Raw genomic sequence first — 72089 nt, forward strand, 5'->3', positions numbered from 1 at the left:
GTATACTGCAGTACCAGTAGTGACCACCCCTGTATATAAGCCTGTGCAGTAACTTTGTATAGTAGTTCCCGTTTTGTCTCCATTCAGTAAACACCTGTTATAACCAACTTCTGCAGTCCATGTCTCAATTACACACGGACATTACACCTTTATATTTCATAGTGCTCCTACGAGTTGCTTTCCCAATGGCTGCAGTATTGGTGGTGGAAGGCTGCTGACCTTCAATTGAGGAGACTGCAGATGGCCTTGGAGGACGACCTCGAGCAGCACTGGGCTTAGATTGCCCGGCTTCAGGCTGCAGCAATCTGGGCTGGCTGGCTGACGGGCAACAGCAAGGGCACTGGCAGAGTGGCAGGGATGGGAGAAGGAATGCTCTCATCCTGAGAGAGGACAGCAGGTTCCTGTTCCTTGGAGCCACTAACACTCTCCTGGGGTGGCGCTTCGGCAATCCTGCTGATCTGTTAACATAAGAACATAAGAAATAGGAGCAGGAGTAGACCATTCGGCCCCTCAAGCCTACTGCGACATTCAATAAGATCATGGCTGATCTTCTACCTTAACTCCACTTTCCTGCACTATCCCCATATCCCTTGATTCCCTTAATATCCAAAAATATATCGATCTCTGTCTTGAATATACTTAACGACTGAGCCTTCACAGTCCTCTGGGGTAGAGAATTCCAAAGATTCACCAACCTCTGAGTGAAGAAATTTCTCCTCACCTCAGTTTGAAATGGCCAACTCCTTATTCTGAGATTGTGACACCTGGTTCTAGACTCCTCAGCCAGGGGAAACATCCTCCCTGCATCTACCTTGTCAAGCCCTGTAAGAATTGTTTATGTTTCAATGAGATCACCTCTCATTCTTCTAAACTCTGGAGAGTATAGGCCTAGTCTACACACTCTCTCCTCATAGGACAACCCCCCTCCCCCATCCCAGGAATCAGGCTGGTGCACCTTCGTTGCACTCCCTCTATGGCAAGTATATCCTTCCATAGGTAAGGAGACCAAAACTGTATAAAATACTCCAGGTGTGGTCTCAGCAGGGTCCTATATAATTGCAGTAAGACGTCTTTACTCTTATACTCAAATCCTCTTATAATAAAGGCCAACATGCCACTTGCTGTACCTGCATGTTAACTTTCGGCGATTCATGTACAACGACACCCAGGTCCCTCTGAAAACCAACATTTCCCAATCTCTCACCATTTAAAAAATACTCTGCTTTTCCTACCAAAGTGGATAACTTCACATTTCTCCACATTATATTCCATTTTCCATGTTCTTGCCCACTCACTTAGCCAGTCTATATCCCCTTGAAGCCTCTTTGCATCCTCTTCACAACTTACATTCCCACCTAGCTTTGTATAATCAGCAAACTTGGATATATTACATGTGGTCCCCTCATCCAAATCATTAATATAGATTGTGAACAGCTGAGGCCCAAGCACTGATCCTTGCGGTACTCCACTAGTTACAGCCTGACAACCTGAAAATGACCCGTTTATTCCTACTCTCTGTTTTCTGTCTGTTAATCAATCATCAATCCATGCTAGTATATTACCCCCAATCCCATGAGCCCGTTTTGTTTAATAGCCTCTTGTGTAGCACCTTATCGAATGCTTTCTGAAAATCCAAATACACCAGATCCACTGGTTCCCCCTTATATATCCTACTCGTTACAACCTCAGAAAACTCTAACAGGTTTGTCAAACATGATTTCCCTTTCATAAATCCATGTTGACTCTGCCCAATCCTATTATTATTTTCTAAGTGCCCTGTTACCACGTCCTTAATAACAGATTCTAACATGTTTCCCTACTACTGATATCAGGCTAATTGGTCTTTAGTTCCCCGTTTTCTCTCTCCCTCCTTTCTTAAATAGTGGGGTTACATTTGCTTCCTACCAATCCGCAGGAACCGTTCTAGAATCTATGGAATTTTGGAAGATGACAACCATTGCATCCACTATCTCTATAGCCACCTCTTTCAAAACCCTAGGATGTAGGCCATCAGGTCCAGGGGATTTATCAGCTTTCAGTCCCATTAATTTCTCCAGTACTATTTTTTTACTAATACTAATTTATTTCAGTTCCTCATTCTCGCTAGACCCTTGGTTCTCCACTATTTCCAAAGGTTTTTTGCATCTTCTTCCGTGAAGACAGGCACAAAGTATTTGTTTAATTTCTCTGCCATTTCCTTATTCCCCATTATAATTTCTCCTGTCTCAGCCTGTAAGGGATCCACATTTACTTTTGCGAATCTTTTCATTTTTACATACCTATAGAAGCTTTTACAGTCTGTTTTTATGTCTCTCACTAGTTTGCTCTCATATTCTATTTTCCCTTTCTTCATCAGTTTCTTTGTCCTCCTTTGCTGAATTCTAAAATCCTCCCAATCCTCAGGATTACTATTGTTTTTGGCAACATTATAAGCCTCTTCCGTTAATCTAAAACTATCTTTAATTAATCTTGTTAGCTACGGTTGGACCATTTTTCCCATGCTGTTTTTATTCCAATGGGGAATGTATATTCATTGTGAATTATGAATTATTTCTTTAAATCTTTGCCATTGCTTTTCTACTGTCATATTTTTAAATCTAATTTCCCAACCTACATTAGCCAACTCACCTCTCATACCTACGTAGTTTGCTTTGTTCAGGTTTAGGACCTTAGTTTTGTAGGATTCGCAAAATTTCCACATTCTCCCAAGGTTATTAATAAAAGGGACCCTATGGACAATTAAAAAAGGGTACCCAAAGATGGCGTCTGCACCTCGTGACCAAAAGCCTTTGAGATTTTAAAAGCTTGGACTCTGCAGCACAGAACAAGCAGTTTTGGGAAATCGAAACTTAAAATGCATTTCTGTGAAAAGGACTTTTGTGTTTGAAGGGCCAGACAGCTAAGCAAACATTGAATATGCATTTCGTCAAATTGGAACAGATCAACCCAGTTAGGCCTAAGCATGAAGCCATTAGTTTGTCCGCATAAATAATCGGAAACAGCTTAAGTAACCATCAAGGCTGCACAGGTCGATTAAAATGTATTAATGACAATAAAGCCCGGACATCGGGCCATCAGGTGCGATAAACGGCCATCTAAAGCTAGTTAGTTTAGATTGGTATAATCATTTAAAACAGCCCGCCAAAAGTGAAACAATGGACTGACCCGATTTGGCGCGCAGATAAGGGCCATTGAAAGGAGTATAACTGTAGGCCCTTAGTAGCAACGGCTCTCTCTTGCTCTCTGCTCGCTGCTGGACTCTGACCTCTTGTCGGGCCTTGGGCTGCCGCCGCCCATACTCGTGCCCTGGCCTCGTGGTGGGTTCTCTTCTCGCTCCCCGCATTGGGTTTAACAGCCAAGGACATCCATACCAATCGTGGGTGGGGGACAAGACCCGAGTCCAAAGTCACCCAGGACACCCGGGCCACGACAGAGGGCAGAGGAAATGAGGCGAAATGAACCGCGATGAAGAGTAAGGTAGACCCGACAAAGAGCAGAGAAGGGCAGCAGAAGACACATTAATTAAGACCGAACGCCGAGTTATAAGCTGGCGCTTGGGGGAAGAAAATATATGAGGACAGTGAGACTAAGTTGGCTAGTTGAACACTGTGAATGAACTGGCATTAAACGCAGGTGTCCACGCCATAACGAATATACCGATGTTCAAAGAATGGGTAGGAAAATCTAAGCAGTGAAAACTGCCAACTGTCTCGCTGACGCAACGTTACCGCCGCCGACCGCCCGAGGGAGAAGAAGAGGAGAACCCATCGCGATGAGACGATGACGGTAGCTGAGGAGGAGAAAGGTGTGTTGCAGCAGCAGCTCCAGCACCGCGCCCTGAGACCGCGTGGCGACGGAGTACCCCAAAGGACAGGAGACCAGACCTCAAAACCCGCAATTGCGAAAACAACAGGCTTTGCTTTGGGATTGGTGAGCATGAATTCCTGGCCCCTCATAGCTTAATCTAGTTAGCTATAGGGGTGGGATAAGGATAAGGGGATTGTTAAAGTAGTTGTTTTTCCCTCGATGTGCTGTGTGTTCCCCAGTCCCTGTATAAGTATAGCTATTGTTATATGCCTGTAATTGTTCTCTACCAGTAATTTTCTCATAAGACTGTGTTTTCATTTCTGTTTTAATAAAATCTTGGTTTTCTTACACCAAACCACCTGTCTAATCGAGTCTTTCTGTATCGCCGCCTGTACCTAAGTCCAGTGTCTAGAACCCAGGGGCGTGGGAGCGATTCGAAATGCTCACAGGCAGTCAGGGGCATAACTGACTGGGCGCACGCGCCACCCGCCGCCCCCTACAATTTCAGACTTAACTAAATCACTCTCAAACTCAATGTACAATTCTATCATATTATGATCACTGCTCTCCAGAAGCTCCTTTACTACAAGGTTATTAATTAACCCTGTCTCATTGCACAATACTAGATCTAAAATAACCAATTCCCTCACAGGTTCTTTGACATACTGATCTAGAAAACTATCTTGAATACTTTCCATGAACTCTTCTTCTGCATTATTTCTGCAAATTTGCCCAATCTATATGAAAGTTAATGTCCTCCATGATTACTGTATTACCCGTGTTACATGCATCTCTAATCTCCTGATTTATATTCTGCCCAACACTACAACCATTGTTAGGGGGCCTTTAGACTACTCCCACTAATGTTTTCTGCCCCTTGTTGTTTCTTAGCTTCACCCAAAATGATTCTACATTTTGTTTTTCCGAGCCAAGATCCTTTCTTTCCACTGTCTTTTTTCCCTCCTTTATTATCAGGGCTACGCCTCCTCCTTTTCTATTCTGCCTGTCTCTTCTAAAAGTTAAATATCCTGCAATATTATAGTTCCCAAGCTTGGTCATTCTGCAACGGCATCTCTGTAATGACTATTAAATCAAACCCATTTATTTCTATCTGCGCTATTAATTCATCTATTTTTTTGCGAATAGAAACATAGAAACTTAGAAAAATAGGAGCAGGAGTAGGCCATTCGTCCCTTCAAGCCTGCTCCACCATTCAATATGATCATGGCTGATCCTCTATCTCAATACCATATTCATGCTCTTTCCCTATACCCCTTGATGCCTTTTGTGTCTAGAAATCTATCAATCTCCTTCTTAAATATATTCAGTGACTTGGCCTCTACAGCCTTCTGTGGTAGAGAATTCCACGGGTTCACCACCCCCTGAGTGAAGAAATGTCTCCTCATCTCAGTTCTAGATGTCCTACCCTGTATCCTGAGACTGTGACCCCTTGTTCTAGACCCCCCGGCCAGGGGAAACATCCTCCCTGCATCCAGTCTGTCTAGCCTTGTCAGAATTTTATACATTTCAATGAGATCCCCTCTCTTTCTTCTAAACTCTAGTGAATACAGGCCTAGTCGACCCAATCTCTCCTCATACGGCAGTCCTGCCATCCCAGGAATCAGTCTGGTGAACCGTTGCTGCACTCCCTCTATGGCAAGTATATCCTTTCTTAGGTAAGGAGATCAAAACTGCACACAGTACTCCAGGTGTGATCTTACCAAGGCCCTGTACAACTGTAGTAAGACATCCTTGCTCCTGTACTCAAATCCTCTTACAATGAAGGCCAACATGCAATTTGCCTTCCTAACTGCTTGCTGCACCTGCAAGTTTACTTTCAGTGACTGGTGTGCAAGGACACCCAGGTCCCTTTGTACATCAGCATTTCCCAATCTATCACCATTTAAATAATACTCTACCTTCCTGTTTTTCCTACCGAAGTGGATAACTTCACATTTATCCATGTTATACTGCATCTGCCATGTAATTGCCCAATCACTCAACTTGTCTAAATTGCCTTGAACCCTTTTTGCATTCTCCTCACAACTCACAATCCCACCTAGTTTCGTGTCGTCAGCAAACTTGGAAATATTACATTTGGTTCCCTCATCCAAATCATTGATATATATTGTGAATAGCTGGGGCCCAAGCATTGATCCCTTTGGTACCCCACTAGTCACCGCCTGTTACCCCAAAAAAGACCCATTTATTCCGACTCTCTGTTTCCTGTCTGTTAACCAATTTTCAATCTATGCCAGTATATTACCCCCAATCTCATGTGCTTTAATTTTGCACACTAACCTCTCATGTGGGACTTTATCAAAGGCCTTCTGAAAATCCAAATACACCACATCCACTGGTTCTCCCTTATCTATTCCACCAGTTACATCCTCAAAATATCCAGTAGGTTTGTCAAACACAATTTCCCTTTCATAAAGCCATGTTGAATTTGTCTAATCCCGTTGATATTTTCTAAGTGTCCTGTTATCACGTCCTTTATAATAGACGCTAGCATTTTCCCTATGACTGATGTTAGGCCAACCGGTCTGTAGTTCCCTGTTTTCTCTCTCCTTCCTTTTTTAAATAGTGGGGTTATATTTGCCACCCTCCAATCTGCAGGAACTGTTCCATAATCTATAGAATTTTGGAAGATGGCAACCAATGCATCCACTATTTCCATGGCTACCTCTTTTAGTACTCTGGGATGCAGATTATCAGGCCCTGGGGGGGATTTATCGGCCTAGAAATTCGGTTGTGGGTTCGCCAGGGCTTAAGCGCCGGAAATTTAGCGCCGGCGCTAAGTCCCCCTGCGCGCGCCAAAAATTCAGTAGCGCTGCGCCCAAACGGCTGCCGGCGCTACTAGAGGGTGTCAGCGCCTCAAAATGGGCGCTGAGTGCTGCATTGCGGCGCAATTCCGGCGCTGCGGCACCCGATGCGGTGCGGCAGGCTGGGGAAGTGCAGGCCTCCTCCTTCAGTTAAGGAGGAGCTGCCTGCACCCGCCCGCTGGCCGTTCAAATGTTCAGAAAAATGAGCCCGGCACCTCGGACAAGTGCCGGGCTTGCAGGCCAGACGCATCTGTTCCGCGGGGGGGGGGGGGGTGGAGGAGTCCGGGGAGGGAGGTGCGGACAGGCAGCCGGCGGGAAAGCGGCTGGCCGCCGCGCGACCTTAATGCGCCGGCGCTAACTCCTGCAAGACTCGGTTGCCAAAGTCTTAGTTGCGGCTGCCACGGGCGAGGCGGCCGCAACTCAATTTCGGCGCTGGGGCCCGTCACCACGGCAACCGGGACGCTGCGCACACCGATGACGTCATCGGTGCCGGCGCAGCGCAACCGGTGTAACACCGATGGAAGGGCCCCACTGAATTTGCCAACTGGCCATAACTCCGGCGCTAGGCCCTCCAGCGCCCCAAATGGGGTGCTAAGCCTACTGAATTTCTAGGCCATCAGCTTTCAGTCCCATTAATTTCTCCAGCACAATTTTTTTACTAACACTAATTTCCTTTAATTCCTCCTTCTCCCTAGACCCTTGGTTCCCTAGAATTTCTGGGAAGTTATTTGTGTCCTCTTCCGTGAAGACAGAACCAAAGTATTTGTTTAATTGCTCTGTCATTTCCTTGTTCCTGATGCGCTATCAATTACTCATAAAAGACTGAGAGTTAGAAGAGTAACTAAAGGCTTTTATTAACAACAGAATGGAGGTCTGCCTCGAGTGGTCGACCGGTCCAGGATACAACGGGCTGGGGAGCAGTCACCTTTATACTAGGACCTGTGGGAGGAGTCAGCCGAGGCATGTCCAGGCATGTACACAGTGGAATACAAACAGGACAAACAGGAATACAAACAGTGGTTTACCACAGTTCCCCATTATAAATTCTCCCGTTTCTGACTGTAAGGGACCTACATTTGTCTTCACTAATCTTTTTCTTTTTACATACTTGTAGAATCTTTTACAATCCGCTTTTATGTTCCTTGCAAGTTTACTCTCATGCTCTATTTTTCCCCTCTTAATCAATCTCTTGGTTCTTTTTTGCTGAACTCTAAACTGCTCCCAATCCTCAGGGTTGCTTCTTTTTCTGGCAACTTTATATGACTCCTTTTTGGATCTAATATTATCCTTAATTTCTTTTGTTAGCCATGGTTGGGCCACTTTTCCTTTTGTGTTTTTGTGCCAGAAAGGAATGTATAACTGTTGCAATTCATGCATTCAGATATAATAGCTTTAGCTTTAACTTTTTTCTATTTTCCCCTGATGTCACTTTAGTCACTAATGCCCTATTACCTTTATTAATCTTTTTGTCCCTTCCTGACCCACTCTGCTTATCTTTACCCAGATCACTACCCTGCTCTGCAGCCTTGACATTTCTCTTACTGTTTTTGAATTTACCCTTTTCTGAATCCTCCCATCCCCCTCTTCATTAGTTTAAAGTCCTATCTACCGCCTTAGTTATTCGATTCGCCAGGACACTGGCCCCAGCCCAGTTTAAGTGGAGTCCATCCCCACGGAACAGCTCCCTCTTTCCCCAGTACTGGTGTCAGTGCCCCATGAATTGAAACCCCTGCCTCCCACACCACTCTTTGAGCCACGCATTTAACCTTCTAATCTGTTTGTCCCTATGTCAATTTACACGTGGCTCAGGTAACAAGCCAGAGATTATTACTGACGTAAGAAAACTACTAGGCACTTTGTTGAAGCGTTAAACAAAGCTTTAATCAACAGTTTTACAACATGGAGGTCTAGTTGTGTCCTTCACTAGTTCCTGTTAAGAATGTCCTGCGCAAGCTGGGCCCGTGCCCGAGTATTTATACTCTCCCTGGACAGCGCCACCTGTAGGCCGCTCAGTATTATTTCATAAGTCTTTCTTTCATGAATGACTGATTCATGTCAATTACCTGTGAGGTTCTGCATTTTAATTTTGACCCTTGCTCCTCAAACTCTCTTAGCAGAATCTCCTTCCTGTTCTACCTCTGTTGTTGGTTCTTCTCCAGCCGCGATGAGATGTCTTTAACTCTGGAACTGCACAGGCAACACAACCTTCAGAACTCCCAGTCGCGGCTGCAGAGAACAGTATCTATCCCGCTGACTATACTGTCCCCTACCACTACCACATTCCTTTTCACTCCCTCCACTTGAATGGTTCCTGTACCACGGTGCCGTGGTCAGTTTTCTCATCCACCCTGCAGTCCTTGTTCTCATCTACACAGGTAGCAAGTATCTCATACCTGTTGGTCAAACTCAAGGGCCAAGGCTCCTCCATCTCTACACCCTGGGTCCCCATACCTTCCTGACTCGCAGTCACACCCTCCTGTCCCTGACCATTGACGAATTCTAAAGTACTACTTAACCTAAGAGGTGTGACTGCCTCCTGGAACAAAGTGTCCAGACAACTCCCTCCCTCCCTGATGTTGTGCAATGTCTGCACCTCGTACTCCATCTCAACAACTCTGAGCTGAAGTTCGTCAAGCTGCAGACACTTACCACAGATGTGGTTGCTCGGGACCTCGCTGGTATCCACAAACTCCCACATGCTGCAGTTACGGCACACCACTTGCCCTGCCATCTCTATCTAACTGTCATTATTTATTTGATTAGTTAATTAATTATTTTTTTATCAATTATTTTAGTTTTATTACTTAATTGGTTTATCACATCTTAGTTACTAACTTAATAAAGTTATTGCAATTTACAGTTTCTTAGCTAGTTTAGAGATTAAAAAAAACTTTAGTAATCACCAACCAACCAACCACCTACCTGCTATCCTGTGATGTGTCTCTTTGATTTTTTTTTCTCTCTCTCCTCTGCTCTTTATTCACCTGGCTCCACTCCATCTCCGATCAGGTCTGCTCTCGCTGCTGCTCTCGGTAAACAGATTGATGGACTGCTGTGATGTCCTGGAAGCCCTTTCATCAGTGGTATCCAGAGCCACAATCATAGAATCATAGACGTGTATGGCACAGAAGGAGGCCATTTGGCCCATCGTGTTCACGCCTGTCAAAAAAGGTCTATCCTGCCTAATCCCACTTTCCAGCTCTTGGTCCGTAGCTTTGAAGGTTATGGCACTTCAAGTGCATATCCAAGTACTTTTTAAAGGTGATTAGGGTTTCTGCCTCTACCACCCTTTCAGGCAGTGCGTTCCAGACCCCTACCACCCTCTGGGTGGAAAAGGTTCTCCTCAACTTCCCTCTAATGCTTCTACCAATTACTTTAAATCTATGCCCCTGGTTATTGACCTCTCTGCTAAGCTTCCTATCCATTCTATCTAAGCCCCTCGTGGCGGCAGCAGTGAGAGCGGCCCTGGGTGGAGACTGAGCATGGAAACCGAGGAGTTAAGGAGCGGGGAGAGAGAGCGGCCCAGACTCACAGGCGGCAGCAGCGAGAGCAGCCCTGGGTGGAGACTGAGCATGGAAACCGAGGAGTTAAGGAGCGGGGAGAGAGAGCGGCCCAGACTCACAGGCGGCAGCAGCGAGAGCAGCCCTGGGTGGAGACTGAGCATGGAAACCGAGGAGTTAAGGAGCGGGGAGAGAGAGCGGCCCAGACTCACAGGCGGCAGCAGCGAGAGCAGCCCTGGGTGGAGACTGAGCACAGAGACCGAGGAGTTAAGGAGCAGGGAGAGAGAGCGGCCCAGACTCACCGGCGGCAGCAGCGAGAGCAGCCCTGGGTGGAGACTGAGCACAGAGACCAAGGAGTTAAGGAGCAGGGAGAGAGAGAGTGGCCCAGACTCACCAGCGGCAGCAGAGAGAAGTAAAAAGTAATCGAAGTATGATGTCACCAGAAAGCAGGTAAGTGATTGGTTGCTGAGTATTTCTCTCTTTTTCTCTCTTTTTTCCAAACTTAATTTTTGTGGTGTATAGTTTCTAGGGTCTCTGTTGTGTAGCGGGGAGTGCTAGTAAACAAGGGCCCTTGAGTATATCATTTAATTGTAGCGTAATTAGTGGCATTGATTGGATTTAATTTATTTTAATTAATTAAAGGGTAAGTCATGGCAGCATTGCTCGGCCCTTGTGGCATGCTCCTCCTGCACTATGTGGGAAATCAGGGACACTTCCTGTGTCCCTGATGACCATGTGTGCGGGAAGTGTATCCAGTTGCAGCTACTGACAGACCGCATTGCAGCGCTGGAGCTGTGAATGGATACATACTGGAGCATTCACGATGCTGAGGACATCATGGATAGCACGGTTAGGGAGTTGGTCATACCGCAGGTAAAGGCTGGAAGGGAATGGGTGACCACCAGGCAGAGTAGTAGGCGCAGGCAGCTAGTGCAGGGGTCCCCTGTGGACATCCCCCTTTCGAACAGATATACCACTTTGGATATTGTTGAGGGAGATGGTTTATCAGGGGACGGCAGCAGCAGCCAACTTCCTGGTACCATCGGTGGTCCTGCTGCACAGGAAGAGAGGAAAAAGAGTGGGAGAGCTATAGTGATAGGGGATTCTATTGTAAGGGCAATAGATAGGCATTTCTGTGGCCGCAAACGAGACTCCAGGATGGTATGTTGCCTCCCTGGTGCAAGGGTCAAGGATGTCTCGGGGTGGCTGCAGGGCATTCTGGAGGGGGAGGGTGAACAGCCAGTTGTCGTGGTGCATATAGGTACCAATGATGTAGGTAAAAACCGGGATGAGGTCCTAAAAGCTGAATATAGGGAGTTAGGAGGTAAATTATAAAATAGGACCTCAAAGGTAGTAATCTCAGGATTGCTACCAGTGCTACATGTTAGTCAGAGTAGAAAAAGAAGGACATTTCAGATGAATACGTGGCTAGAGGAATGGTGCAAGGGAGAGAGTTTCAAATTCCTGTGATATTGGAACTGGTTCTGGCGGAGGTGGGAGCTGTACAAACTGGGCAGTTTGCACCTGGGTGGGACTGGAACCGATGTCCTAGGGGGAGTGTTTGCTAGTGCTGTTGGGGAGGGTTTAAATTAAAATGGCAGGGGGTTGGGAACTTGTGCAGCGAGATAGAGGAAAGGGAAGCAAGGATAGAAACAAAAGACAGGAAGGAGAAAAGCAAAAGTGGAAGGCAGAGAAATCAAGGGTGTAAATCAAACAGGGCCACAGTAAATAATAATTCTAAAAGGACTAAGAGTGTTAAAAAATCAAGCCTGAAGGCTTTGTGTCTTAATGCGAGGAGCATTCATAATAAGGTGGATGAATTACCTGCACAAATAGATGTAAACAGATATAATATAATTGGGATTACAGAGAAATGGCTCCAGGGTGACCAAGACTGGGAATTCAACATCCTGGGGTATTCAATATTCAGGAAGGACAGGAACAAAGGAAAAGGAGGTGGGGTAGCATTGCTGGTTAAAGAGGAGATTAACACAATAATAAGGAAGGATATTAGCTCTGATGATGTGGAATCTGAATGGGCAGAGCTGGGAAATACCAAGGGGCAGAAAATGTTAGTGGGAGTTGTATACAGACACCCAAACTGTAATGCTGAGGTTGGGGATGGCATTAAATGGGAAAATGGAGATGGGTGCAATAAGGCACAGCAGTTATCATGGGTGACTTTAATCTACATATAGATTGGGGTAACCAAATTAGTAACAATACTGTGGAGGAGGAATTCCTAGAGTGTATACGGGATGGTTTCCTGGACCAATATGTCGAGGAACCAACTAGAAATCAGGCCATCTTAGACTGGGTATTATGTAATGAGAAAGGATTAATTAGCAATGTTGTTGTGCAAGGCCCCTTGAGGAGGAGCGTTCATAATATGATAGAATTCTTCATTAAAATGGAGAGTGAAGTTGTTGACTCAGAGACTAGGGTCGTGAATTTAAATAAAGGAAACTATGATGGTATGAGGCATGAGTTGGCTAGGATGGATTGGGGAATGTTACTTAAAGGGTTGACGGTGAATAGGCAATGGCAAACATTTAAAGATCACATGGATGAACTACAGAATTTGTTCATCCCTGTTTGGCATAAAAATAAAACAAAAAGGTGACTCAACCGTGGCTAACAAGGGAAATTAGGAATAGCATAAGATCCAAGGAGAGGACATATCATTTGGCCAGAAAAAGCAGGAAACCTGACGATTTGAAGAAGTTTAGGATTCAGCAAAGGAGAACAAAGGGATTAATTAAGAGGGGGAAAATAGATTATGAGAGTAAGCTTGCAGGGAATGGAAAAACTGACTGGAAAAGCTTCTATAGATATGTGAAGAGAAAAAGATTGGTGAAGTCAAGTGTAGGTCCCTTGCAGTCAGAATCAGGGGAATTTATGATGGGGAACAAAGAAATGGCAGACCAATTAAATACATACTTTGGTTCTGTCTTCACAAAGGAGGACACAAATAAACTCCCAGAGATGTCGGGGAATATAGGGTCTAATGAGAGGGAGAAATTGAATGAATTCAGTATTTGTAGGGAAATGGTGTTTGGGAAATTGATTGGATTGAAGGCCAATAAATCCCCAGGGCCTGATAATTTACATCCTAGGATACTTAAGGAAGTGGCCCTAGAAATAATAAATGCATTGCTGGTCATCTTACAAAATTCTATAGACTCTGGAACAGTTCCCATGGATTGGAGGATAGCTAATGTAACCCCGCTATTTAAAAAAGTTGGTAGAGAGAAAATGGGGAATTATAGACCGGTGAGCCTGACATCGGTAATGGGGAAAATGCTAGAGTCCATTATAAAATATGTAATAACAGAGCACTTGGAAAACAGTGACACGATCGGACAAAGTCAACATGGATTTACAAAAGGTAAATCATGCTTGACTAATCTACTGGAATTTTTTGAGAATGTAACTGGTAGAATTGATAAGGGAGAACCAGTGGATGTGGTGTATTTGGGCTTTCAGAAGGCTTTCGATAAGGTCCCGCATAAGAGATTAGCATGTAAAGTTAAGGCATGGGCTAGATTTTCAGTTTAGGCAGTTTTGGGGCGCTAGCTTTAGCGCCCGCCCGAAGTTAGCGCCCGCCCCAAAGTAGCGCCCCGTTGCCGGGAATTCAGTGGCTTCGCCCTAAGAGGTTGGTGGAGCGCTAAAAGAGGCGTTCCACTACTCTCTTTAGGCGCTAAGCCGGCGGTCCAGAGGGATAGCGCCCAGGCGGGGCGCAGCACGGGTGCGGTCATTTTTGCACTGACAGCAGACCCCGTGGTGCCGACCAGCTCTTAAAGGGGGAAGGGACGAATTAGTCTGCTGCCACGCCCTGCACACTGCAGCCTTGCAAAGAGGCCTCAACACTACTGCTCAGCCCCAGGGAGTCATGGCAACGCCAGAGAAGGCCCGTCAGCGTGCCCTGCGCTTCTCAGAGGGTGATCTGGACATCATGCTCACAGCTCTGGAGGTGAGGCGCAAGATCTTGTTTCCAGACAGTGGGAGGAATCCAACCCACCACGACTACACCAAAGCCTGGAAGCAGATCGCCCAGAGGGTGACATTCACCGGCGAGGCCCCCAGGACCCACACACAATGCCGTAAGAAGTACAACGATCTGACCAGGATTGTGAGGGTGAGTAGCCTTTCCAGTCTCCTCCTCATTCTTGCATGTACACCTGACATGATGGGCAAAGGGACCTGAAAGTCCTTTTGGCCAGCCCTCAGCCAGCAGCATTGGGACAGTCATGAGCATCAAATGGCCATTCGGCACTCTACACTTTGGCCAAGCTATTCCACCATGGGAGGCAGTGCACACTACATCAGGGCTTCACTCTGTCCAAGCTATTCCACCATGGGAGGCAGTGCACACTACATCAGGGCTTCACTGCGCCCTTACAGCCCGTCCTTTCTCTTGCAGGCTAAAGTAGCGTTTAATCGCCAGGCCCGTGCCAGGGGTGGCCGCGCCAAGCTGCAGAAGCTCACTCGGCTGGAGGAGCGCGTGTGTGTGCTCATGGGAGCACGTGTGATTGTCCCCACAGCGTGCGGTGTATCCGACCCTCCACTGCCCGGCAATGGTAAGGACCTCGCCTTTTGGCCCTCTCGCGTCGCACTGGCCCATCCGAGCTACCTCCTTTGCCACTGTCCCACCAATGCGCTGAATCCCACCAGTCCTAACTCCCTCGCTGACGCCGTCTCCTCACTCTGAAGCTACTCTTGTGCATTCCTGCTTTCAGCTGGTGACGACCAGGACCCTGAGGCTGCCAGTGACAGCACCTCCAACCAGGAGGAGGAGGAGGAGCAAGCCGGACCTTCGGGGGAACAGTCACGTCCCGCAGGAGAGGAGGAAATGCTCGACACCTCCTCACTGGACGAGTGCCTGGAGGAACTGTCGCAGGGCAATGCAGCTTCTGGGACCAGTGGCGTCCAGCCACCCAGCAGCCGTGCGCGTGGCCCGCGGCCTTCCCCCCAAAGGGGGGAAGGATCAGAGGGGAGTGCTGCTGCTCGGCACACTCGCCGTCACCAACGCGGCAAGGGTCCCCTAGTTCGGCCCCCTCCTCCCCAGCGGGAGAGTCGCGACTCCAGTCCGGACACCTTCACTTCGGAGGAGGTGCGGAAGCTCGATCAGATGGCCGACGACTCGGACCGGCGCCACACGGAGCTCATGAGCGTGGTGGGGCGCATGCCTGAGGCCATCGAGTCGCTGGCGACCAGTGTGCGCGAGTTCGGGGCAGCAACTGCCGCGACTGGCCGCATGCTAACTGATGCCGTCAAGACCCTGGCGGATGTGATGCGCGCGCACACCAGGACCACAGGGCCACTCACTGCTGCCACACGCGCTGTCTCAGGCAGGCATCGCCAGGGCAGGCGCCGCGCTGGACCATCCCAGCAAGCCGGCCGTCGGCTGATTGCTGCGGATCCTGCAGTGCGGGCCCGGCCGAGTGCCACCGCGCCACAGCACCAGCCAGCGCATCCCAGACGCCTGCTGGCCCACATTGCGCCATCCGTCGCCGCCATTCCCCCTCTGGGCCGTCAAGGGCAAGCGGCTGCAGCTGATGGTGGCCAGGCTCAGGTGCGCCACTCAGGAGACGGCCCCTCGAGGCCCAAACGCCGTGTAGGCCGCCCCCCAGCGGCATCTGGCGGAAGGGCATCTGAGCCTCAGGCGCCTTCCCCCAGCCTCGCAGCAGCCACTGGGCAGAGCTTGCGAAGGAGCAGCAGGCAGGGCAGGGGAGGCAAAATGCTGGCCAAGGTCTCGCCCTCGCGGGCCACTCAGTAGAGGGTGTGGCCAGCTTTCCTTTAATATGGCGGTGGCCATCTTTATTTTGCCCATGGTTGTGCTTTTGGAGGGCTTTTTTTTTGCGTTAGGCCGACGTTGAGGCCCGGTTTCAATAAAGGTGGAGTGGCTCCTCCCCAGTTTGTGGGAGTGAGTCGTTTGTTGGGCTTTTTGTGGGGCCCGTTTATTGTTTTTGGGGATTCATGTGGGAAGGGCTTTTCATTTTTGTTTAATAAAAAATTATCTTTATTCATGCAGTCTCCATGGTTGTTCTTCTTAGTGTTTGTTGGCTTCGCCGGCTGAGGGCTTGCGGAGCGGCTGCATTCATCTTCCCTCATGGCCCCTGGCCATTCCCTGACAGGGGGCTTAGAAGTACCGTGTAATAAGGTGGCGTCGTGCGGCCCTTGGCCCTGGTCGCTCCCTCCTGGGAACGTACTCCTGCTCCTCCTCCTCCTCCTCCTCCTCCTCCTCATGCTCCTCCTGCTCCTCCTCCTGAGGTGCTGGTCCAACGTCAGGTGGCAGTGCCTGAGTCCTGCGGATAGCCAGGTTGTGTAGCATGCAGCAAACCACCACAAATTGGGAGACCCGGTCCGGCGAATACTGGAGAGCTCCTCCGGAGCGATCAAGGCAGCGGAACCGCTGCTTGAGGACCCCAATAGTTAGCTCGATGATGTTGCGGGTGGTTTGATGGCTCTCGTTGTAGGCCTCTTCAGCAGCGGTCCTGGGCGCGCGGAGCGGGGTCATGAGCCAGGTGCACAAAGGATAGCCTTTGTCCCCGAGTAGCCATCCTCTTGGGGGAGGCTGTGCCTGGAACATGTCATGCACAGTACTCTGCCGCAGGATAAAGGCATCGTGGCTGCTGCCTGGGAAGCTGGCATTGACTGCCATGATGCGCTGCTTGTGGTCACAGACCAGCTGCACATTCAGAGAATGGTAGCCCTTCCTGTTGCGATACTGCTCGCCATGCTCCAGAGGGGCCCGCAAAGCCACATGCGTACAGTCAATGGCGCCCTGCACCAAGGGGAATTCCCCGAGTCTGGAAAATCCCAATGCGCGCTGATGCTGGCTCTCCAGGGCCATGGGGAAGGAGATGAATTGGCTTCTCCTTCTGAACAGTGCTTCGGTCACCTGGCGGATGCAGCGATGCGCGCCGTACTGGGAGATGTTTGCTATGTCCCCAGCAGCGTATTGGAAGGAGCCGGTGGCATAGAAGTTCAATGCCACTGTCACCTTCACTTCCACCGACAGAGACGTCCTGCACCTGAGCTTTGGCCGCAGATCTCGGCGAAGCAGGTGGCAGATCTCTGCAATCACCCCCTTCCGGAATCGGAGCCTTTTAACACATCGCGCGGCACTCATGTTTAGGTAGGAGCGCTGCTGGCGGTATAGCCTGACTGGGTAAGGCCTACGTGGCCGACGCCTGTAGCCCCCTCTGCCTCTAGCCAGGGCTGCCCCTCTCACAATACGTCTGCGAGCCCTACGGACATGGAGCTGCAGCTCCGCGTTGGCACCCCATGCAACCCCCATCAAATCCTGGCAAACACTCTAATTTCCAAATGGCCACTTGCAGCGCTGTTGCCTGAGTCCAAAAATACCTGGCTCTTGCTGCTTGAAACCAGTTAGCTATCCTCCTTGTTGTGTCTCCAGAAATGCGTTGCACAAGACTGTTTTCTGAAATAATGGATGGCCTTTATACTGGAGAGGACGTTCCCTTTAATTAGCGCCCCCCGGGGCCCGCGCTGGTTGTGTTGCGTTCCTTTTTCCAAACGCTCCGGCCGCCCGCCGCACAATGGGGCGGTCCGACTGAAGTTTGCAATCGGGGCGGCCAAAGGGCGTTGCACGAGGATGTGACGTCATTTTCTGCGCGCGCATCCGGGCGGGCGCTAAACTTTGCGCCGGCGCTAACGGGCAACTTAATTTGGGGCGGGGCGCAAACTGCGCTGCGCCCGGGCGCTACACGCATAGCGCCCGGAAATCACTTCTCTTAAGGCGCTAACTGCTGGCGCAAGCAACTGAAAATCTAGCCCATGGAATTGGGGGCAAGGTACTGTCTTGGATAGAGAACTGGTTGTCAGACAGGAAGCAAAGAGTTGGAATAAACAGGTCTTTTTCTGAGTGGCAGGCAGTGACTAGTGGGGTACCGCAGGGATAGGTGCTAGGACCCCAGCTATTCACAATATATATAAATGATCTAGTCTAGGGAACTAGATGTAATATCTCTAAGTTTGCAGACGACACAAAGTTGTGTTGGCATGTGTGCTGTGAGGAGGATGCAGAGTGTAGTGTATGTACCTTTAAGGGGGGGAACTACTTTTTACAGCTCATGTATACTGTAGTACCGGAAGTGACCACACCTGTATATAACGTTGAGTAGTAATCTGTAGAGATCAGTTGCAGTCTGAGCCACGTTGAGTAAACACCGTTTGTACCGTTCTCCGCAGTCTGTGTCTGAATATACATGGACGTAACAATGGCGACAAGGCAGGTTCGAACCTACCTGCAACTCTGCATCACCTCCTGGGGATTCATTCCTGGAGATCAGTGGATTGGAGGTAAAGGCCAGAGACTCGGGCCTCAACTACGGGCAACCATCTAGTCATCCAGCAGAGACTCGAGAATTGCGGGGGAGGCTGTCGAGAGCCAGGCTTGGCTTTCCAGTCGAGGTGGTCCAGCGAAATGGGCTGGCAACAGGTAGTGTGAAGACAGTGTGGAAAAGTAGGACACATAGCACGAGTCTGCAGGTCCGGGAAAGAAAACCAGCAATAAGAAACCGACCAAAGGAACACCCTACTGCAAACTGGGGTGCCATGGAAGTGGAGTGAAGAATGCAGATGAGCTTTCCAGAAGAGCAAAACACGAATCACATCGAAAGAGGTATTGGCCCATTACAACCCAGCATTACCAATTTGGTTGGCATGTGATGCGTCACCCTACGGCATTGGAGCGGTGCTGTCGCACAAATTCTCGGACGGCTCAGAGAGGCCAATAGCCTTTGCATCACGATCACTAACCTCAGCCGAGCGTAACTACGCCCAGATTGACAGGGAGGCCCTCAGCCTAGTGTGGGGAGTGAAAAAGTTCAATCACTATGGGCACGGGCAGAAATTAACCTTGCTGACTGATCACCAGCCTCTTGTCTCCATTTTTAATCCGAAGAAGGGCGTTCCGGTGATGACTGCGCAACGACTACAAAGATGGTCACTTTTTCTAGGGGCGCACCACTATGAGATTGAATATAAGGGCACAAAACAGCATGGAAATGCTGATGGGCTATCACGCCTGCCACTGCCTACTGCGGAGGAAGCACCAGCAGTGGATCCTGTCGAAATATTCCATTCGACTATAGTTGAATACCTACCGGTAACTAACGCTTGTATCGAAAAGGAAACCCGAAATGACCCGACACTGTCTCGGGTATATGATTTGACGGTGAAGGGGTGGCCAGCACATGGCGACTCACTGTTGCCAGCATTCTCGACAAGGAGAGAATAGCTGTCAGTGTGCCGGGGGACCTTGATGTGTGGATCCCGAGTGGTAATTCCACCCAAGTTAAGGGATAGAGTGCTCAATGAGCTTCATGCGGGTCATCTGGGAGGGGTAAAAATGAAAAGCCTAGCCAGGGCTTATGTGTGGTGGCCGGGAATCGATAAACAAATCGAGGACCTGACCAAGAGCTGCTCAGGATGCCAGAAAGTCCAAAATGCACCACCACAGGCCCCTCTACACCCATGGGAGTGGCCCTCATCTCCATGGCAACGGGTGCATATTGATTTTGCTGGTCCATTCATGGACTCAATGTTTTTAATAGCCATGGATGCGCACTCGAAATGGCCTGAGGTCATCAAAATGTCCTCCACCACCACGGAGAAAGCTATTGCAGTCCTACGGACCATTTTTGCCAGGAATGACTTGCCAGAACAGATTTGCTCCGACAACGGACCACAGTTTGTGTCCGAAGAGTTCCGGAGGTTCTTGAAAAAGAATGGGGTAAGGCATTACACATCCGCCCCGTATCATCCAGCCACAAATGGATTGGCTGAGAGGTTCGTACAAACCTTTAAGAAGGCAATAAAGGCTATGTACAATGACAACATTCCGCTGCAGCACAAGGTGGAAAATTTCCTGTTCGCCTACCGGAATGCGACACATGCAGTCACCAACCAGGCCCCAGCCATGATGTTCTTTAACCGAAGGTTAAGATCTCGCCTGGATTTGCTCAGACCAAACGTACGAAGAGATGTTGAGAGTAAGCAATTCCAACACATCCGTGAGAAGCCAACAAGGAGCTTCAATGTAGGGCAACCAGTCTTGGTCCGCGACTACCGAACAGAAAAATGGCAGCCAGGAACGATATGCACACGGCAGGGCCCACTAATGTACACAGTGGACGTTGGGGAGAGCATCGTGAGACGCCATGCTGACCAGATCCTAGAGTCACAGGAAGAAGTCAACCCCATGCCTCGCCCATACATACCTGGTGATGAACCCGACGTACAGGTCGCATCTACCCCAGAAACAGTAGCATCGGAAGCTGATGAACCAAACGATGACAGGGGGCCAGAATCGCCTCCGCACCAAGAGCAAGACACTCGGGAAAGGCGCTATCCAGAAAGGATCAGGAAGCCTCCCCAAAGACTGAATTTATAAATAGACTATTTTCAGCTAATGTTGCATGTTAAAAGTGTTAATTGTAATTAGTTTGATATTTAATTGTTAAATGAGTGTTATGGTACTGTTAATCTAAAAGGGGAGGAATTGTAATGTATATACCTTTAAGGGGGGAACTATCTTTTACAGCTCATGTATACTGCAGTACCGGCAGTGACCACACCTGTATATAGCACTGAGTAGTAATCTGTACAGATCAGTTCCAGTGTGAGCCACGTTGAGTAAACACCTGTTGTACCGTTCTCCTGCAGTCTGTGTCTTATTATACACGGACACAACACTGCACACTTTTTAAAAAAGAAAACTGCCTCACTTATCAGGGGAGGGGGGCAGGGCACTTGCTTGGCCTGGACTCGGATTGTGGGACCTATAGATAGGTATGTCCAGTAAGTGGAGGCACATGTTTAATCATTCGAGTGATTAAAAAAAATGATGTTTTAGCTATAAAAACTAATGGTGACTCCCCTTGACATCAGGCAGCATTTGACCGAGTGTGGCATCAAGGAGCCCTAGTAAAACTGAAGTCAATGGGAATCGGGGGAGAAAACTCTCCATTGGCTGGAGTCATACCTAACACAAAGGAAGATGGTTGTGGTGGTTGAAGGTCAATCCTCACAGCCCCAGGACATCACTGTAGGAGTTCCTCAGGGCAGTGTCCTAGGCCCAACCATCTTCAGCTGCTTCATCAATGACCTTCACTCCAACATAAGGCGCATGGGAAAGCCATTCGTTCATGGGATGTGGGCATCGCTGGCAAAGGCCAGCATTTATTGCCCATCCCTAGTTGCCCTTGAGAAGAGTCACCTAGTGAAAGCCAGGCAGAGAAAGTACCTGAAAGGTCGCTCCCCAAAATATGTAACTTTCTCCACTCTGCTGTAAGCTCGTCGCCATCTTGGTGGGTGATGGCAGAGCATCTGTCAGTCTGTGGCAGAAGGCATTCATTCACTCTAGAAATATATTTTATTTTAGTTATCTGGTAATTTAGTAGTCTAGCAAGGAACATCTGATCATTGGCAGCCTGGAGGCAGAAACTGCATCTGTTTTCAAAAGTTTTTTCTTAATTTATAAATCTATATTTTTTTATAAACGACCATTACAGAAGGTCATATCGCAGGTATGGTTTGCATATTGAAGGGTTACATGTGATGTCTTTTGTCACTTCTTTAATCAAATGATACATCATGCGATGTATCCATAGGCACGCCTGACTACAGTTATCCCTTTCTTCAAGATTGCTATTATAACAAAAAAAACTAAAACCATTGTTAGCGAAATTGAAGCCCATGGGATAAAAGGGGCAGTAGCAGCATGGATAAAAAAATGACAAAGGGATAGAGAACAGAGAGTTGTGGTGAATGGCTGTTTTTCAGACTTGAGGGAGATATACAGTGGCATTCCCCAGGGTTCAGTACTAGGACCATTGCTGCTTTTGATTTTCATTAATGACTTGGACTTGGGGGTACAGGGCACAATTTTGAAATTTGCAGATGACACGAAACTTGGAAGTATAGTAAACAGTGAGTAAGATAGTGATAGACTTCAAGAGGACATGGAAAGGCTGGCGGAATGGGTGGACAAATGGCAGATGAAATTCAACACAGAGAAGTGTGAGGTGATACATTTTGGTAGGAAGGATGAGGAGAGACCATACACACTAAATAGTACAATTTTAAAGGGGTTGCAAGAAATGAGGATATGGCGAAAGAGCTGGGTAGTGGGACTAACTGGATTGCTCTTCGAAAATTCATCACGTACACACAAGACTGAGATCGATAGATTTTTGGGCACTAAGGGAATCAAGGGATATGGGGATAGGACAGGAAAGTGGAGTTGGTGTAGAAGATCAACCATGATCTTATTGAATGGTGGAGCAGGCTCGAGGGGCCATATGGCCTACTCCTGCTCCTATTTCTTATGTGTTACCATTAAAACCTTATTATCATGTCATTCTTGCTTTTTTTTGTTACCATTTGCCTTTGTCTCATTTATTCCCTCCCCCCTTTCATATGGGATTGTTCATTGGGAATTCCATGCTATCTTTGCTTCTTGGAAGAAGAGGAGGAGCAACAGAGGGAGGCCAGGCTGGAAAGGTTGCACTATGGGCAAATGTGGGAAACCAGAGATCCACCACCTGCCCCATGCTAATGAGGTACCCTCCCAATGACCTCACAAGCTCCTGGAGGACACGGGCAGGCGCAATCACAGTGCAACCATTGGGATCGTGTACTGTGGATTTTCAGCCCCTCTTTCTGAAAGACAGTGACCAAGGTTCATTATTGGTCTCCTCTGGTATTGTCTGTAAAGGTCTATTATTATAACTTGTACGAAATTACTTCTTGAAATTGAGCATTTACTGATACTATCAAGCTATAGGAAACAAATATAAGCGGGATGAACAGAGCTCAAATGGAAATGGACCAGTTAAGCAGATGAGATGAGTTTCAGTGAAGCTAATCAGATACAAGGGGCAGGATTTTCATTGTGCCGTGGAGTTGGGATTGGAGGCGTGCAGGGGGTTAAAATCCCGAAATCAGGGGTCCCGACCTCATCCAGCACCCAAACCCACCTCCATGCCAGTTTCAAAGGAGGCGGGTACCCGCCCCGCACTGGGACCCGCCTACCCGAGGCGGGAAGGGATTAGTGCCAATTAGCTGCCTGTTAACAGGTAGTTAACAGGCAGTTTTCAGCCTAATCCCTATTTTGAAGGTTGAAGTGTGGGATTCCTGATGGCTCCAAACCACGCCAAGTTAGAGGAGGTGGGCCGTCGGGTTGAAGGACTTGGAGGGGTCGAAGTGTCGGTGTTCAGGTGAGTGATGTGTGCATGAGTGCAAAGGTAAGTGTGTTTGGTGTGTCTAAAGTGATTAAAGAAGTTTAAATTACCTTTTCTTACCTTTTCTTTCCTTTAGGTTCTGGGAGTCCCTCATCTCACCGGCACAGAAAGCAGAATGGCTGTGAACTGTCAAAAGTGACAGCCTGCAGCTTTCTGTGCCGGAGAGATTTCTAACTGAGTCTGTGGAGAAGAACTCAGGTTAGAAGTAAGACTGTCAGTGTTTGACAGCTTCAAACAGCTGTGAAACACTGATATTTCAGCTGTCAAAATCTCTTGACAGATGAAATTTGAGTCTGTGACGTCACCTGTTGCCGGGTGGCCCTTAATTGGCCTGCTGAGCCCGCTGGGCGGGCACAACAAGGTCAATCAAGTTAAAATCGCATGGATTGGCCGCATCTCAATGGAGGCGAGACAACAACCCCGAAAGTTGTAGTCCCGCCTCCAACCCGACTCCTGAGTTAAATTCCTTCCCAAGGACATTTCTCAAGGGCATTTAACTATAAATTGAAAGAATTTATTCTAATCTTACAAACCACACTTGCATAAGTTTGGGTGCCAACTTTCAGGGTTTTGCAGCATAAAGGTTCAGATAAGTGCATCAAGGAACATTCTAGAACATAAGGCTCGAAGTTATGATGAAATATTCATAGAACTCAACTTGCTTTCACTGGAAAAAAGATTGAGGAGGAACAGTTCTTTAAATGGTGAGAGGCACAGAGAATACTGCTCTAATCAATCTATTGGCTTCTAATTGCTTTCAATTCCCTCCCTTCCCCTAACCCACCGGACTTTACTTCCTCTCCATTTTCCCTCTGCCCTAACCTTAATTTTGCATATTTCTCTAATTTCTCTCCTAACTCCCCTCTTGCCCTTTCAAAGCTCCTGCTCTCTCGACCCTATTCCTACTAAATTGCTGACAACCCAACTTTCCTTCTTGGCTCCCATGTTAGTGGATATTGTTAATGGTTCTCTCTCCTCCGGTATTGTCCCCCTTTCCTTCAAATTTGCTGTCATTACCCCTCTCCTCAAAGAAAACAACCCTTGATCCCTCCATCCTTGCAAACTATCACCCCATCTCCAACCTCCCTTTCCTCTCCAACGTCCTTGAATGTGTTGTCACCTCCCAAATCCATGCCCTTCTTTCCCAGAACTCCTTGTTTGAATCCCTCCTATCAGACTTCCGCCCCTGCCACAGTACTGAAACTGCCCTTATCAAGGTCACAAATTACATCCTAATTGATTGACTGTGACAAAGGTAATCTATCCCTTCTCCTCTTTCTGGACCTGTCTGCAGCCTTTGACATGGTTGACCACAAAATTCTGCTCCAACACCTCGTCCTGCTGGCTGGGACTGCACTTGCCTGGTTTCATTCCTATCTTTCCAGCTACAAACATAGAATCACCTGCAATGGCTTCTCTTCCTGATCCCACACTGTCACCTCTGGTGTCCCCCAAGGATCTATCCTTGGACCCTGACATGAATCAGTCATTCATGAAAGAAAGACTTATGAAATAATACTGAGCGGCCTGCGGGTGGCGCTGTCCAGGGAGAGTATAAATACTCGGGCATGGGCCCAGCTTGCGCAGGACATTCTTAACAGGAACTAGTGAAGGACACAACTAGACCTCTGTGGTATCTTGAGTGGGCCATAGATGGAGACAGACACAGGTTAACTTCATAACATGGTTTAATCAACTCTTGCACATAAAAGCTTCTGCCATGAGACAGCATAAACAAAGAGTACAACAGTACAGATCAGACTTAACTCAGGAGAGCAATTGCCACAGCACCACCTGGTGGATCAGGTTACTCATAACCTCCCAGGTTACTACACTCCTCCTCCCTTAAGATTGCCGTATGCAATTCTTAAACAATAACCCTTACTCGGTATTACGTTTTAATTAACCAGTATGCTCTAACCATGGTTAACCCCTGACTAATTTAACAGGTTTGTATAAGTCTTTCTGGTTGCTTGCGAATCCTTTGTGAACATCTTAATTCCACTTGTGGTGGATTCTCAGATTCATTCGCACTTGAGATTGGAGTAGTCTCTGATGTTGGTTTTACTCTGTCCCGCTGTGGCCTGGCAGTACCAGTGTCCACTGGCACCTTATAAGCCGTGCTGGGCCCTGGAACAGCCTCCTCTACTGCCCTTTGTTCCATCTGAGGCAGTTCCCCCTGCTGCCGTCTGAAAAGCTGATCCACATGCCGACGAACCCCTCGACCATCCCCTAGTAACACGGAGTATGACACAGGTCCTGTAATGTCCTGGATTAGTCCTGGTATCCATTTAGGTCCATAACCGAAGTTCCGGGTGTACACAGAGTCCCCTATGGCGAAATGGCGAGCTTTAGTATGTTTGTCATGGTACGCTTTTTGGTTTGTTTGTTTTGTCTCAGCCTTGCTTTTGAGATCTGGGTGTATCAGATCTAGCGTGCACCGCAACTTTCTCCCCATCATCAACTCAGCCGGAGAAAGCCCCGTGGTAGCTTGGGGTGTTATACGATAACTAAACAAGGCTCTATTGAGCTTGGTCTCCAGAGTGTCACCTGAGCTCTTCCTCATGAGCTCCTTAAAAGTCTGCATGGCTCGCTCGGCTAACCCATTTGAGGCTGGGTGATATGGAGCCGAGGTGACATGTGTGATTCCATTCCTTACCATGAATTCTTTGCTCCCTTCACTAACGAAACACTGTGCATTGTCGGATACAATCATTTCTGGAATACCATGCGTGCTGAAGCTGTTCCTGAGACAATTCAGTGTGGCATCAGTCGTTGCAGAGCTCACTGGATAAACATCGATCCACTTTGAGTGAGCGTCAACCAGCACCAAAAACATTTTGCCCCTAAAAGGTCCCGCATAGTCTATGTGAATTTTATTCCAGGGTTTGCTGGGCCACTCCCAGGGATGGAGTGGTGCCCCGGCAGGCACTTTCCTCTGTTCCTGACATATAGTGCATGACTTTACCTTTGACTCAATTTCAGCATCCAAGTTAGGCCACCACAGGTAGCTCCTAGCCAGTCCTTTCATTCTAGTCATTCCTGGGTGCGATTGATGCAACTGTTCCATCAAAGTAGAGCGTCCCTGCTCTGGGACTATGATGTGTGCTCCCCATAGCACACATCCACCTTGGACACTGAGCTCGTGCTGTCTCTGTCTGTACGGCGCGAACTCCGGTCCCTCACGGTGATCTGGCCAGCCTTTCAACACATACTCACGGACCCTTGACAGAACGGGGTCCTTGGCTGTCCAGCCCTGGATCTGCGCTGAAGTCATCAGGGGACTGATCTCCTGATCCAGCATCAGGACGTGCTCCTCAGGGGAAGTACTGTGAGGAGATTTTGAGAGGGGCAGGCGGCTGAGAGCATCCGTGTTCCCGTTTTCCTTGCCGGCTCTGTACGTCATCACATATTCATAGGCTCTTAGTATTACTGCCCATCTCATTATTCTCTGTGATGCCATTTGAGGCACCGCTTTCATCTCATTCAGTAAGCTAGTAAGAGGCTTGTGGTCAGTACTGATTACAAACTTCCTCCCATATATGTACTTGTGGAATTTCTTTACTCCAAATGTAATGGCCAACCCCTCTTTATCAAGCTGTGAATAGTTCTTTTCCTCAGCTGTGAGCGTGCGTGAAACAAACCCGATGGGCCTTTCTGCTCCATCTGGCATGCGGTGGGCCAACACTGCCCCCACTCCATAGGGTGATGTGTCGCAGGACATTATCAGCTCCTTCTTCTCGTCGTAATGCACCAACACCCTGCTGGACTGAAGTAGCTCCTTTGACTGCTGAAACGCTTTCGCTTGCTCTGGCCCCCAACGCCATGGCTCCTCCTTTCTCAGCAGTTTGTGCAGGGGTGCCAGCAGCATCGATAAGTTTGGAAGAAACCGGTTATAATAATTCAGGAGCCCTAGATAGGCTTTCAGTTCAGTCACTGAGGTGGGTGCAGGTGCATCCTGCACTGCCCGCACTTTCCCTGGTAATGGATGGAGGCCTGTGGCATCCACCCGATGTCCCAGGAATGTAACTTCCTTCTCCATGAAACTACACTTACTCCATTTCAGGCGTAGCCCCACCTCTTCCAGCCGCTGTAGCACTTTGTCCAGTGTTTTTAAGTGATCCTGATCATCACTTCCTGTTAGCAGAATATCATCTAAGTACACGGCCACCTTTGGAATGCCCTGCAGAATGCCCTCCATAGTCCGTTGGAATATTGCTGGGCTAGAACTGACACCAAATGGTAACCTGGCATACGTGAACAGCCCCTTGTGCGTGTTCACTGTGACAAACTTTTTTGATTCTTCATCTAGCAATATCTGCTGATATGCATGACTCATGTCCAGTTTGCTGAATCTTTCTCCCCCAGCGAGCGATGTTAACATGTCCTCCATTCTCGGAATGGGGTACTGTTCCAGTGATGATACTCTGTTCACTGTTAACTTATAGTCACCACACACCCTTACGTTACCGTCGGGCTTCAATACCGGGACTATTGGTGCCGCCCAGTCTGAAAATTTCACTGGTTCTATTACTTTGTCCTTTAGCAGGCGATCTAGTTCCGCCTCAACCTTGGTTTTCATTGCAAAAGGTACCGACCTTGGTTTAAAGAAATGAGGCGTGGCATCACTGGCTACATGAATCTTGGCTGTGGCTCCCCTTAAGGTGCCCAGTTCGTCCTTGAACACTAACTCATGCTTCGTCAGCACTTCTTGCAGTGCCTCTGTACTGTCCTCCATTTTATTCATTGCCTGCCAGTACACACTCAACTCACTGATCCACCCTCGCCCTAACAGGTTTGGCCCTGACCCTGCTACCACTACCACCGTAAGCTCTTTGGTGACTCCTTTGTGTTCCACTTGTACTTCGGCCACCCCCAAAATGTCCACCTTCTGTCCTGTGTAGGTTTTGAGACTAATGGGGCATGTACCTAGCTCTGGTACTTTTGCTTCCCCCCATAGCTTGGCGTACTCAGTCTGCGACATTATGGTTACACTACATCCGGTGTCAATCTCAAACTTTACTTGACCTCCGTTCACTATCAAATACTGAGTGAGAGGGGGTAGGTTGGGCCTTGAAGTGTCTATACTGTATATAGTGAAAACCTCCTCACTAGACTCACTAGACTCTTCCTCTTGTATGTAATTTGCCCGCTTTGTGTACTTCTCCCTCCCCCCTTTAGCATGCGTTGCCCCTTTAGCACTGCTTCTCTCACTCACTGCCCTTTTACAGACTTTCTTTAAGTGCCCTATTTTTCCACAATTGTGGCACTTTGCCTTTGCAAACCTGCAGTCCTTCGCATAATGGCTCGTCCCACCACATCGGTAGCAATCCCCAACCCCGACTGGTGGACTTTTTGCGCCAGCTTCCATCTTGAAAACAGCTCCTCCCCCTGGTTTACTCCATTTCTCCTTGCTCATCCTTAATGTCCTTGTTAGCCATCTCCATGGCTTGTGCTTTTTTAAGTGCCGTCTCAAACGTTAATCCTTCTTCTGACAGCAACCTTTGCTGTATACTGTCGTCGTTAACTCCGCCTACTAGTCTGTCCCTTAACATGACTGTGAGCGTATTTCCAAAATTACAGTCCTGTGCGAGCTTCCGAAGCTCCTCCACATACTCAGTAACACTTTCTTCCGGCCTCCTAATCCTCGAATTGAATTTCCATCTCTGTACTATTTCATTAGGTTTCGGATTGAAATGATTCTTTAGTAGACTCACCAACTCGTCAAAAGATTTTTCTCCTGGCCGCTCCGGGCTCAGCAGATTCCTCATCCGTGTATAGGTTTGCGCTCCCACACAACTCAGTAAAATGGCCCTTTTCTTTTCAGCACTGTCCACCTCGTTTGCCATAAAGAAATGGCTCAGTATTTCAATATACTCCTCCCAAGACTGTGACTTGCTGTCAAAAGGTGCCACGGAGCCTACCGTTCCTGCCATCCTTGGAGTCCGGTCACTTCAGCCAAAAAATCAAACTCCGTTTCGACTCCCGTGGCCTAGCCTCGTGCTTTTCTGACTAGTTTGCTAACCAACCCGAGCACCTCTTCCGAATACTCCAAAACTTTTCCGTCCTTTATTCTCGTCGCCATATGTGGTATCTTGAGTGGACCATAGATGGAGACAGACACAGGTTAACTTCATAACATGGTTTAATCAACTCTTGCACATAAAAGCTTCTGCCATGAGGCAGCATAAACAAAGAGTACAACAGTACAGATCAGACTTAACTCAGGAGAGCAATTGCCACAGCACCACCTGGTGGATCAGGTTACTCATAACCTCCCAAGTTACTACAACCTCCATGTTGTAAAACAGTTGATTAAAGCTTTGTTTAATGCTTAGACCAAGAGCCTAGTAGTTTTCTTATGTCAGACCCCTCCTATTTCTCATCTACATGCTGCCCCTCGGTGACTTCATCCGGCAACACCACGTGAGTTTTCCTATGTACACTGATGATACCCAGCTGTACCTCTCTTCCACCTCTCCCGAACCATCCACCGTCGCCATACTATCAGACTGCTTGTCTGACATCCAGCACTGGATGAGTAGAAATTTTCTTCAATTAAATATCGTGAAGACTGAAGCCATTGTCTTCGGTTCACGCCACAAACTCCATTCCCTTTCCACTGATTCGATCTCTCTCCCCGGCAACTGTCTGAGGCTGACTAAGTCTGTTCACAACCTTGGTGTCATATTTCATCACAAATTGAGCTTCCTACCTCATAGCCATTCTATCACTAAGACTGGCCATTTCCATCTTCGTAATATCGCCCATCTCTGCCCGTACCTTGACATACCTGCTGCTGAAACCCTCATCCCTGCCTTTATCACCTCTAGACCTGACTATTCCAATGCACTCCTCGTCGGCCTCCCTAGTTCTACTCTCCATAAACTTGAGGTCATCCAAAACTCTGCTGCCTGTGTGCTAACTCGCACCAAGTAGTGTTCACCCATCACTCCTGTTAAGTCTGTGTGTTCTAGTTGTAATTACTAACACAGACTACAAGATTAAAGTTCAACAGGTCTTTACTGGTTGGAGGTCAGGACTATACTAAATACAATATTACTACACAGTGCTTATATACCGGTGGTCACCACTGGTATTACGTATACAGCAGCCAGAGAAGGTAGTACATCTCTTAAGGTGGAACAGGCTTAAGTTCTCTTAAGGTGGAACAGGTTACATACACCACAATCCTCCCTTTTTAGCTTAACAGTCATATCCCCATTTAACATCACATAATAACATATATAACTTCAGGTATAAACAGTTCAAAGGTTCAGTCTCTCAGGAGGCCTTCTGATTCGGTTTGGATAACGCCTTTCAGTGGTCTCTGATTCCTGTTGCTGAGGTGGCTCCTCTAGTTGGTCTCCCATGCATTGGGTGTTATCATCATCAGGTACATTCCCTGCCGAGGTAGATGCTTCAGGTTCATTAACGTCTTCCACAGTTGTCTCTGTCGCAACCATGGGTTCGACCCTTGCTCTCGATTCTACCAGTTGATCCGCATGACACCTTATCACATTGTTACCAATATCTACTGTGTACATCAGAGGTCCTTGTCTGGCCCGAATTGTTCCGGACTGCCATTTTTCGTTTCCATAGCCCCTTGCCAACACTGGTTGTCCTACGTCGAAACTTTGAGTGGTCTTGTTATTAATATGCCGGAACTGTTTGTTTTCCACTTCCCTCCGCACATTTGGTTTTAACAAGTCCAACCTGGACCGCAACCTCCTGTTATAAAACATCATGGCAGGACTTTGGTTAGTCACTGCATGAGCGGCGTTTCGATATGTCATTAGGAAATTGCCCACCTTGTGCTGTAGCGGAATCTGATCATCGTTCATGGCCTTTTTGAATGTTTGGACAAATCTCTCGGCCAACCCGTTTGTCGCCGGATGATATGGGGCAGAGGTATAATGTTTCACCCCATTCTTCTTTAAGAATTTTTGGAATTCTTCCGACACGAACTGTGGTCCGTTGTCCGAACTAATCTGTTCTGGCAATCCGTTCCTTGCGAATACTGTTCTTAACACAGCAATTGTCTTTTCTGAAGTAGTGGTATTCATCTTGATCACTTGTGGCCATTTGGAATGTGCGTCCACCGCAATTAGGAACATGGAGTCCATGAATGGACCAGCAAAGTCAATATGTACGCATTGCCATGGGGCTGAAGGCCATTCCCATGGGTGTAGTGGTGCGATCGGAGGTGCATTTTGCACTTTTTGGCACCCAGCGCAGCTTTTCGTCAACTCCTCTATCTGTTGGTCAATACCCGGCCACCATACATAAGCCCTAGCAAGACTTTTCATCTTAACTCCCCCCAGATGACCTTCATGCTTAGAACTCTTTCCCTTAACTTGGGAGGAATAATCACTCTTGTCCCGTACATCAAAGTACCATGGCAGACGGACAGCTGGTCTTGCCTTGACGAGAATGCCGGTAACAGAGGATCACCACGTGTTGGCCATCCTTTCACTGTCACCTCGTAGACTCTGGACAGTATTGGGTCGTTCCTGGTTTCTCTTTCAATACTTGCATTGGTGACTGGTAAACACTCGATGATGGTCGAAAGAAATAACTCAACAGGGTCAACTTTCGTCGTTTCTTCTTCTTCAGGTAGTGGCAGGCGCAACAGCCCATCAGCATTGCCATGCTGCTTCGTACCTTTGAATTCTATTTGATATTGATGTGCCCCTAGGAAAAGGGACCATCTCTGGAGACGCTGTGCTGTCATCACTGAAACACCCTTCTTAGGGTTAAAAATGGATACCAACGGCTGATGGTCTGTCAGAAGTGTGAATTTTTGGCCCTGCAGGTAATGATTAAACTTCTTCACTCCCCATACAAGGCTGAGAGCCTCCCTATCGATCTGCGCATAGTTGCGCTCAGCGGAGGTCAATGATCTGGATGCAAACGCGACTGGCCTTTCCGTGCCATTTGGGAACTTGTGTGAGAGTACTGCCCCAATACCATATGGAGAAGCATCACAAGCCAACCGAATAGGCAGTGTCGGGTTGAAGTGAGCCAACACTTCCTCTGAGGTGATCAATTCTTTGCTTTTGCGAAATGCCTTCTTACAGTTTTCGCTCCATTCCCATGGTACCCCCTTCTGTAAAAGAGCGTTTAGCGGGTGCAGTACCGTGGATAGATTTGGTAGAAATTTATGGTAATAGTTAATCAATCCTAGAAACGACCTCAACTGAGAGACATTATCCGGAGCGGGAGCCTTTACAACTGCCTCTATCTTGTCAGGAGACTTATGAAGCCCCTCCCGGTCAATGACATGACCACAGTACGAGATCCGCTTCTGGAAGAACTCACATTTCTGCCGATTAACTCTAAGTCCATACTCTTTCAGTCTGTTGAGCACCAGTTCCAAGTTTGCGAGGTGTTCTTCATCACCATCACCTGTAATCAGAATATCGTCCAGGTAACATTGTGTGCCTGGAATTCCCTGTAATACCTGCTCCATGGCCCTCTGCCAAATTGCTGGAGCCGATGCCACTCCAAAAACCAGCCTATTGTACCGGTACAAACCTCGATGCGTGTTGATCGTGAGGTATTGGCGTAACTCTTCTTCAACCTCCATCTGCAAGTACGCCTGCGCCAGGTCTATCTTGGTGAAGTGTTTCCCGCCAGACAACGAAGCAAAAATATCCTCAATCCGCGGAAGCGGATACTGCACCGTGTGAAGCACCGGATTAACGGTGATTTTGAAATCTCCACAGATGCGAACCTTCCCTGGTTCTCCTGGCTTGTTGCTCGAAGGACGTTTCATAACGGGAACAATGGGCGTAGCCCACTCACTCCAATCTACCTTAGACAGTATACCTGAACGTTCTAGCGCTTCCAGTTCCGCTTCTACAGTAGGTCGTATTGCATAGGCTACCGGTCTGGCTTTAAAAAATTTTGGGTGTGCATGTTCATCAATCTTGATGTTTGCCGTAATTCCTCTCAGTGTTCCCAGTCCCTGCTGGAACACCTCTTTAGCATCATCCAATATTTTGGACAATCGTTTAGTTTTGACATCTGTTTCCCCGGAATCTACCGTTAGTGCCTTCAAGGAGTGCCAGTCCATATTCATTTTCCTAATCCACTCCCGTCCCAGTAGTGGTGGACCTCCTTCAGGTAGCACATATAAGTCCATTACTTGGCTTTCTTCACCCTTGTGGACCACTTTTACCTCTATCTTTCCGATGGGGTACACTCTTTGCCCCGTGTATGTTTTCAATATAATCTCCGTATCCCGTAGGGGAATATGTTGGAATAACCTTTTGTAGTCTTTCTTATTCATGACCGTCAATACCGATCCAGTGTCCAATTCCATCTTTACTTGGACTCCTGCTATCTGAAGGGTGACCCAAATTGTCTGGAGATCTGCATCCTTACCAACGTTGTGTACTCTTAAGCTACCCAGTTCATTACTGCTAACGTCTGAATCTGACTTCTGTTCGGTCGAACTGTTCTTTGTCACCTTGTGTACCTTTATGTATTTTCCTTGCGGTGACTTTTTGTTGCTGGTCTTCTTTCCTGACCGGCATACTTTAGCTATGTGGCCAAGCCTGCCACACGTCCTGCATTCTTGGTTTTTAAACCAACACTGGTTCTGATCATGCGTTGTCTTTCCGCAACGATAACATTTTACAGTACTCAAACCCAATTTATTTGTACTGAGTTCCGGTGACCGTAGCTGCATTACTGCCGTGCCTCTCGCTGCGGCTTCGTGTGCTGCTGCCATAGTGACCGCTTTCTCAAGCGTCAGCTCATTCTCCTCGAGCAGTCGCTTTTGTGTATCTTCTTTTAATAAACCACACACAAATTTATCTCGTAGCGCCTCTGTCAGTCTCGTTCCAAACTGACAGTACTTTGCTAGCTTACGCAATTCCATTAAATATTCAGCATTGCTTTCATCCTTCAGCTGCCTTCTGCTGTAAAATTTAAATCGTTCCGCTAGCATCAGCGGCGTGGGGTTTAGATGATTTTTCAGGACAGTAACAATCTCCTCGAACGTCTTATCCACCGGTTCATCTGGTGATAAAAGGTGTTTCAATTGCCTGTATGTCTTCGCACCCATTAAGTTTAATAATGTTAGTGCTTTCTCTTCATCTGGGATTTTATTTGCTTTCCAATAATTTTGTGTGCGTTCTACATACATGGCCCAATCTTCGATGTCGCTATCAAAGGTATTAATGTTCCCATGTTTAGGCATCGTTGCAATTTAATTTATTTTTATTTTTATCCAAGATGGCGGCTTCCCGCTCTTGTCTTCGTCCTCCGCCTACAAAATGGCGGTTTTCCCGCACTTGGCGGTCTTCACCCGTCCCCCGACACTGTCTCCGCTTCACCGCAGCTCTCGCACCTTCAGTTGCCCCAGACGCTGCGCCTTTTTAGCCCGAATGCGGCCCGGCCCTTATCACCAGCCGCGATCGATGTCCCCGCGCTGCGCCTTTCGGCCCGAATGCGGCCCGGCCCTTATCTCCGGTCGCGATCGATCTCACCGCCCTTATTCCTCCGTCTTCCCTCCCCGTCTGTACAGCCAACGCGGCCGACTTTCTGGTCGCGTCGCTGCCCGGCTTACCTACTACCGAGGTAGAAAGAAGATAGCTGACAGCCGCTGATGGAGGCTTCGAGTTCAGGATGTCTTCTGCACTCTGGTTTCTCGATGTCTGCCGCGCGACGTGTCTTCCAGCAGGGTGATGAGGGTGGAAGCCTCTCTTCGACGTCCGTTCTGTGGACGAAGCCGCCGTGGATATAAACTGCCGCAGGGTAAGAATCGGACTCGTCGCCACTGTTAAGTCTGTGTGTTCTAGTTGTAATTACTAACACAGACTACAAGATTAAAGTTCAACAGGTCTTTACTGGTTGGAGGTCAGGACTATACTAAATACAATATTACTACACAGTGCTTATATACCAGTGGTCACCACCGGTATTACGTATACAGCAGCCAGAGAAAGTAGTACATCTCTTAAGGTGGAACAGGCTTAAGTTCTCTTAAGGTGGAACAGGTTACATACACCACAACTCCCATGCTCGCTGACCTATATTGGCTCCCAGTTGAGTAGCACCTCGATTTTAAAATTCTCATCCTTGTTTTCAAATCCCTCCATGACAGGGCGTCCCACTGCTAAATTGCACTATATTGCATCCATTTTACACCCAATGTAATGCATACCAATTTCTACCCTATAGACAGTAAGCATAGAACTAGACACCACCAATTCAAAATTAACAAGCCTCAAATGAGATTAGAGGTTAGAAGGCTTTTTTTTGCTTTTTCCTCCCCGCAGAGTAATTAATATGTACAATGACAAAAGAAATTGATGCTGTGTTAATTAACTCTTTTAAAAGATAAATATTCACTGGGATTTGTTGTGGAGGATAATGGGCAAGGGTTGTCTATTGGAGATGTGGAGAGGGGTGGATGTTCTGAGTTTGTCTTGATCACCTTTGCAGATCAGGGAATATTTATGCAGAACTTACCTCAGGAAATTAAATAGGTGGTGCAGAGTCTATGATTGATAGGAAAGATTGTATATAGGAGAAAGTTTGATATATTGAGCAGTCTTTTCCAGCTGCCTGCAAAGGTAAAGTGAAGGATGTAACTTTTTCATTCTGAAGAAGAGACTTTTTAATGAAAGCTGTTTTAATATGATTTAAACTTTAATAAAGATGTGTTCACTACATAAGCATTAACTTTAACACATTTGAATAACTATAAATCCTTGTGTGCTAAATCCTTGTGCACTACAGAAATCAATATGTGTACAAGGCAACAATATATTGAACTGTAAAGTATTAATTTCAGGTAAATCACTGATAAAACTGTGAAAGTCAAATTTCACTAATATTTATCACTGAATTGCAGACATTTTTTATTGAGGAATCTGAATGAAGGACCAGGTGCAGGAGACCAGCAAGGTTAATAAGAGTGGGAAAGGTGATATGGTAGATCAATAGATCATGATTAGGTGAACACAAGTTTGGTTTTCAAAACCTGTAGGAGGAAAGGAAAGCCAAGGAAGCGAAGGGTTCAACAATTTTGAGGTCTTTGGAAAGAATAAGGCAAAGCAGGAGGATGTACAATGGGTCTTAATTTCAATACAGTGAGGATAGAAGGAGGAGGAAAATTGTGTAAAAGGCATATTTGGAACTCAGGGCAAGGGAAATACAAAGGCCTAGAAATTCAGTTGGTTGCGCCAGCCGGTAGCGCCTTAGGAGGAGTAGATGTCGGGCGCTAGGCGGCTAGCGGCCGGGCGCAGCGCGATCTGCACCTCTCCCCAACTTCACTCACGATTTAGCGGCGGCGCAAAGTCTTTGCGCGCGCTCAGCTGCGCGCGCAGATCCTGACGTCATTTCCTCGTGCAACGCCCTTTTTGCACCCCAAACCGGAAATTCAGTCGCGACGCCCTATTGTGCGCCTGGCGCCCCTAGCGACTGGTAGAGTGGAACGGTGCTCAGTCGATGCGGGGCGCGGGGGGCGCAAATTAAAGGGCACTCCTCCTGCACTAGGAAAGGCTGCCATTTCGCAGCACTCCTTCTTGAGAGACGGATCTTTGCAGAGAGACCAAGGTAGAGAGCTTTCTGCTTTGGCTCAACACTCGGACAGGTACTTGTGGCTTCAGGCCACAGCTTTCCACTTGTCTTTGCCTTCATTGACATATCATTGTTTGCTAACATATAATGGGGGCTGCAATGGGTGCAAACGCTGGCCTTCTCCATTGCATCCAAAGGGCTCACAGACGCCATGAGAGAGTGGCAGTCCTGGCTAGACGGAGAGGGGGCAACAGGCGTCGGGAACGGAGGCCTTACCCACCCAGGGTATACCGCCAGCAGTTCTCCTATCTCAACATGTCTGATAAGCTTTGTGTGTTCGGAGGCTGCGATTCCGAAGGGAGGTGGTCACAGAGATCTGCCACCTGCTTGGCGGTGATCTGCAGCCACATCTGAGGAGCAGGACGTCTCTGTCGGTGGCAGTGAAGGTGACGGTGGCTCTCAACTTCTATGCCACCGGCTCCTTCCAATCCGCTACTGGGGACATTTCCAACATCTCCCAGCTCGCCGTGCATTGCTGCATCCGCCAGGTGACCAATGCCCTTTTCAAAAGGAGACGTCAGTTCATCTCCTTCTCCATGGCCCTTGCCAATCAGCAACAGCGTGCAATGGGCTTTGCAGCATTCGCGGGCTTCCCCATGGTGCAGGGCGCCATTGACTGCACGCATGTGGCTTTGCGGGCACCTCTGGAGAATTCCGAGGATTACCGCAACCGGAATGGCTACCCTTCGCTCAACGTTCAGCTGGTGTGTGACCACAGGCAGCTCATCCTAGCTGTCAATGCCCGCTTTCCAGGCAGCAGCCACGATGCCTTCATCCTGCACCAGACTTCTGTGGCAGACATGTTCCAGGCCCAGCCTCACCCATGAGGATGGCTTATCGGGGACAAAGGCTATCCTTTGTGTACCTGGCTGATGACCCCGCTCCGTGCGCCCAGCACCCCTGCTGAAAAGGGATACAACGACAGCCATCAAGCGACCAGGAACATCATTGAGCAAACAATCGGCATCCTGAAGCAACGGTTCCGCTGTCTGGATCGTTCCGGTGGGGCCCTACAATATTCGCCGGAGCGAGTCTCCCATTTTGTGGTCGTGTGCTGCATGCTGCACAACCTGGCTATCCGCAGGACTCAGCCACTGCCACCAGAGATTGGAGGACCACCTGAGGAGGAGGAGGAGGAGGAGGAGGAGGAGGACCAGCACAGGAGGGAGGCAGAAAGTGCAAGGGCCGCCCGTCGCCGGCTTATTGAACGCCGGTTCTAGGCCCCCTCACAGGGAATGGCTTGTGCCAATGTCAGCAGATGAATGTAGCCACTCCAAAAGCCCTCAGCCGAGCAGGGCAACCAGGACTTGCCAAAAAAACCATGCACAGTGCGATTTAAGAACATTCATTTATTGCAAACCTCTGCCCTTCCCACATTACAACCTCATGTGGAGAAGCCCCCTCCAAAAACACAAAACTAACAGTCTCGGCCTTACAAAAACAAAGAAAGACACCAGTCTCGGCCTTACAAAAACACAACTACACCAGTCTCGGCCTTTCAACAACCACAAAGCATTTGTGCAGACCTTCTACTTTTTGCCCTGCGAGGGCGATGCCTTTCGCATCCTTGCCTGGCCCCTGCCCGCCCTGCAGCTCCTCCTCAATGGGAGCCCAGTGGCTGCAGCAAGGCTGGGGGAAGGCTGCTGAGGGTCAGATGGCGAGACGGCAGATGCCCTTGGGGGTCGGCCTGCACCAGCTCTGGCCCTGGAGGGGCCGGCTGCTGACTGCTCCAACTCTGCTTGGGCGGCAGCAGTCTGTCCAGCGGCTCGTGGCAGCTGCAATGGCGGAGTGGCAGTGTCGGCTGCAGGAATGGTGCCAACCTGACAGATTGCAGGTGCTCCCTGGTCGCCTGATACATTGGCACTCGCACGGGCCAGCACTGCAGCATGTGCAGCAAACAGCTGAAGAACAGACTGCTGGGCTGCTGCTGCGCGGCGAGTGCCCTGGCGATGCCTGGCTGATCCAGCGAGGGTGGCCCTGGTCTGTGTCCGTATGACAACAGCCAGTGAATGGACGGCACGACTGAGCACTTGGCTCGAAGCCGCCTGTGCTGCCGCGAAGTCCTGTAGACTCCTGGCCTGTGCTGCTCCAAATTGCTGCACACTCCTTGACAAAGACTCAATGGAGTCAGACATCCTTGCCACTGCAGCCATGAGCTCAGTGTGCCTGCGCTCAGCCTGGACAGCCATTTCCTCCAGGAGCCGCACCTCCTCTGCGCTCACCGTCGCAGGACTGGAGGCCGCACTCACCCTCTGGGGAGAAGTCCGCCAAGCTTTCCCACCCCTCCCGCATTGCTGCAGCCCACTGGGCCCCGGAGCTTCACTCTCCTCCAACCCTTCCCCCCGGCTCCCCTCCAGGGAAGATGTGTCCCCTTCATCGCCATGGGCTGGCGCGGCTGAGGGTGGCACTGATGGGCCGGCTTCCTCTTCCTCCTCCTCGAATTCGGAATCGCTGACAGTGGCAGCTTGAGGGCCCGCCTCCTCACCTGGCGATTCACCATCTGAAAGCAGGAAGGCACAAGAGTAGCTTTAGAGTGAGGACAGGGTGGCAGCGAGGGAGGCATGAGTGCTGCCATTCACTGCATTGGTCGGACAGTGGCAAAGGATGCTGATCTGAGGCGCAAGTGGAAAGAGAGAGGTCAAAAAGGTGATGCCCTTACCATTGGTGCCCAGAACAGGGTCGGCATCTCCACTGGCGATGGGGCCAATCAGCCGGCCTGCCATAATGCGCTCCACACGCTGGTCGAGGTCGGAGAGCTCTTTGACGTCAGGACGGCCTCCCCCGGTCTCACTTAGTTTCCGCCGGTTGTGCGCCACCTTGGCCTGCAAGAGAAAGGACGGCCTCTAAGTACAGTGTGAAGCCCTGATCTTGTCTGCAATGCCTCCCATGGTCGAATAGCTTGTACAGTGTGAAGCCCTGATCTTGCTGATCTTGTCTGCAATGCCTCCCATGGTCGAATAGCTTGTACAGTGTGTAAAGTGCTGAATGTGCAAGTGATTTTCATGACAGTCCCATAGCTGCTGGATGAGGGCTGGCCATTAGGGCTTTCAGGTCCCTTTGCCCATAAAGTGAGGTGCACATGCAGGGATGAGGAGGACACTGGAAAGGGTACTCACCCTGACAACCCGAGTGAGGTCGTTGAACTTTTTCCGGCATTGCACAGGAGTCCTGCCAACCACGCTGTTGGAAGACACCTTCATTTGAGACCTCCCTCCAGGCTTTCCGGTAGGCGCTGGGCAGCGGCCTCCTGCCACCTTCTGGGAACAGAACATGGCGCCTGCGCTCCACTCCGCCAACCAGCACCCTCAGGTCACCGTCGCTGAAGCGCTGCGCTCTCTCCCTGGCCTTCTCCATAGCCCTGGGCATTGTGCAGATGAAGCTGAAGTGGTCAGGCCTAGGTTGAGGGCTGCAGTGTGCAGGGCGTGGCAGGCAAACAAATCCACCCTCCCCCTTTAAGAGCTGACCGGCGCCAGAGTGTCTGCCGTCAATCAACAACTCGCCGCACCTGCGCTGTGCCCGGCCTCGGGGGTATCGCTCAGCACCGCCGGCTTAGCGCCTAAAGATAGTCGTGCATCGCCTGTTTTAGCGCAGCAGCAACCTCTTGGGGCGATGCGACTGAATATCGGCGAAGGTGGCGTGACTTTGCGCCGGGCGCAAACTTTAGCGGCCTCCCGACTTTAGCGCCCCAAACGTGGCTATACTGAATTTCTAGGCCAAATAATTTTAATGGAATGAAAATCATACAAGTTCTATAAAAGGCGTGCAATCTCCCTGCCAGATTAGCACTCAGGTGGTGAAGGTGAAAATCTACCCCAATATGTAATAATAACTGAGGTAGTTTTGTATGGAATGACAGATAATGGTTTGATGAAATCATTTAACCCAGAATCAGCAGAGGGAGGGTGAGGTCAAATCCCTGATCCAGAAGGTTCCTTTGTTTAATTCTTTTTTCTTGTTTAGATTATTGGCCTCGAAGCTGCCAACGGCAGTTCCAACTGCACCTTAAGGGAACGGAACGTGGCGCTTTGTTTTGGCGGGCAGCGGTTCACCTGGGACTTTGTCACAGCAAAAGTGTCCACCCCCCTTCTTGGCGCTGACTTCCTCTGCACCAGTGGCCTTTTGGTGGACGTCAAGAACCGACGTCTCATCAACGCGGAAACCTTCAGCTCGCTCTCATGTTCCCTCAGCGGGTCCAGCACGACGCAGTTGTCCAGTGCACTCTCGGCTTCCGATGAGTTTTCCCGCCTCTTCGCCCAGTTCCCGGACCTCACGAAGCCCACGTTCTTGTCCGCCACCACCAAACACAGGGTAGAACACCACATCTCGACCACCGGTCCGCCCGTCTATGCCCGCGCTCGGCGCCTCGACCTGGGGAAGCTCGCTATCGCCAAAGCCGAGTTCGACACCATGGAGCAGTCCGTGGGCTTCACCCCTCCACATCGCCCCGAAACCAGGCGGCGGGTGGTGCCCGTGCGGAGATTACCGGCACCTCAATGACGCGACGACCCCCGACCGCTACCGATTCCACACATCCAGAACTTTTCCGCCCGCCTGGCCGGGAAAGTGGTATTCTCGAAAGTGGGCCTCGTCCGGGGTTACCACCAGGTCCCTGTCTAGCCGCAGGACGTCCCTAAAACCGCGGTGATCACCCCGTTCGGGCTATTCAAATTTCTTCGCAAGCCATTCGGCCTCAAAAACGCCGCACAGGCTTTTCAACGCCTAATGGACACCGTGTTACGGGACCTAACATTCCTGTTCGTATACCTGGATGACATCCTCATCGCCAGCGCCTCCAGGACAGAGCATGTGTCCCACCTCCGGACTCTCTTCGAATGATTCACCCAACACAGCCTAATCGTCAACCCGACCAAGTGCCAGTTCGGGCTGTCCTCAATCGACTTTCTCGGGCATCGCATCACGAAGGACGGGGCGGTGCCACTGCCATCGAAAGTGGAGGCCGTGATGGACTTCCCGCGACCCCTCACCGTGAAGGCCCTGCAGGAGTTTGTGGGCATGGTGAACTTTTACCATTGTTTCGTCCCCCGAGCAGCCCAGCTTATGCGGCCCCTTTACGAGGCCCTCAAAGGCAAGCCCGACAAACTTGCCGTCGACTGGTCTGATGAGATGGCCAGTTCTTTCACGGACACGAAAAGGGCCCTGGCTAACGCGACCATGCTGGTGCATCCGTTACCTGATGCGCCGATTGCTCTCACCACCGACGCCTCGGACTATGTGCTCGGCGCCGTCCACGAACAGTGGGTCAACGGCGCCTGGCAGCCGCTCGCCTTCTTCAGCCGGCAGCTCCGCCCCAACGAGCGGAAATACAGCACTTTTGATCGCGAGCTTCTCGGCCTCTACCTCGCCGTCCGACACTTCCGTTTCCTGCTGGAGGCCCACCCGTTCATGGCGTTCGTGGGCCACAAGCCATTGACCTTCACCATGGCCAAAGCCTCTGAGCCGTGGTCGGCCCGTCAGCAACGCCAGTTGGCCTCCATCTCGGAATTTACAATGGACATCCAGCACGTGGCTGGGAAAGACAACCCCGTCGCCGACTGCCTCTCCCGAGCTGTCGCCAGCGCCGTACACCTCGGCATCGACTACACCCGCATGGCGGCCAACCAGGCCTCCGACCCGAACGTCCAGGCCTACAGGACGGCGGTCACGGGCCTTCAACTGGCGGACGTCGCGTTCGACGCTGCCAGCACCACACTCCTGTGCGACGTCTCCGTTGGGCAGCCATGTCCCGTCGTGCCTGATGGGTGGAGACAGCAAGTTTTTGACGCCGCCCATAATCTTTCTCACCCGGGCAGGAAGCCGTCACAGAAGCTGGTGGCGGATAAGTTCGTCTGGCACGGGCTCAGGAAAGACGTTCGCGACTGGGCCAGCACCTGCGTGGTATGCCAATGCTCAAAAGTACATCGCCATACTAAGGCCATGTTGGCGCCTTTCGCGGTGCCCGAGAGGCGGTTCGACCACGTTAACGTGGACCTGGTGGGGCCCCTGCCGCCCTCCCGCGGGTTCACCCACCTCTTCACAATGGTCGACAGAACCACCCGATGGCCGAAAGCCGTCCTGCTATCTTCAACGACGGCCGCCGATGTGGCTCGGGCGTTCATCAGCATTTGGGTCGCCCGGTTCGGCGCCCCAGCTGACATTTCCTCCGACCGGGGGCCCCAGTTCACGTCAGAGCTCTGGAACGCTGTTGCCCGAGGCCTCGGGTTGAGACTCCACCGCACCACAGCATACCACCCTCAGGCTAACGGGCTGTGCGAACGGTTTCATCGCTCCATGTAGGCTGCGCTCCGGGCCAGCCTCCGGGACAACAGCTGGATCGACAGACTCCTGTGGGTCATGCTGGGAATCAGGACCGTTCCCAAGGAGGACCTCCAGTCCTCATCCGCCGAGCTCGTCTACGGCCAGCCGCTACGGGTTCCCGGGGATTTCGTCCCCAACGCAACGGAACCTTGGTCTGCAGCCCGTCAGCGGTCCAACCTTCTGGACAACGCCAAGGTTTTCACGTCGGTGCCCACGTCGCAGCACGGCCTCCCGCAGTCCCACGTTTCGTTCGACCTTCATGAGGCGGAGTACGTTTTCGTCCGCCATGATGCCTACCGGGGACCTCTTCAGCCACCCTACGAGGGACCATTCCGCATCCTGGAAACCGGGGACAAGACCTTCGTAGTGGATGTCGGCGGTAAGCCGGACTACATTTCCATGGACCGTCTTAAGCTGGCCCACCTGGACCTGGACCGACCCGTTGAGTTGGCACAGCCCCCGAGGCGGGGCCGACCTCCGGTTTCCGCACCCTCAGTCCACCACCGAGCGCCTGAGGTCCCTCCGACGAACCCTCCGGTCCCCGCCCCGGAACTGAGGAGCCATTCCGGCCGTGTTATCCGGCCCCCCCAATGACTGACATTGCCAGTGCTAGTGAATTCTGGTGGGACGTATGTGGCGGAGACCACATAGGGACAATAACACAATGGGCCAGAAATTCGTGAACGGGGCTTGCCGCGCGTGCAAGGTCCCGATTTGCACTTACCCGACGCGCCTGCCGATCAGCTCCAGGGACGCTTGGAATTGCATTTTGAATCTGAAGAATCCCGGGCAGCGTTTGACGTCACGCCGCCCAGGAGTGCAGCCAGCGCGAAGCCTGGAGCGCGCTGTGCAACTGAGACATGCCCCTTGAGGTCTCAGTTTAACAGGACACGCCCCCAATGTTTCTACCAAGCTGCTAAACATTTTTACATGCAAAGCAGCAGTTTAAATAGGTTTTTGGAAGTTTTTTGAAGCTTTTGGTAACTTTTATAAACTTTTAAAAACGTTTACATTATTTTGAAGAATCTGAAGTAGTTTTAAACAGAATTAAAGCAATTTAAAGACTTTTAAAAGCACTAAAAGAATTTTTTTAATTGCATTTATTTATGTAGCAATGTCGTCGTCATACGTGTCTTCACACTGTTCCCTTTGGGGAACTGTATGAAGTGGTGGAAGGATTTATGGCCATGATTAACGCTCATTCCGTGACCGTAACCATCTTTGAACCAGCCATTAGGGCAGTTAGTCCTATGGCGGGAGGGTTTTACGGGCTCCCACAAGCTATACAAGGAGGGGGGGCCACCCACACCCACGGACGCAAATATCCCACTGGATGTCAACCCAGAATTTAGAGCCGGAGCTCCGACTCCACTTGCCGGGACTGTCTGGAGCGGGGTTCGAAACCCTACCCTGATCTGGCCCAGCGGCGGGGATCCTACCGCTATGCCAAAGGCCCAATCCGATTAGCAACGTGAAATGGCTGGAATGAGCACAATTCACAGCATTAAAAGAACTCACAATTGAACTGATGATGACCTCAGCAATCTCCTCAAGGAGGTGGAGGCGCAGCGCCTGCTCATCATTGGTAATGAGAAGTCAAAGGCGCCGCAAAAAGGGCAGATGATAGCTTGGTCTTTCAAGTGGCAGCATAGGGCTCCAGTCACGGGGAGGGAAAAGGCGCAGGAAACGTATGGGTGTCACCTTTTGTGCGGAGTGGGCCTTTTGCGTAGCAGTAAGCATCCCCGCCGCTGGGCCAGAAGGAGTAGGGTTTCGAACCCCACTCCAGACAGTCCCGGCAAGTGGAGTCGGAGCTCCAACTATAAATTCTGGGTGGACATCCAGCGGGATACTTGCGTCCGTGGGTGTGGGTGGCCCCCCCCCTCAGATGGGTTGTGGGAGCCCGTAAAACCCTCACGCCATAGGACTAACCACCCTAATGGCTGGTTCAAAGATGGTTACGGTCACGGAATGAGCGTTAATCACGGCCATAAATCCTTCCACCACTTCATACAGTTCCCGAAAGGGAACAGTGTGAGGATATGTACGACGATGACCTCTTGCGCAATGCACCTCCTTGGACCCTCAGTCGCAGATGCGAGGGGGCAAATCGTGCAATTGTTAAATTTTTCATTTTATTGACATGTAAAATGTTGGCCCAGTAATTCCCTTCCAAATGCGCGAGTACGGTCGGGGTACTTACGCGTCTGGCTGGAGGAAATGCCGGTTTTCAGCATGCACAGTGCATGTGGGGAAAATCGGCATTTCCTGTCCTCTGAACGAAGGGGTTCAGAGGCAGAACGCGTGCGACTGCACAGGCAGCGCGTGCGCAGTAAAATTCGCCGCTTTCATTCATGCTTTCAGTGAGGTCAAGTCCTTACAACTTACACATGAAAAAAGCATGGGTACAGTTGCTCCAGAGGCTGCGGAGGAAGATATTTCTTATCGTGGAGCTTCTGAAAGTATGTATGTCTGTATATATTCCTTTGCGTGTTATGTATATATTCCTTTACTTATGTGTATGAATGTATTATTTAATTATGACTTTCAGAGAAAGTAACTTATTGGAAAATCATAATTAAAAACATACATTCATACACATAAGTAAAGGAATATAAAACATACATACATATACGTAAAGGAATATATGCGGACATACATACATAATTACTTATTACTGATGAAAAGTTTCTATCTTAAAAGTGCTGGAAATGTTACATTACTCATTTTAGAACACTCATTTTCACATTCAATTCACACAGCCACAATTGCTCCTTCTACCTACCGTTCTGAAAACCCGTTTAAAAAAAAAATTTAAACTTTAAAACTTACTTAAAATTTCTTAAAATAACTTCCCTCCCTTTCCCAAACAAAAATATTGCCTTTCAGAAGCTCCACGATAAAATATATCTTCCTCCGCAGCCTTGGAACAACTTTACACATGCTTTTTTCAAGTGTAACTTGTAAGGACTTACCCTCACTGAATCCATGAATGAAATCGACGAAGTTCACTGCGCAAGCGCTGCCTGTGCAGTCGCACGCGCTGTGCCTATGAACCCCTTCGTTCCGAGGTCTGGAAATGCCGGCGTTCCCCGCATGCGCTGTGCATGCTGAACGCCGGCATTTCCAACGGCCAGATGCGTGAGTACCCAGACCGTACTCACGCATTTGATCACGAATTTCTGGCCCAATGTATAACCAATGTTGTTATATGTACCTGAACAAAATTCACTATGTATAGCAATGTTGTGATATGTACATGCTGGGTTGGGTTATTGGTGCAGGGTCCCTTTAAGAGTGTCGGTAGCGTGATGACGTCATGACGTCGGTTGCGTGATGACATCATAGCCCCTGCACGGGGCTGAGCCCTTCAGACCTCATGGAGAGTGATTAAAGTAAGACACGTTTTGTTTTGGATTAAACAAAAGCCTCTGCCTATTGTTTTTTACCGATCCCAACAGTTCGCTATTATTACCCCTTTGAAACTGACCACAACTTCAGGATGTAGCTCATGCGCATCCTAATGTGGAAATTCTGAAGTTGTGGTCAATCATTCACTGCTCCGACACTGGCTGTGCTGTGCCCCTCCCCCCTCCCCACAGCCAATCAGGAATACAAAAGCAAAATACTGCGGATGCTAGAAATCTGAAATAAAAACAGAAAATGCTGGAAATACTCAGCAGGTCAGGCAGCATCTGTGGCGAGAGAAACAGAGTTAATGGTTCAGGTCAGTGACCTTTCATCAGAACTGGGAATCAGGAAAATCAGTGAAACTGACAAAAATTTGGGCTACCTGTTCAGAGTGGGCTGAAAGGTCAATTCTGTTGCAGATGACTTTCTTCAGGTCGTTAATATGGAAATAGAATAAATACAACTGACAAGTTTGTTTAGTGTTATGGTACAATACATTTTGACTTGATTACTGAGCTTCAGCTCGAGCAGAATTGTACACTTGGTACTTTGGCCCTGACTTAAATCCGGAACAGTTGTCATGATCAGTTATTGACTGATGCAGCTGGTACAAATTAGTGCTGGATGCTAACCAGATCTGTTCAAAATCCTGCCAGGTTCCTACTGATGCTTGAAAGTCCACATTCGTTTTCCAACGAAAGTGTCTTCTAGTATAGGCAAGTCGGCACATAGTGTCTGCCTGTCATGCAGATTGTCACAGCCACCCTCACCTTAAATGGCTCCTCTTTGTGTATCCCTTACCTATTTTGGTGCTGTAGTTTGCTGCTCCTTCCATGAAACAGTTGTAAACCATCTGAAAGCAAGCTGGTTATCCAGAAATCCCCTGCTGTGATTAGCATGGCACAGTGCCATCAAGAGTGCAGTACTGATACAGCACATTGCTGCCTTTATATCCAAGTCAGAGGATAAGAGGAAGGTACTCCTTTGATTACAAGGATTACATTCATAAACATAACAAATTGATAAATCATTAACAAGTTTATAGAGCTGCTGTCTATGAGTGAAAGATCCTAATTTATTTTGTATTTGCTGCCTTTCTATTGTTAAATATTACAAGGCAAGAGTATAATCGATATTTCCAGAACGAGCACATTTAACAGAGAAAATGCTGGAAATGTTCCAAAGTGCTTTGTCAGAGTGATGAGCAGACACCAAGCATGAAATAAGAGCAATGTTTAAGGGAGGTGACCGAAGGGGAGGTAGAAGAGGTGGGTTTGAGGTAGGTTTATGAAGTTGACAAAAGCTGTAGCAAGGTTGAAGGATTAGGAAAAAGAATTCCTGAATGGAGGGGCTTGGTGCCTGAAGCAGAGAAGGGTGTGTATAGAGAAGATGAGAGTGAGAAGAGCAAAGGCTTTGAGTTTGGATATAGGGTTGGAGAAGGTTGCAGCTATAGGGTGGCGTTCAACATGGAGGGATTTGTAAACATGGATGAGGATTTTCAAAATCCGTGCACTGGCGGATAGGGCGGCAATGGAGGTCATTGACGATAGGGACGATAAGGGACTGGGACTTAATTAGATAAGATGCAGACAACAGAGTTCTGTCTGAGATAGAGTTTATGTAGGATGTGAGGAGAGTGTTGGAGAAGTACAGCCTGGAGATAGTCAAGGCATGGAGGGGATTTTTGAAGGCAGAGGGGATGAAGTAAGGGCAGAGGAAGATGATATTGTGGAATGGGCAAAGGCAGTCTAGGTGATGAATAGGATGTAGTGCTTGAAGCTCAGCTCAGGATCAAACAGAATGCTGACATTCAGGCCCTGAGTTTAACTACCCCCATCTGGCTGGGAGGAGGCAGTTAAAATGGGGCTAGTCACTTACCCCCTCTGATCCTTCTGCCTTCCTGGCCAGGTGGAGGTTCTGGCCAGGTTCGGCCAGGAGTTGGAGCAAATTTATTCATGTCAGAATGAGAAAGCCATTGTTGTAATATCTGTGTGAATATTCACAAGTGTAACAATCCAATGGAGGTATGACAGCAGAGACTTAAAATTACAGTAAAATAAGCTGCACATCAGGATTACAAGAAACACATTTTCAGAAAATTCAGTGGGACCATGTTTAAGAACATAAGAACATAAGAAATAGGAGCAGGAGTAGGTCATTCGGCCCCTTGAGCCTGCTCCGCCATTCAATTAGATCATGGCTGATCTGATCTTGGCCTCAACTCCACTTACCTGCCTGCTCCCCAGAACTCTTGACTTCCCTATATTTCAAAAATCTGTCTATCTCCACCTTAAATATATTCAATGCCTCAGCCTCCACAGCTCTCTGGGGTAGAGAATTCCAAAAATTCATGACCCTCTGAGAGAAGAAATTCCTCTTCATCTCCATTTTAAATGGGTGACCCCTTATTCTGAAACTATGCCCCCTAGTTCTAGATTCCCCCACAAGGGGAAACATCCTCCCTGCATCTACCCTGTCAAGCCCCTTCAGAATCTTATATGTTTCAATAAGATCACCTCTCATTCTTCTAAAGTCCAGTGAGTATAAACCCAACCTGCTCAACCTTTCCTCATAAGACAACCCCTTCAACTCAGGAATCAACCTAGTGAACCTTCTCTGAACTGCCTGCAATGCAAGTATATCCTTCCTTAAATAAGGAGACCAAAACTGTACACAGTACTCCAGGTGTGGCCTCACCAACGCCCTGTACAGTTGTAGCAAGACTTCCCTACTTTTATACTCCATCCCCCTTGCAATAAAGGCCAATATTCCATTTGCCTTCCTAATTACTTGCTGTACCTGCATGCTAACTTTTTGTGTTTCATATACGATGACACCCAGATCCTTCTGTACCGCAACATTCTGTAGTCTCTCTCCATTTAAATAATATTTTGCTTTTTTATTCCTCCTACCAAAGTGGATAACTTCACATCTTCCCATATTATAGAGCATCTGTCAAATTTTTGCCCACTCACTTAATCTATCTATATCCCTTTGCAGATTCTTTGTGTACTCCTCACAACTTGCTTTCCCACCTATCTTTATATCGTCAGCAAATTTGGCAACAGTACACTCAGTCCCTTCATCCAAGTTATTAATATAGATTGTAAATAGTTGAGGCCCCAGCACTGATCCCTGTGGCACCACACTAGTTACAGTTTGCCAACCTGAAAATGAACCATTTATTCCGACTGTTTTCTGTCAGTTAGCCAATCCTCTATCCAGTCTAATATATTAGTGCTAACACAAGCTCTTATCTTGTGCAGTAACTTTTAATGCAGTGCTTTATCGAATGCCTTCTGGAAATACAAATACACTACATCTACTGGTTCCCCTTTATCCACACTGCTCATTACATTCTCAAAGAACTCTAGTAAATTTGTCAAACACGATTTCCCTTTCATAAAACCATGTTGACTCTGCTTGATTGTATTATGATTTTCTAAATGTCCTGCTATTGTTTCCTTAATGATGGATTCCAGCATTTTCCCAATGACAGATGTTAGGCTAACTGACCTATAGTTTCCTACTTTCTGTCTCCCTCTTTTCTTGAATAGGGGAGTTACATTTGCGGTTTTCCAATCCGCTGGGACCTCTCCAGAATCCAGGGAATTTTGGTAGGTTACAACCAACGCATCCACTATCTTTTTTAAAATTCACATATGGGATGTGGGCGTTGCAGGCAAGGCCAGCATTTATTGCCCATCCCTAATTGCCCTTGAGAAGGTGGTGGTGAGCCGCCTTCTTGAACCGCTACAGTCCATGTGGTGAAGGTACTCCCACAGTGCTGTTAGGGAGGGAGTTCAAGGATTTTGACCCAGCGACGATGAAGGATCGGCAATATACTTCTAAGTCAGGATGGTGTGTGACTTGGAGGGGAACTTGGAGGTGGTGGTGTTCTCATGCGTCTGCTGCCCTTGTCCTTCTAGGTGGAAGAGGTTGCAGGTTTGGGAGGTGCTGCCGAAGAAGCCTTGGCGAGTTGCTGCAGTGCATCTTGTAGATGGTACACACTGCAGCCATGGTACGCCGGTGGTGGAGGGAGTGAATGTTTAAGGTGGTGGATGGGGTGCCAATCAAGCAGGCTGCTTTGTCCTGGATGGAGTCGAGCTTCTTGAGTGTTGTTGCAGCTGCACTCATCCAGGCAAGTGGAGAGTATTCCATCATAATCCTGACTTGTGCCTTTTAGTTGGTGAAAAGGCTTTGGGGAGTCAGGAGGTGAGACACTTGCCGCAGAATACCTAGCCTCTGACCTGCTCTTGTTGCCACAGTATTTATGTGGCTGGTTCAGTTAAGTTTCTGGTCAATGGTGACCCCCAGGATGTTAATGGTGGGGGATTCGGCGATTGTAATACTGTTGAATGTCAAGGGGAGGTGGTTAGACTCTCGCTTGTTGGAGATAGTCATTACCTGGCACTTCTGTGGCACGGATGTTACCTGCCACTTATCAGCCCAAGCCTGAACGTTGTCCAGGCCTTGTTGCATGCGGGCATGGACTGCTTCATTTTCTGAGGAGTTGTGAATGGCGCTGAACACTGTGCAGTCATCAGCGAACATCCCCATTTCTGACCTTATGTTGGAGGGAAGGTCATTGATGAAGCAGCTGAAGATGGTTGGGCCTAGGACACTGCCCTGAGGAACTCCTGCAGTGATGTCCTGGGGCTAAGATGATTGACCTTCAACCACCACAACTATCTTCCTTTGTGCTAGGTATGACTCCAGCCAGTGGAGCATTTGCCCCCCCAATTCCCATTGACTTCAGTTTTACTAGGGCTCCTTGATGGCACACTTGGTCAAATGCTGCCTTGATGTCAAGGGCAGTCACTCTCACCTCACCTCTGGAATTCAGCTGCTTTGTCCATGTTTGGACCAAGGCTGTAATGAGGTCCGGAGCCGTGTGGTCTTGGCAGCACCCAAACTGGGCATCTGTGAGCAGGTTATTTGTGAGAAAGTGCCACTTGATAGCACTGCCGATGACATCTTCCATCACTTTGATGATGATTGAGAGTAGACTGATGGGTTGGATTTGTCCTGCTTTTTGTGGACAGGACATACATGGGCAGTTTTCCATATTGTCAGATAGATGCCATTGTTGTAGTTGTACTGGAACAGCTCTGCAGCCAGTTCTTTTAAAACCTAGGATGCAGGCCATCAGGTCCAGGGGACTTGTCAGCCTTTAGTTCCATTAGTTTGCCTAGTACTTTTTCTCTAGTGATAGTGATAGGCCTCCCTATAGCCCCTTGATTATCAATTATTATTGAATGCTTTTAGTGTCTTCTACCGTGAAGACTGTTACAAAATATTTGTTCAAAGTCCCTGCCATTTCCTTGTTTCCCATTATTAATTCCCCAGTATCATCCTCTAAGGGACCAGTGTTTACTTTAGCTACTCTCTTCCATTTTATATACCTGTAGAAGCTCTTACTGTCTGTTTTTATATTTTAAGCTAGTTTACACTCATCATCTATCTTCTCCCTCTTTATTTTTTTAGTCATCCTTGCTGGTTCCTAAGAATTTCCCAATCCTCTGGCCTACCACTAATCTTTGCAACATTGTATGCCTTTTCCTTCAATTTGACACCATCCTTAACTTCCTTAGTTAGCCATGGATGTTTCATCCTTCTCATACAGTCTTTCTTTCTCACTGGAATAAACCTTTGCTGAGAGTTATGAAATATCTCCTTAAATGTCTGCCACTGCTTATCTACTGTCTTAATCTATTTTCCCAGTCCACTTTAGCCAACTTCCTGTAAATATTATAGGTAAAATGTTCTAAGACCCCGCCCCTAATGTTGGGCCTCACACACAGCAGATGGCTTACTGGAAAATTGTGGGTGCACTGCTCACTGTTTTCAATAAGCTGCCATCTGCATGAGGGGCCCTCCCAGTGTTGATGATTCTTGGAAAACTTTGCTCTATAGGTCAGCCTTTTCACAGTTTTAATTTTTAATATACTCACTAATAAGAGCCAGGCATGATGTGAAGCTGAGGGTAGTGAGAAAGAATTTCATAATTTCTGTCAATCTAGATTTGGCACAGGTTAAGTAAATATGCTTACTATAGTTTTGATATTTGTACTAAGTAAGTCTAATTAATACCAGAAAACATTAATTTCCCAATTCTAATGCTGTTAGTCACTGTTAAAATGTCAGAAAATAAGGCAGCCAATTTGCACACAACAGGGTCCCACAAACAGAGATAAATGAACAGATAACTGTTTTTTAATGATCTTGGTTGAGGGATAAATATTGGTCAGGGTAGCCAGAGAACTCCCCATGCTCTTCTTTGAATGGTGCCATAAGATCTTTTACATCCAGCTGAAAGGGCAAACAGCATTACATCTCATCAACCAACCCTTGACCCCTCCGTCCTTGCAAACTACCATCCTATCTCCAACTTCACTTTCCTCTCCAAAGTCCTTGAACATGTTGTCACCTCTCAAATCTGTGCCCATCTTTCCCGGAACTCCATGTTTGAATCCCTCCAACCAGGTTTCCGCCCCGTAACAGTACCGAAACAGCTCTCATCAGTCACAAATGATATCCTTTGTGACTGTGACAAAGGTAAACTATCCCTCCTCATCCTTCTCGACCTGTCTGCAGCCTTTGACATGGTTGACCACTCCATCCTCCTCCAACGCCTCTCCACTGTTGTCCAGCTGGGTGAGACTGCACTCCTTCCATTCTTATCTATCTAATCATAGCCAGTGAATCACCTGCAATGGTTTCTTTTCCCACTCCCTTATCGTTACCTCTGGTGTCCCCCTGTGATCTATCCTTGGCTCCCTCCAATTTCTCATCTACATGCTGCCCCTTGGTGACATCATCTGAAAACACAGCGTCAGTTTCCACATGAACGCTGACGACACCCAGCTCTACCTCACCACCACTTCTCTCGACCCCTCCATTGTTTCTAAATTGTCAGACTGCTTGTCCAACATCCAGTACTGGATGTGCAGAAATTTTCTCCAATTAAATATTGGGAAGAATGAAGCCACTGTCTTCAGTCCCCGCCACAAACTCCATTCCCTAGCCACCGACCCCATCCCCCTCCCTAGCATCTGTCTGAGGATGAACCAGACTGTTCGCAACCTTGGTGTCATATTTGACCCTGAAATGAGCTTCAGACCACATATCTGCACTGTTGTGTCCATCAGTAGTAAGACACAGACTGCAGGAGAATGGTACAACAGGTGTTTACTCAACGTGGCTCACACTGGAACTGACTGTACAGATTACTACTCAGTGCTATATACAGGTGTGGTCACTGCCAGTACTACAGTATACATGAGCTGTAAAAAGTAGTTCCCCCCTTAAAGGTATATACATTACAATTCCTCCCCTTTTAGATTAACAGTACCATAACACTCATTTAACAATTAAATATCAAGCTAATTACAATTAACACTTTTAACATGCGACATTAGCTGAAAATAGTCCATTTATATATTCAGTCTTTGGGGAGGCTTCCTGATCCTTTCTGGATAGCGCCTTTCCTGAGTGTCTCGCTCTTGGTGCAGAGGCGATTCTGGCACCCTGTCGTCAGTTGGGTCAGCAGATTCCGATGCTACTGTTTCTGGGGTAGATGCAACCTGTACATTGGGTTCCTCACCAGGTACGTATGGGCGAGGCATGGGGTTGACTTGTTCCAGTGACTCTAGGATCTGGTCAGCATGGCGTCTCACAATGTTCTCCGCAACGTCCACTGTGTACATTAGTGGGCCCTGCCGTGTGCATATTGTTCCTGGCTGCCATTTTTCTGTTCGGTAGTCGCGGGCCAAGACTGGTTGCCCTACATTGAAGCTCCTTGTTGGCTTCTCATGGATGTGCTGGAATTGCTTACTCTCAACATCTCTTCGTACGTTTGGTCTGAGCAAATCCAGGCGAGATCTTAACCTTCGGTTAAAGAACATCATGGCCGGGGACTGGTTGGTGACTGCATCTGTCGCATTCCGGTAGGCGAACAGGAAATTGTCCACCTTATGCTGCAGCGGAATGTTGTCATTGTACATAGCCTTTATTGCCTTCTTAAAGGTTTGTACGAACCTCTCAGCCAATCCATTTGTGGCTGGATGATACGGGGCGGATGTGTAATGCCTTACCCCATTCTTCTGCAAAAACCTCCGGAACTCTTTGGACACAAACTGTGGTCCGTTATTGGAGCAAATCTGTTCTGGCAAGCCGTTCCTGGCAAAAATGGTCCGTAGGACTGCAATAGTTTTCTCTGTGGTGGTGGAGGACATTTTGATGACCTCAGGCCATTTCGAGTGCACATCCACGGCTATTAAAAACATTGAGTCCATGAATGGACCAGCAAAATCAATATGCACCCGTTGCCATGGAGATGAGGGCCACTCCCATGGGTTTAGAGGGGCATGTGGTGGTGCATTTTGGACCTTCTGGCATCCTGAGCAGCTCTTGGTCAGGTCCTCGATTTGTTTATCGATTCCCGGCCACCACACATAAGCCCTGGCAAGGCTTTTCATTTTTACCTCTCCCAGATGACCCTCATGAAGCTCATTGAGCACTCTATCCCTTAACTTGGGTGGAATTACCACTCGGGATCCACACATCAAGGTCCCCCGGCACACCAACAGCTGTTCTCTTCTTGTCGAGAATGCTGGCAACAGTGAGTCGCCATGTGCTGGCCATCCCTTCACCGTCAAATCATATACCCGAGACAGTGTCGGGTCATTTCTGGTCTCCTTTTCTATATGAGCGTTAGTTACCGGTAGGTATTCAACTATAGTCGAATGAAATATTTCGACAGGATCCACTGCTGGTGCTTCCTCCGCAGTAGGCAGTGGCAGGCGTGATAGCCCATCAGCATTTCCATGCTGTTTCGTGCCCTTATATTCAATCTCATAGTGGTGCGCCCTTAGAAAGAGTGACCATTTTTGTAGTCATTGCGCAGTCATCACCGGAACGCCCTTCTTCAGATTAAAATGGAGACAAGAGGCTGGTGGTCAGTCAAGAAGGTGAATTTCTGCCCGTGCAGATAGTGATTGAACTTTTTCACTCCCCACACAAGGCTGAGGGCCTCCCTGTCAATCTGGGCGTAGTTACGCTCGGCTGAGGTTAGTGATCGTGACGCAAAGGCTATTGGCCTCTCTGAGCCGTCCGAGAATTTGTGCGACAGCACCGCTCCAATGCCGTAGGGTGATGCATCACATGCCAACCGAATTGGTAACGCTGGGTTGAAATGGGCCAATACCTCTTTCGATGTGATTAGTGTTTTGCTCTTCTGGAAAGCTCGTTTACATTTGTCACTCCACTTCCATGGCACTCCAGTTTGCAGTAGGGTGTTCAGTGGGTGTAATATTGTAGACAAATTTGGCAAGAACTTATGGTAGTAGTTTACCAGCCCGAGGAACGACCTCAGATGTGACACGTTTTCCGGTGCTGGAGCCTTGACTACTGCCTCAATCTTTTCAGGGGACTTATGTAACCCCTCTTTATCGATAACGTGGCCACAATACGAGATCTGTTTTTTAAAAAACTCGCATTTGGGGCGGTTAGCTCGGAGCCCATATTCCTTCAATCTAGTGAGCACCTGCTCCAGGTTGGCGAGGTGATCACTGTCATTTTCGCCCGTGACCAGGATGTTGTCCAAATAACACTGGGTCCCTGGGATCCCTTGCAGGACTTGTTCCATTGCCCTCTGCCAAATAGCCGGAGCTGATGCTACACCGAATACCAGCCGGTTGTATTGGTAGATACCTTTATGGGTGTTGATTGTGAGTTTTTTTTTTTGATGCTTCTTCTACCTCCATTTGCAAATACGCCTGGGCCAGGTCAATCTTAGTGAAGTGTTTCCCTCCAGATAGCGAGGCGAAAATATCTTCAATCCGCGGAAGTGGATATTGCACGGTGTGAAGGATTGGGTTCACTGTTACCTTAAAGTCCCCACAGATGTGAACCTTCCTTGGTTCCCCAGGCGTGCTGCTCAACGACTTTTTCATCACAGGGATGATGGGTGTAGCCCACTCGCTCCAGTTTACCTTGGACAGTACTCCTGAACATTCCAAACTCTCCAGCTCTGCTTCGACGGCTGGGCGGATCGCAAAAGGTAACGGTCTGGCCTTAAAAAAATTTGGGCTTGCGTTTTCTTCGATTTTAATTGTTGCTGTCATGCCTTTTAGTGTTCCGAGTCCTTGCTGGAACACTTCTTGCGCGTCGGTTAGGATCTTTGACAGTCGCCCAGGTGTGACGTCGTCATCCTTTTTGGCAGCCACAGTCAGTGCTTGTATGGAATGCCAATCCAGCTGTATTTTCCAGATCCATTCACGTCCCAGTAATGGTGGTCCTCCATCTTGCAATACATACAGGTCTAGTTTTGGTGTTTCCTTACCGTTATATATAACGGTCACCCTTATTTTTCCTTTGGGGTAGACTTTTTGCCCCGTGTACGTCTTCAAAATAATTTTTGTGTCTCTCAAGGGTATGTGTGAGAATAGCCGCTCGTAGTCCCATCGGTTTATGACTGTTAGGGCTGATCCTGTGTCCAATTCCATTTTTACCTGGACTCCTGCTATCTTGAGAGTGACCCAAATGGTTCGGTGATCCTCCGTTTTGATCACATTATGTAGTTTCAGACAACTCAGCTTCCTGTTTTCAGAGTCGGTATCACTCTTTTGTTCGTCTGAACTATTCTCCGTCACCTTATGTACCTTCTTCTACTTTTCTTTTGGAGATTTCTTATTGCTGGTTTTCTTTCCCAACCTGCAGACTCGTGCTATGTGTCCTACTTTTCCACACTGTCTGCACACTTTGTCTTTGAACCAGCAATCATTGTGGTCGTGTGTTGTTCTGCCGCAGCGATAGCACTTCTCTGTTCTGTGTGACATTTCGTTTGTGCCATATTCTTGCGGTCTCTGTTGTATCTCTGCAGCGCCCCATGCTGCTGCTTCATATGATACCGCAATGCTGAAAGCCTTGTCCAGCGTAAGGTCCTTTTCAGATCAAAGCCGTTTCTGGGTTCCTTCACTTTGAAGCCCACACACAAACTTGTCCCTTAAGGTATCTGCCAGTCCCGCTCCAAACTGGCAGTGTTTCGATAGTTTGCGCAGTTCTGTTAAATATTCAGCATTGCTTTCATCCTTATGCTGGTTCCGTTTGTGAAACTTGAATCTTTCTGCTATCAGCAGTGGTGTGGGGTTTAAATGTTCCTGTAGTATCGTCACTATGTCTCCAAAACTCTTTTCCACTGGCTTTGCTGGGGTTACTAGATTTCGTAATAAGCCATACATCTTTGCACCCATTAAATTTAACAATACCAGCGCTTTCTTGTCATCTGACACCTCATTTGCCTTGCAGTATACCTCTATTCGTTCAACATATGTAGTCCAATCTTCGACTTCATTGTCAAATGCGGTGATACTGTCACTCTTCGGCATTTTGGGTGTGGTTTACAATGGCTTAAAATGGCATCTCCTGCGCTTTCCTTCCTCCCCCGCTGCTGCCAACGCCGCTCTCGGCGGTCCTCGTGGCAATGGCGGCACCCTGTAGGTTTCGCGCGCTTGTCCTGCGCTGCTGCCAACGCCGCTCTCGGCGGTCCTCGTGGCAATGGTGGCGCCTCGCGGGTTTCTGCACGTCTCTCTCCCTCTCCTCGACGCTGCTCGGCCCCTGAACACCGGCTGCGCCCTGTGCGCTCTGCCCTCTCTCTCTCTCTCCCGTCGACGCTGCTCGGCCCTTTGCTGTGCTGCTCGGTCAGGCTCTAGCCCGCCGCTGTCCGGGAAGGGTCTGCGCACTACCTGTTGCCAGCCCGTTTCGCTGGACCACCGCGACTGGAAAGCCAAGCCTGGCTCTCAACAGCCTCCCCCGCAATTCTCGAGTCTCTGCTGGATGACTGGGCGGTTGCCCATGGTTGATGCCCGTGTCTCTGGCCTTGACCTCCAATCTACTGGTCTCCAGGAACGAATCCCTGGGAGGTGATGCAGAGTTGCAGGTAGGATCGAATTTGCCTCGTTGCCAATGTTGTGTCCGTCAGTAGTAAGACACAGACTGCAGGAGAACGGTACAACAGGTGTTTACTCAACGTGGCTCACTCTGGAACTGATCTGTACAGATTACTACTCAGTGCTATATACAGGTGTGGTCACTGCCGGTACTACAGTATACATGAGCTGTAAAAAGTAGTTCCCCCCTTAAAAGGTATATACATTACATGCGCCATCACAAAGACTGCCTATTTCCACCTCCATAACATCGCCCGTCTCTGCCAGAGATTCAGCTCATCTGCTGCTGAAACACTCATCCATGCCTTTGTTACCTCTATTCCAACACACTTGTGGCTGGCCTCCCACGTTATACCCTATGTAAATTATGGTCATCCAAAACTTGCCTGCCCGTGTCCCAACTCGCACCAAGTCCCATCCACCCATCGCTGACCTACATTGGCTCCCGGTTAAGCAACACCTCAATTTTAAAATTCTCATCCTTGTTTTCAAATCCCTCCATGGCCTTGCCCTTCTCCTCTAGCCCCACAACCCCGTGTGAAAACTGCGCTCCTCTAATTCTGGCCTCTTGAGCATCCCTGATTTTAATCACTCAACCATTAGTGGCCGTGCCTTCAGCTGCCTAGGCCCTCCTTCCCTAAACCTCTCTGCCTCTCTACCTCTCTTTCTTCCTTTAAGATGCGCCTTAAAACCTACCTCTTTGACCAATGTTTTGGCCAATGTTCTGCCCTAATTTCTCCTTATGTGGCTTGGTGTCAAATTTTGTTTTATAGCGCTCTTGTGAAGCAGTTTGGGATGTTTTACTACGTTAAAGGTGTTCTATAAATACAAGTTGTTGTTGTTGCTATCTGAAAGATGTTAAACCAATATGGTTTCTGGGATGAAATTGGCCAATGACAGTAGTGCAAAATGGGATTATAGCAAATCAGCAGCGCATTTGAGAGCTGTACTAACTTTGAGATCCACTGGCAGTGTTGTTCTGCTACTTGATCGGGGCTGCAGGTTATCGTGCAGAAGATGGCATCGTTCAGGATTTCCCATCAAAGAAATAGCTTGTCACTCGGTTCCTTAAATGATCTGCGGGCCCATGCACCCATTGTAGAGGTAATAGCAGGTTGGCCTCATCCTTCTTTGATGCTTTCTCACTCTCATTGCATCCTTTTGTTCTCCTCTTCCTTGTCCTCCTCCTCTGTTTATGATATCAAACAGGGGAATCCCCATAGGGAAATTCATGCTGCTCTATGGTAGCCCTTATTATGTGTGGGGATTGAAAATAAGCTGATGACTAAAGAGAGCCTAACCCTGGCAATTTGAAGTGCAGCTCAGCAGCTTACCACAACAGAAAAAAAATTACAAATAATCCAGGCAAATGAAAATATGGGCGAAAGTATCCTATACTGTAGAGACAGTTGGGTTAGCTCCTGAGAAGGCTGTTCCTCATTTATCTGCTCGTAATTTACCCCAATGGAATTGAGGTCTAAAGGGGGTGTAGCCACCAAGATCTCTGAATCCTCCAGTCATCATGTAATTTATATGTGCGTGCTGGTGAAGGGCCAGGAGAAGTAAATGGTACCTCCCACCCACCCAAACTGGAAACACTGAGGGGGAAATCATAGTTGAAATAATGGCAGAAACAGATCCTGCTGAAAAATATAGTCCTCTAATTTTTGATGTGCTTCCATTGTGCTCGTACCTCACCAATACAAACATAGATTATTGAAGCCATATGCATTAAAGTGGCACAAAAACTCGCAAAATAGCATTGAACAAATAGGCATTTGGTGCTTTGAACGGATTCCATTCCCTGACCCACCCTTGTCCTGCCTTTATTCAGTATTGGACATGACAAAGGCTAACAGCCAAAATCCAGCTTGGATGTTCAAATGGGACTGGGAAGGAGATTGCAAAAAGCTTTTCCCTTTTCCAACACCATTGACACTTATTGTTTGAACAAGCCATACATAGGGGGTGATTTTGGCAATGGAGGCGTGTTGGAGGCGGGACTGCTGCTTGGCGGGTCGATGTCCCGCCTCCATTGATTTGTGGCCAACACACGCTATTTTCGCTGGATTGATCTTGTTAAGCCCGCCCAGCGGGTTTAGCAGGCCAATTAAGGGAAAGCCGGTTACAGAGAACGTCAGCATATGATGTTTCATCTGTCAAAAATATTTGACACCTGAATTGTCATCATTTGACAGCTCTGTGAAGCTGTCAAACACTGACATTCTCTGTAGTTTGATGAGTTCTTGAATTCAAGACCTCATCAAACCTCTTTCTTTTGCAGAAATTAGATGGTTGTTGCATTGGAGAAAGCAACAGCGTTCTGTCATCTCTGCCGCGAAGGTGCGAGACTCTCCGCATACCCAACGATTGAAGCCTGCAGGAAAAAACAAAGGTAAGTACACTTTTTCTAACACTTTCCACTTACCTCACATACTCACCTCTCCACTTGCACCCATCACTCACCTCCACAGCACACTTTTGGACCCCTCCGACCCCCGCAGACCCATTACTCGCCTCGGTGACCCTGGCGGGGTTCAGAGCCTTCAGGAAGCCCGCACTTTTGTGGGTAAAATGGGGATAATCTTCTTATCTGCCTGTTAACTACCTGTTAACAGGCAGTTAAGTGATTGTAATCCCCTTCCCGCCTCCAAGGAGATGGGACCTGGCGCGGGACGGCTACCCACCTCCTGGCAAGGTGGTACAGAGGTGGGTTGGGGGCGGGTTGGACACCCGCCGCCAAATTCTGCCATTTTCCCAGTGGTCCCGCCTCCATACCCACCTCCCCAGTGCTGGCAAGATCGCGCCCTAAATTTTCACAGCTTTGGGAGAGCTTCCATGCTTCTGTGTGAATCACAGTCACCTGAATATTGTTAGCTGGAAAATATACCCTGTACTCAAAAGATGGATTTGCAACTGGTGGTCACATCTTACCACTTGGTAAGAGGAAAGAACACACTGCAACTTCCATAAGGAGGGCATGGTACAGAATTTGTGTGTCATTCTATTTTTAGACATGTTTAAATATAGAACCTGATCATATTTAGAGTACATCTTAATATATTAAAATTCTTTCACATGCCATTCCATTTAAAACTGCTATGTAAACATTTCTTATGGGAATTCCAATGTAAAAATGCCCACCCGTACAGTAGGTTTCCCTCCGATGTCAATAGGTGGCGCTCTTATAGGATTTCCAATGTTAACCTTATGATTTACATGTGAAGGCTCCCATAAATCAGTTCTGCAGGTAATCAGTGGAAAATCCAATAAAGGTACGGCAGATGATCAGTAGAAGTCCTGCAGAAACCCTTGTTTATGGCCTGGAATGTGCAGTCCTGATGACGAATTGTCAGCGTTCGCCGTCATTTCGCCTTTGAAACTGACCGCAACGTCAGGACTTAGCACAGAAATCCTGAAGTTGAGGTTTGTCATTCACTGCTCCTCCACAGGCTGCACTGTGCACCACTCCACCACCCCCCCCACCCCCTCACCACCGCCCCCCCCCCACAGAGCCATTAATTTGTGTAATTGCTCAAATCATGGAAACTGACGAAAACTTTGGCTCTTCTGTGGTAATTACACTGCTAAATACCCCGTTAAAAGTTAGACCCTTTTGGATTAGGTGTACCTGGAGTTTTAACAGCGTATTGACTGCTAAACAAAGGTTATGGCCTGAAAACATAGAAACATAGAAGATAGGAGCAGGAGTAGGCCATTTGGCCCCTCGAGCCTGCTCCACCATTCAATGAGATCATGGCTGATCATCCAAATTCAGTACCCTGTCCCTGCTTTCTCCCCATACCCCTTGATCCCTTTAGCCTTAAGAAATATATCCAACTCCTTCTTGAATATATTTAATGAATTGGCCTCTGCTGCCTTCTGTGGTAGAGAATTCCACAGGTTCACCACTCTCTGGGTGAAGAAATTCCTCCTCATTTCTGTCCTAAATGGCATACCCTTTATCCTTAGACTGTGACCCCTGGTTCTGGACTCATTTTAATTTTGTGGAGTGTCCAATTTTAATAAAAAATAAAATTTTAAAGACATTTAAAAAAATATATATATATATTAAAGTTTGTTCATCTTTATTTCAGGACTGCCTTTTCCCCATGTGAAAGCCACATTTTTGTTTGGCGCTCTCTAATATTTAAAAAAAGTGAGAATCAAAATGGCTTACCTACTTCCTGGTTCACTATCTGTGGGAATTCTACATTTTGATTGGCTGCTTAGAGAGCTTGTTGATGTCACAGCAGCTCTTTGCTGGGAATCCCTATTAACTTCCATTGATTTCAATTACGCGTCGGAAAACCTCGACACAGAGATCGCGGGATCTTTGTCCGAAGCTTATTTTGGGGCCAGAGGTGACTGCAAATTCCGGGCCTATGTCTTTTAAATTCTTTATTAAAGTTTTACTTGTAGATTTTAGCCTCTCCTGAAAGGCCGGGCTCGGACTGGACAGGGTGGATTTTCCTCTTTCTTGTGATCAGTTTTCAGGTATAAGAGGAAATGGGAGTGGATACCTGTTACTTCAGGTCCCTGCCCCTATTACTCATTGCTGGAATTTATTTTGCATCCCAGAATGAGCACTAATGGGGCTATGCCTGGAGTAGGTGCCGTACCAATGTAAGAATGAAAACAAGGCAGGAGGGGGAATTTCTGGATTTCCATCTCACTTTGCTCATCATTAAGCATTAGGTGCGACAGTGGCAGGGTGCCCTGAGAATCCAGGCACTGGGGCTTGTGCTGGGATCGCAGTGGATTGGACTGTTCATGGGAATTCTGGCGGCAACACAAACATGGATCCGGAAGAAGAGTTGGTGCAATTTCAAAAGGAGCCTCCATTCCCTGCCTAATCTTCAGGTGCAGTGGCACCTGCAGAAGGCTACAATTAAGGTGGCTGAGTTCCTGTTTCCTGGCCTGTTTTCTGGAACTAGCCCAGTCAGGGGACAGACCTGTGTGGGAGAGTGCACAGGGAGAGTGCACAGAGTGCAAGTGTCTCTGGACAGGAAGATAGGCACGGCATATTTCAGGTACAGTGCCTGTCATTGCACTGAGAATGGGACTCCAGAGGGAAATCTACCCGGATATATTTGCTCCAATCTGTGACTCAGTTAACTTTATGTAGATTGTGTAGTGTACTCAATTCCCAGGATACATCAGTACCATTTAGTTAGTTGAACTGCTGAATATTTTTCTTTAAGTTCCAGCAATTTCTGCGTAGTTGTTTTCCAACATTATTTGAAGAAAGGTCAGAGGATTCATTTCAAAACCTTTATTGAGGTAATGTTTAATTTCAGTGTGTCTCAAAAAAAAGAGACTCAATGGCCTATGAGGAGAAATTGAGGAGATTAGGCCTATATTTCCCCAGAATTTAGAAGCATAAGAGGTGATTTTATTGAAATGTATAAAATTCTTACAGGGCTTGACAGGGTAGATGCAGGGAGGATGTTTCCCCTGGTTGGAGAGTCTAGAACCAGGGGTCACAGTCTCAGAATAAGGGGTCAGCCACATAGGACTGAGCTGAGGAGAAGTTTCTTCACTCAGAGGGTGGTGAATCTTTGAAATTCTCTACCCCAGAGGGCTGTGAAAGCTCAGTCATTGAGTATGTTCAAGACAGAGATCAATAGATTTTTGGACATTAAGGGACTCAAGTGGTATGGGGATAGTGCGGGAAGGTGGTGTTGGTGTAAAATATCAGCCATGATCTTATTGAATGGCGGAGCAGGTTCGAAAGGCCAAATGGCCTACTGCTGCTCCTATTTCTTATTTGCTTATGTTATGCAATGGCACGCAAGAACCACCACACCAAAACTGATGAGCAAGAGGACCACACAAAATTGGTGCTCTTCTGTCATCAGGATGCGAGTAGCATGTTGGTGACACCAGTTGCACCCCATAGGCAGTGTGCTGGTTGTGCAGAAGGTGAATATAGGCCTGTGGGGTGGGGGGAAAGGCGATTGGGAAGGAGGATGAATGGTGGCCGGCATCAGTCTGCAATTTTAATGTGGAGTCAGAAGGAGCACTCCAGAACCTTTTGGCTCCACATTCAGGTAAGTAAAATATTTCTTCCTTACCAATTTGTGGCAGTCTCCAGCAGTCCATTTTAGGACTGTTTACATTCTACTGTTTACATTCACTGTTCAAAAATAGTTCACTGCTTACATAAATACTATTTGCTGTCGAGTGAAAAATCTTGGAAGCTGTGCACGGCAATCTTTTTTTATTCTAACCTGATCAGTACATAAACCATTCCAATTTTCAGATTTTTATCATGCAAAGAAACTTTGGGACTTGAGATAAATAATTTTATCTGAGATAATTTATGGAAGTGTTTGATTGAAGGAAATCTTGCCATTTACAAAGAATGTTAGTTGCAAGCCCCCTCCCCTCCCCGCTTTCCAAGAGATACAAAAATTGCTTCGTGAATTTTGCTGAAAACATCATAAAGTAGCCTTGTGTTTATTTACCATTCAAGAGAGCCAGAGACACAGAGTGCAATCTGTATATTTCTGCAACTGTGATATTTATTGACGGAAGGCAGTATTTCCCAGGATCCAATCACAAAACAATTAATTCAATGTTTTCAGAGATCTAAACAGAAACTTACAAACCAATACTGTCAGCCGCAGGACTCCCCTCCCTCCAACTGCTAACAGATACCCAAGAATTCACCTCTCCCAGCTTCCCCTTCTATAGTATTGTCAAATGTACTTCTAAAGGTCAGGAAAGCCCCTCTCCCATTGCTTGTAAACTCCATGGGGGAAAAATTGGGTTGCTTTGCACCTCCCATTAGTGCCCTCTTAGCGGGAGGTTAGTGGCAGCGCTAACCGGTAGCACCCCATGGCGCTGTGCCGCTGGCAATGATGTCATCGCCATGCACAGCGCCCCACTCGTGTCCCAGCCACGATCTTTGGGAGCACCCCTAGACTTACCGCCAGACGCTATGTCCGACGGGGTCAGGGGGGCCTACCTGCGGCCGGGAGGCACAATTTAAAGGCGAGGTGCGGGGCGGCCATTTATTTTGCTGGCCGCCTACCAGCACCTGCCTGCGCTCCTGTCCCCGGCCTCCTGAACGGCCCCCCCACCCCCGCAGAGTGCCAGCTGTGCTCCAAGAGCACGGCACTTCTCTTGAGCGCCGGGCTCTTTTGCCAGCACTCCTGATCCCCGGGAGCCCAGCTGGGCCCCGGGTCGCGCTGCGCAAGGCCCCTCCCCTTTAAGATGGGGAGGAAGGCCTGCAATACCATGGAGCGGCCTGCACCCCGCTTCCCTCTTGGGGCACACCCACTCAATTTCTGGCGCGGGGGCGCTAATTTTTCCGGGCGTTAGCACCCTGAAATAAAGAGTAGATTTGCCTTTCTAAATCTAGGCTTTATTAACCTTAAAAACCCAGCAGCACATCTTCAACACCCAGTCCCAACCAAGGCTGCAGAGAACTGAATTTAAGATGGCCACCACAAATCACATGACATCAACTACCAATGAGTTTACAGCATATATCTCAAGGCAGGAAACAGGCAACCAATCACAATACTTCTTACAAAACAAGAATAATCACCACATTCACCCCTCCTTTTAAAACATACTCCAACCTAGGTAGCCTTAACAATTTACAATTAATTATTTATAACTAAAACAATACAAATATAATATTTCAACAATTTTAAAACATTACTATCAAATTATTTTAAAAGTCCATTTTCAATCGGTCGACCGGGTATCTTGTTCGTGTCGACCTTCTTAACCTTGGTGAAATTCCTTGCCCTCCCACACCAGGAGACACGGAAGTATCTTCTGCAGGAAGGCTATCCATATCCCGATTATCAACGGTTTCCGGATTGGAAATCCCATCAGGAGGTAAACTGGGACGGGCATGAACATCCATCGAGGGCTGACTAATAGGATTATAATTATCTGCAATAGGATTGGAAATATTCGTAGTATCTGTGACGACATCCACATTATCTGAATCATGACTATTGTTAATATCCTCAGAAGAGGGCTGGCCACCACAAGGAGCCAAGTCTTTAATTGAAACAGTACTTTCTTTCCCATCTTGGAATCGAATATGAGCATATTGGGAATTTGCCTCCAACAGCTCCGCCTCCTCCACTAAAGGATCATATTTTGACAATCTAACATGGCGTCGAAGCAGCACAGGTCCCTGCATAGTAAGCCATGAAGGTACCGAATATCCCGTAGTAGATCTCCCGAATAGTTAAAGAGCCTTTCATGGGGGGTCACATTAGTAGCCGTTAAAAGCAATGATCTAATGGAATGCAGGGCATCAGGCAATACCATTTCCCACTGTGTATTCTTAAGGTTCCGGGATGTCAAAGCCAACATAACTGCCTTCCAGATCAACCCATTATATCGTTCGCACTGTCCATTACCCTGGGGATTATACGGGGTAGTTCTACTAGTAGAGATTCCCCGACTCTGGAGGTATTCCTTCAACTGGGAAGACATAAAAGAACTTCCCTGATCCGAATGGATATACGCAGGCATCCCAAAGATGACAAAAAGTTGAGTCAGACATTTGATAACTGTAGCAGCTGATACGTCTGCGCAAGGAAAAGCAAAAGGGAACCTTGAAAACTCATCCACAACAGTAAATATATATCGATTCTGAGTCGTTGAAGGAAGAGGCCCCTTAAAATCAACGCTCAAACGTTCAAAAGGAGAAGTAGCCTTTATAAGATGAGCTCGTTGAGGCTTAAAGAAATTCGGTTTACACCGAGCACAGATAGAACATGATGAAGTCATCCGCTTGACGTCTTCAACTGAAAAGGGCAAATTCTTACTGCGTACGAAGTGTATCATCCTCGTAACACCAGGATGGCACAAAGCATTATGAAGATTAATAAGCGTATCTCCGTGAATCACAGAACAATAAGCCCTCGACAGCGCATCAGCAGCAACATTATCCTTCCCCGGATGATAAACTATATCAAAATGGTAGCATGCCAACTCAATCCTCCACCTCATTATTTTATCATTCTTGATCTTTCCAAAATGTTTGACATCAAACATAAAGGACACAGATTTTTGGTCAGTTACCAACGTAAAATGTCGCCCTGATAAATAATGTCTCCATTTACGCAGTGCTTCTACTATTGCATACGCCTCTTTCTCTATTGAGGAGTGTCTTTTCTCACTATTGTTCGAAGTACGTGAGAAAAAGGCCACAGGTCTTCCATTTTGGTTCAGAGTAGCCCCAATTGCAAAATCGGAAGCGTCCGTCTCAATCACAAAGGGAACCTGCTCATCAATAGAATGCACAACTGCTCCAAGGATATCCTTTTTGAAATTATCAAAACACGTCCTGGCCTCCCATGATAGAGGATATGTCGTAACCCGAATAAGGGGCCGGATCTTCTGCGAAAAGTTTGCAATCCAATTAGAATAATAAGAAAACAGTCCAACAACTCGTTGCAAAGCCTTAGAATTAGTAGGACAAGGTAAATCAATCAATGGTCGCAGGCATTCTGGATCTGGTTTAATCTTATTTCCCGAGATAATATACCCCAGTAGATTTACCTCAGTGGTCGAAAAGATACACTTCTCTTTATTGAAAGTTAAACCAACTTTTTCCGCAGCTTGAAGGAATCTTTCCAAATTAGAATCATGCTCCACCCTTGATTTGCCACACACCGTGATGTCATCTAAATATGAAAAGGTGTCAGAGAGAGAGTTATCACTTATAAAAGCATCCATTGCCCGTTGAAAACAGGCAACACCATTAGTAACACCAAATGGTACTCGGCAAAACTGATACAGCTTTCTGCCAGCCTCAAAGGCCGTATATGGTTGATCCCTCTTAACGATAGGAACCTGATGATAAGCACTCTTTAGGTCAATAGTGCTAAAAACCTTATACTGAGATACTTTGTTGATAAGCTCATCAATCTTAGGCAAAGGGTACGCATCTAATTGAGTATACCTATTAATAGTTTGAGAGTAGTCTATCACCATTCGTTTCTTATGTCTCTTGTTAGTGGTGACAACCACTTGTGCCTGCCAGGGCGAACAACTAGGTTCAATAATTCCTTCCAATAAAAGACGTTGAACTTCAGAATTAATAAATTCTTTATCCTGACTGCTATACCCTCTTGACTTGGTAGCAATTGGCTTACAATCCGGCATCAAATTGGAAAAAAGTGATAATGGAGAAATGGATAAAGAAGTTAATCCACAAATAGATAAAGGTGGCTTAGTTCCTCCAAAAGAAAGACTGAGAGACTCGTGTAATTGAAGCACATCATGACCAATCAAAATATCCGCACAGAGATTAGGCAAAACAGATAGGCATATATCAGTATACGTATTACCTAGAAGAATTAATTTCACAAGGCAACAACCAGCTACTTGTGAGGTGAGAGTCGTCTGAGCCATACACACCTGATAAGTAACAGGCGAAATTTTCAAACGCTTCTCCTTCACAAACTGAAGACTTATAAAACTCTCGGTACTGCCTGTATCTATAAGGGCCTTCACTTCTAACCCATTAACTTGGGCCATAACTATAGCTTTATTTAGGCCATGAGCAAAGGCAGCAGAAACTGATGCAATAAACGCCCTATCTAAAGGCTGAATAGTCGCAGAGGAGGCAATTGATTTACAAACACGTGCATAATGACCTCTCTTGCCGCATTTACTACACACAGCCTCCCGAGCAGGACATTTCAGACGAGGGTGCCGGGCGTTCCCACAAAAATAACACTTCTGAATCCTAGAGGCAACAGCAGCCGAAGTAGAAACTGTTTCAGAATCTGGTAAACCACTCCTATTAAGTCCACATAATTCCTTTTCATCCGGAACTGCCGAAACCACAGTCGCAGGCCGATTAAAAAGAGCATAAGAATCCGAACTTCTCTGAGCCAAATCCAATGTAGAGGCTTGCTCAAAAGCACTCTTGAGATCCAAAGTCTTATTTTCTAATAACCGCTGACGAATTGATCTAGACAGTAATCCATTAATAAAAGCATCCCGTACCGATTCTTCCTTATATTCTTCTGCCGACACGACCTTATAATTACAGTTAGCACCAAGGCGCCAAAGTGCTTGTAAATAAGCATCCAAAGATTCTCCCACCTGCTGCCTACGGGCAGATAGAAGATGACGTGCAAATACCTCATTCTTTGGTTTAACAAAAATCTTTTCCAATGTAGCAATAGCCAATTCGTAAGTTTCACAGTCCAAGATATACTTATACACATCCGGAGCAATGTAGTTGATCAGTATATTCAACTTATTTAGAGACTCTTGATCCAACACACCCAAAAAGTTTTCAAATGTACAATACCAGTGTTTCCATTTATCATCCACTCCTGCAGAATTAGGGTCAGCATTAAATCGTTCCGGTTGAAGATATCGCTCCATTCTAACAAAAGGTTAATAAATTGAAATAAAGAGTAGGTTTGCCTTTCTAAATCTAGGCTTTATTAACCTTAAAAACCCAGCAGCACATCTTCAACACCCAGTCCCAACCAAGGCTGCAGAGAACTGAATTTAAGATGGCCACCACAAATCACATGACATCAACTACCAATGAGTTTACAGCATATATCTCAAGGCAGGAAACAGGCAACCAATCACAATACTTCTTACAAAACAAGAATAATCACCACACACCCCAAATGGGGCACTACTCAGTTTTTATCCCCACGACCGTCCCCCTTCAGTGTTGCTAAACACCAGATGCCTATCTCTAGCCTGGGATAGGATGCACACTATCATGCTGTATATCCTCAGCTTTAAAACTGGTATGGAATAAAAATTAAATACATAGGTTAAGGAATATATATAAAAAGGGTACTCATTTATGAATATAATAATGGTCGAGATGTTCCTGCAATAGCGAGATCAGTGACCTACTCCATAAATTTTGCAGTTTAACACACCAATCTTGCTGTTACTTGCCTGTATTTCTAATTAGACAGTAAAATAAACAGTTATGGAACTCAATCCTCAAATAACTGCAAACAATCCCGGAATACTATTTAATGGAAACAAAATTTGACTTATAAATGTGTGGCCCTGGGAACACATTGTGGCGGTGCATTTCCTCACTGTTTCCAGCACACTTACCATGCTGGAATGGCACTGATAACTTTTTCTTCAATAGCAATAACATTTGGGAGAGAAGTAAAACGGGCGGCCGACTCGCTCTCACCAGTTTTATACCATCGCACAAGGTCAAGATCTAGCTCCATGATGACAACAGCTCGCATTGGAAATCCCCATTAGAAATGTTTACGTAGACAGTGACAATATTAAATGTTGAGATAAAAGTGTGACCAAAAAATTGTGACAACAGAAAGTGACGTTTGCTGACAGAAAGTGTGCATATACACAACCATGGAAATAGTTTTATGTAACTTTACACCAATTACTTTTCTCCCATGAGCAACACCATGGGATTCCGCTAGCATCATAAATAATAACAGGAAGTAATTTCAAGGCTATAATCTAAACTTAGAATTCGGGTGACATTTATACTCATGGTTAATGACATCACCCAAATCCTGATATTAAATTCTCTTCTTGTATTCACTCTTGGGAATCCTAAACATTTTCTATATATACTTAACATAAAAAAAATGTTTTCTTTGGTTTGTGGGTGTCTGATATGCATAAGATCCCATCACTGTACTTAAGAGTTTCCAAGCCAAACTACTCAGAAAATTCACAAAAGTAGTTTCCATTTACTTGATCTCGTGTACATACTGTTTTCCAGTGCGGTCATACCCCATTGGCCTAAACCTAGAGAAAAGGTCGGCAACAGCCAAGGCTCAGGGACCTCCAGTGTGTATAGGGGTTCTGCTAGAACCTAAGTGGTTAGAACTGCTCAGCTTGCCAGCACAGAACACTGGTAAGCTTGCCCAACTGAAACTAGCCTAACTGTTAGGTCATTTGGCTTGCAGGGTTAATCTGTAGCTGAGTGAATCCCTGCCCCCAGTGACAGGTGTATTCATCCGGGTCCCAGCAATGAGCCAGTCTGGCTGGTCAATCAGTAATAGTACTGCAGCCCTGTCTAAATGAGGAACAGATCAAATATACCGATATATTGGCTGCAGAAGCCAATTTTCCATTTGAAGCTTTTATATTGATCTCTAGTTAAGTAATACTTGTACAGATGTATTTTCAATAAATGTATCGCAGAATAACAGGATTGAGATTTTAAATTTGTTGCTGTTAGTCATTTACTTTTCCATTTGTTCAGATAGAGGTTTGTAAAAACGGGATATTTTGGTGAGATATATTACACGATCATCAGCTTGTGGAAACTAGATTTGGCAGACGTGAAGCAAGCCTAGAACCTAGAAGTCGGAGACTTGCTGCATCTCTGCCAGCTCCAGTTTCCACAGGATGATGATGGTGTAACATATCTCAATGAAACATCCCAGTTTT

Source organism: Somniosus microcephalus, chromosome 5 (genome assembly GCF_052327205.1).
Source record: "Somniosus microcephalus isolate GS21.2 chromosome 5, FLI_Smic_1.0, whole genome shotgun sequence".
In the NCBI taxonomy this organism is placed as follows: Eukaryota; Metazoa; Chordata; class Chondrichthyes; order Squaliformes; family Somniosidae; genus Somniosus; species Somniosus microcephalus.